This window comes from Cryptomeria japonica, chromosome 10 (genome assembly GCF_030272615.1).
Source record: "Cryptomeria japonica chromosome 10, Sugi_1.0, whole genome shotgun sequence".
Taxonomy (NCBI): domain Eukaryota; kingdom Viridiplantae; phylum Streptophyta; class Pinopsida; order Cupressales; family Cupressaceae; genus Cryptomeria; species Cryptomeria japonica.
Window position 1 is genome coordinate 88,173,898 of NC_081414.1, and position 72,089 is coordinate 88,245,986.

Consider the following 72,089-nt stretch of genomic DNA (forward strand, 5'->3'; position numbering starts at 1 on the left):
CATAATAGCCATTAATGTTATTTAAAGACATGATAGATTGAATGAGGTATTTGAATATGACATGCTGAATGCTCAACTATAAGTGAGATCAAAAACATGTATAAAATGATAAAAATTGAAGAAGAAAAGTCACAAGACATCTTAGAAGAGGGATGAATGTAATTTATTAGAGCCTTATCCCTGGAGGAAAGGACTTTATTATGAATAGGAGATAAAGATTCATAAGTGGATTTAGAAATTTGAGGGGAGTCATAAAGAGATTTGTTCATCGCCAAGATTTCCTTATGAGGGGAATGAGAGTTGATAGAAGTAGAAGATGATTTAGTTGAAGTGAGATCATCATCACCACTAAATATAGCATTCACACTGAGAGATGGTCTTTTAGATGCTTTGGTGGGCTTAGAAAGATTATATCCAAGTCGAAATGAATATTCATGCATGTTATGTTCTAAAGGAACTTTAATTCCTTGTTCATTTGCGCCACAACCATTTCCACTATAGCCACTCTTAGCCAAAATATGAAAACCACGACCATAACGATTAGCCATTTCAGAAAGAAAAGGTGGTTTTTCATAAGACAAAGAATCAAATTCTTCAGAATTAGAGGTGTGAGGAGAAGAAGTTTGAGAAGCAGCCACAAAATTATTGCTCATAGGTTCAGGTAAGACTGATTGATCTCTAGTTTCTTCCTTCTTTTTAACTTTAAGCTCTCTAGGAGGAACCCTATACTCACCTACAAAAGTGGGATTAAAATCAAGAGATCCCCAATTGTCTTCTGCGAGAACCTTCTCAGGATCAGAAGCCTTTTCATGTGTAGATTCAAGCTGAGAAGAATCTTCTTCAGGAACTTCAGACTCATCCAAAGAATTTTGATTATCAGAGGGTGATGATTCATCTATAGGTATCTTGTTTAACGAGTCATCACTAGAAGAGGAAGGCTTAGAAGAACTCCCTTTGGAAGTAGATGTTTGCAAACAAGCTTGAAAATTAGTATCACCTATCAAGGTATATGTCTTATTGTTATAAATAAATTTAACTTGTCTATGCAATGTAGAGGGGACAGCTTGCATACTGTGAATCCAAGGTCTCCCTAATAACAAGTTGTATGTTAGATTTCCCGACATAACATGGATAGGAGTAGGTAAAGTAACAGGTCCCATTGTGACGGGTAAGGTGATAATACCTAATGAAGACTTAGCCACATTATCAAAGCCTCGAATGGGACGAGAGTTAGGCTCAATAAGGGATGTATCCACATTCATCTTATGCAATAGATTAATGCTACACACATTAAGGCCAGAACCATTATCTACCAGTGTTCGTCTTATAGCAGTGTCATTTATGATAACCACAATCATCAAGGGATCATATTGATGTTGAATTTCACTAGTAAGCAACTCATCTTGAGTAAACACAATTTGATCTTTAGGATTCATCACAGAGTTAACCAAAGACACTATATTACTAGATTTATTAGGTGGAGGAACATTCAAACCTTTCAAGGCATCTTGTAACATTCCATGATAAGCGGAAGAAGTTTGGATCAAATCCCAAAGGGATATCTTAGCAGGGGTAGCTTTAAGTTGTTCTATGAGATCATAGTCTTTACTAAGAATTTGTGAAATACGAGGAGCTTGACGAAGAATAGGTTGGGAAGGAGGAAGTGAAGTTGGGATAACTAGAGGAGGATTAGGTTGCCTATTATTTCTTGTGTTATAGGTATGAGCAACCACGTGATAACTCTCTCTAGTTAGTTGCTTAACATACTCATAAGGGCTCTTAGTAGAATAACCTCCTTGCACAGTAATAATAGGTTTCTTAGGAGTGCAAAAAGAATCATTAGCATAACCACCTTGGACCACTAAGATAGGCTTATTTAAAGGTTGAGAATTTTGAGAAGGACAAGCACCTTGGATAGTGAAGAGAGGTTTGTTAGGTGTTTCATTCACATGTATCAAATTGATTGAGGATGGTTTAGAGGAATGAACAAAAGTGTTGGAAGAATTGTTGATAGTCTTCTCTTGCACTAAAATCTTATCATGGATTAAATCAATTTTAGGAGAGAGACAAGGGGTAGGCATTGATGTTCTAGTAGGAAAAGTAATACTAGGAAAGGTCATATCATCCTCTATCATCAAAGGATCTACATGGGGAATAAACTCTCTAGGAGAAGGATCAACATTACTCTCTAAAGTCTCACTTTTGAGAGGGAGATCTTTGAAAGAGATGTTAACCATCTTGCTTTGAACTAGGGTATCCTTATGAGTAGAACCAAGTTGAGGAGAGGGAGATGCTTTATTTTTAGAGGGAGAATAATTGAGATTCAAGGAAGGTGAGAAACTATCAAGGGAGTTTTCAATCTTGATTTCATCCCCTTTGGCTAGGTTTGTCTCATGGGGTAGAGAATAATCTACACCTTCTTCTAATGGTTCATCCCAAATAGTGAAGTTGTTGAAAGGAATGTTTGAAGTATTGTCAATTTCGGGAGAGGAGATAACATTGTTTATTAATTCCTCATCCTTAGGAGGGAGAGCATCAATAGATGTGTTAAACTCATCCTCTTTCCTCAAAATATGTTCAATATGATCTTTAGGGGAGAGAGAATTAAGGAAATTGCTTATTATTTCATCTTCTTTCTCTAAGGGATGCTTATGGGTAAGACATACTTTAGGAAAAGGGTAAGCATTTATCATTAATTCATCATCTCTAGTGGGAATTTTGTTGGAAAAGGAAATGCCATCACTAGGAAATGTAGGGATAATGTCATCTTCTTGCACAAAAGGATCCTCATGAAGGGAGTGTTTTTTAGGAGGAACATGAACATATTTCTCCAAAGATTCATGCTTAGGAAGGAGATCTTTGAAAGAAGTGTTCATAGCCTCTTGTTGCACTAACATGCCCCCATTGGAAGGACCAACTTTAGGAGAAAATAAGTCAATGTCCATCAATACCTTTTCACTTAGAGAGGCATCATGTAGGGAAGGTGAAGTAACATTAAGAAAGGTGTTTATGATATCATTCTCTTCCTCTAGGATAGCTAAATAGGAAGGGCACATTTTAGGAGAATTATCAAGATCACTCTTAAAGTTTTCGTCCTTAGAGCATGGGAGAGTCTCAAAGGGATTGGTAGCAACTCTCGTAGGCACTAAAATGTTGTTATAGATGGGGGGAGGTTCTTTAGGAGAAGGAAAAATTGAAACAAGGGAAGCTAACCCATTATCACATCTATGAAATGAATGCATCATGACAACAATTTTCCTCTTTCAAATGATAACACATGCAAAATAGAAGGAAATGTTTAATTTTAACCAATGCAAGCACTTAGAATGTAGATTTAGAAAATAAAATTTATGATTCAAATGAGTTCCTAAATCAGATTTGAAATTATTGATCCCAATTAAGCTATCCACAAGTTCAACTTTGAATTGAAAAATTAGCAAAAATTTCCTCTAAATTTTTTTTTTTAATCTTGCAAGAAATTAAAACTTGTAAATGCAAATTTGAATTTGAAATAGCATAAACACTCAAATTTGAAAACATAGATCAGAATTAGAGAAGATTGGAGTTCACGTCGGGTTCACCAAAATGTGTGGGGGAAAAAGTGACACTAAGAAAACATGCCCTAATCTCACTTTCAATCACACATTTGTGGAATACGAAAGAGCCTAGAGGTATCACACAATTGGCTACTTCTTTTTGTGGAAGAGAGAGCCATAGGCTACCTATTAGGATTTCTATTCCTTTGTTGCAAATGATAGATAGAATGATGCAAGTTCAATCCCTAACCCCAAAGTGCAAGTATGAACTAATAACAAGATTGCAGAATTGAACTTAAACAATGGAAAGCTGTAAACACAAGGACAAGACAAGAATGTAAATGTGTACCCAGTGTTAAAATATGAATGAAAATGTTCGGGACGGGGGCGCGGGCGCCGCTGTCCTGATTCTACCCTTGAAACTGCTCTGGAAACTGATGTTTTGCAACCTGAAAAGCTGTCAAAAATACTGAAAATTGTTGTTTGACAGAAGGACCAGGGCGCCCAGCGCCCCTGTCCTGGTCTTTTGCTCTGCAATTTGGTGTGTTGTCCCGTCTCAGTTTGCTTCCGTCGGATCTGCAACTTGCGGCGTCGTCCGAATTCGAAACCTGCACTTATATCTGAAAAGGTATGGTGGGCGGCTATATAGGGTTTTGCCTTAGTCAAACCCCCGCTTTGGTGATTTCCACCTCCACGAATAGCCAAGTTGTATTGTAAAAGTAATGTGTGTGTGCAGACCTTGTGTGTGTGCAAGATCCTAAAATGCAAGTAAGCAAACTAGAGCAACCTAGAAAGTAAACCCTAATTGCTTGTAAATGATAATGTAAATGCTCCAAATCAATATGCAAAGTGATCTAAAGCATGAATACAAATGATATAATGAGGCTTATGCAAAGACATGAAAACAACATGAAATCATACCCAACCCCAAGGGAGGAGTACAAGCCAATCTTCAGTCGGTGATCCCCTATTGCTCTTCAATGTCTTCAAAGCCCTAAATGGATGAATGAAATTGATGAATGCTTGATGGATGGATGTTGAATGTTGTTGAAGTCTTCAAAGATCTACTCTTTCGCTGCATAGAAGGCCCTTGAAACCCAAAATTCGGGATCCTTTCAAATGAAGAAAGAGAGCTTTTATATATGAAACCCTAGGTCTTAATTTCAACTTTTGGCCGACCTAGAGATTGAATCTCCCGCCAATTTCTTGGGGTTAAGCTTTATTTTATGATTGGATCGTGCTCCTAAAATTTTAGGAAAAATGTCCGAGACCATGTGCACGCCGGGCGCCATGGTCCCGACAACTTTTCACCAAATTTTCAGGGTCATCGGATATGATGATTTTAGAGCGAATCCCGAAGTTACAAGTGATTTCGAGATGTTTTGACCCCCGAAATCAAGCCCCCAAGTTCAAAATAGGACCTAATTAGGGTTTTTGATTAAATGATGTATTAGAGGAATAAAATGAAAGGGGCACACTTTAATGAAAAGGGCCCAACTTTATGATATGGGAGATGATAAAATAGAACCTTAGACCTAATTAATTTAATTAATTAAGTGCTAAGGGGAAATGCAATGAAAAATGAAAAATGCGCCAAGGCGGGTGCTAAACTAGGTGTGAAATTGTACCACCCTAGCAAGTGCGTACAATTTACGACGCTACACTAATGTTCCAAGGCAATGGTATTTTTGGGCGTTTGTGTTGGTACGTTCATTTGGCAAGTATCCTATACAAAAATGAAGTCAAGGATAGCTATGCTTGTGACTATCGCACATACCTCGACCCTAAGTGTTACACCCATAATGAAGGGGTTCACTCCTTGTTTGCCATGTGTTTATTTATGCAATGGGATATCATTTACACCTTGGTTCCTTATACCTTGGTGTACAAAGCTCCATTGAAACATAATAAGGCTTAATGATGAAAATGTTGCGCTATAACAAAGACACAAGAATTCGTGATAGTTTCATTTCCTCATATCGACTATTCTATCCATCAATCAATGTTATTTCCTACATTCTTCACTTTTTACTAATTATTCTTCACTTTAATAATATGTCATAAATCATCTCTCTTATATAAGATGTGTCCTTCCTGAAACCAGACGACCATATATCATTTGTCTTATATAGGATGTGTCTTTCCTAAAACCAGACGATAATCTATCTTTGTGTTATACAATCCTGTGTCCTTCTTGAAATCAAATGATCATCTATCTTTGTCTTATATAGGATGTGTCCTTCCTAAAACTAGACTTGATCTTTATCCAATCAATCCCATCAATTTGATCAATCTTATGAATCCGATCAATCCAATCCAATCAATCCAATTAATCCCATCAATCTGATCAATCAATGAAACTACAAATCATTCCAACCAATTCTTCTACCCAATCAAACCCATTCATGTCATCAACTAATCATTCTTTCATCTCTCATATAACATTTCTTTTTTCAAGAGATGATTCACGCCTTTAATGCACAAACAATCTCTCGAGGGGGCATTATACCCTACCGTCGTCGTGGCATGCTGGGGCAAGAAATTTTTCATTTTCTTTGAAACAACGTTGTTCCAACATTGTCTCAAAGAGGGGAAAATGCAGAGACCTAAAAATGTCTCATCACTAACATGCTAATTATTCGTCCTAATTAATTAAATAATTTTTTAATTATTTATTTAATCTAATGTTCATTCTTCTAAACTAATTTAATCATCACATTTCATCATATTCTAATTATTCAATTTCTATCTTAATCAATTAATCATTTAACCTCCTTTCTTATAATTAATTAAATATTTTATTTAATTAATTGTGAATTAATACCTTTAATTAAATAATATTTATTATTTAGTTAAATTCAAATTCTAATAATTAAATAGTTTCTTTAAATTATTTAGCTATCTAATTCATTCTTTACTAATTCAAAAATTCAAATTCCCCAAATGCTAATTTCAATTAATTTCAAATAAATGTGCATTTCATTTCATGAATTCAAAAATCCTGATTCAAATCAAATGCAATTGAAATTTGAATTTCAAGTCAATTTCCTACAACACATGTCAAAATCCTAACTTGCACTACCTTTCAATCTAACTATCAATCATCTTTTTCAGATTGAGGAATCAAATTAGTCAACTCACCAATATATTCAATCATCTCCACAGTTAACTCATCAATCAACTTTTTCAAACAAACTCATCTAATCAGTTATCTCTCCAATCTATCAGTTCACTAATCAATCTCTTCAGTCAACTCATCAATCAAATGAGTTCAACTCCCCATCAGTTCTATCTCAACTGATCTCAACCATTGAATTATGTTCTCAAATGCATCTCGGTCGTTCAATTTCTCCATTCAAAATCTATAAATTGAGCTTCATTCTCCCATTTCAAATAACCAGTATCTTCAAAATTATTGTGCCAATCTTACGCAATAATCTCAACGCAACATTAAGAGCCACACAACCACTACAATGCAGAAGAGAAATGAAAGCAAATTGGATCAACAAAGGGGGTTTTTATGCTTAATGTCTATATTTTATTGATTTAATTACATTTCATTGTCATTTATGGCTTTAGCTAATTAGATTTGAGTTCTAGTGGTTAGTTCATTTATTTTGATTAATTATGCCTAAATTTCCTGTAAAAACAAGTTGTACTCAAGAATTTTGGCATTGTCAATAGTGACAAACAGGTTCAACTTTTGACAATGGAAAATTCGAAGGGCCAAGGCAAATTTGTGCTACTCGGTCTTGAAAAATCAAGCCGAACTTTTGAGAATAGGTTCTGAATATATTATTTTGCCCAGATCCTAGAATGTGGCTCCATGGGACATATGTAGCATTCTGTATTTATCAATTTACTTCAAATATCCCTCATTTTGCCTAAATTTCACAACTACATTCCAAATTTAACTAAGAAAGAGGATGATCATTCCCAATCCAGACAAATCCAAATAGAATCTTAGCGCTTTCCTTATTTGGATTGAGGCTAGATCTATTGGGTTCCCTCCTCTTTCCATTGTTTTGGTTAATTTGGGATTGCTAGTGGTTTTATTATTTTGATTGACCCCAATTCCAAATTACACCATTACAAATATAATCTCAAAACAAGGTTATAGTGGACAAGGAATTGGAAAATATGAACAAAGAATAAAAGTCCCTATAAACCCTCCTTCACAAGCCAGTACAAAAGGTCTAAGATATCCTCATCATTTACCTATGGATGATCCCCTTAATGTTCAAAAGCTTAATGAGTATTTTGCAAGACGTAAACACCATCTAAAGGTGCTTCTTCCTCAAATAATCTTTTTTTCTCACATCAAACCCACGGTCATCATGCCAATGATTGTCTTGATTTTCAAAAGGGAATACAAGGACTCATTGATAATGGAACTATCAAAATAATGGAAGTCAATCCTTCTCCTTCTATTGCACCTTGTCCTACATCTCAAGAGACAAGACTTATCCCTATTGACAATCTAGAGAAGTAAGCTACAAGAATCTTTTGGATATTGAAGTATGTTAAGAATGTTGTTTTTCCTTTCACTACATATAATAATAAGAATAAAGAAGGCGATGAATATTGTCTTTTTCATCATTGTTATTGTCATTATATTGGAATCTGTAAAGCTCTTAAATAATTTGTTCAAGATCAATCTGACGGAGCTCACATAACTCTTACAACTGATCGTGTACTTTTTCTTGGTGAAGAGGTAGTGCCTTAGCACTGCATTCATCCTATCATGTTTCTCGTCATCCTATGACACTAGTAGTTAAATTCATTGGGGGATATTTTCCATGAGTGATGATGCTTTTTCAATACCAATCATACTTGGGGCAGCAACATATTTGTTCCTTATCTCCTTGTTTTGGGGGCAAGGATAGTATATTCGATCCTCTCTTCTTTCAAATATTTCCTCTTCTTTGAGTTTCATTTTGCATATCTTGATGTTTTTTCTCGTATTGAATATTCCTTCATATGAGTACATGTGTGTTCCTTTCTTAGGACCTTTCTTTGCTTGAAGTGTTACATCTTCTTATGTATAATATCTCTTTGGAAGTGTAATTCTTCTCTTTTTCCCTAATGTTTCAGGGGTATTGATCTTTCTCTTATCCTTTATAAAGATCCACTTTTCCTTTGTTGAGTGGTGTTTTCTTACAATATGATGTCATTCCTTGTGTGAATTTGTTCATTTTCCCAAGGATTCTCTCTTATGCAAGAGGTGTGTATCCTTGTCTACAACCTCTTCTTCATTTGGAAATGTATGTCTATCATAAACGAACCCCTCACTTTGGGTCAAAAGTGTGTCATCCTTAATCAAGAATCCCTTTTACCTAGAAATAGGGGGAAGGTTTGAATTCTCATTCTCCTTCCTTCCTTGAAGTCAATGATGTTTTGTTGTTCAAAAATCTTCTCTTGGAGGTAGATGTCTTTGAGCAAAGATCTCTTCTCCTCCAAAGGATTCCCTTTACACTTGTTGCAAGATATCTCTTTTTCAACTATCTTGTCCTTACTTATAAGAGTAACACCTATTTAGCTTGGATTTACAAACATTTTTGCCTAAAAGGACATCTCCTTGGGGTTTTAAGGTGTGTATCCTTGTTTCTAGCTTCCTTAAGACTTCAACATAAGACTATGTTGACATCTTAATGGGGGATCATTGCATATCATTCTCTTTGTACTATTTTGCATGTCTTATATAGGGTGGAAATTTTTAAAAGCAGACCAACAATTCTTATATGAGATGCTTCATTCCTGAAAGTAGTTGCAACCTTTATTTATGTCTGATACAGAGTGCTCGTTCTTGAAACTAGACCAATAAGTCTTATACGAGATGCTTCATGCTCAAAACTAGGCATGTTTTTTTATTTATTTCATGTCTTATATAGGTTGTTTCATGCTTGAAACTAAACCAACAAGTCTTATATGAGATGTTTAACTCTTGAAACCAAACAATAACATGCAACAGGGTGAGTTGACTAGCATAACACAACTTGATAGACCATTCAACTCTTCCTTTATCAGAGAGTGGACCTAGCATCACACAACTTGCTAGACTATTCTAACTCTCCTTTTATACATGAATCACACAACATAATACAACTTGTTGCTCGCATGACTATTCATGTTTCCATGGGTCACCTACAATGAACAACTTGCTAGCCTATCAAATCCATGACTTCTCTTATTCTTCTTCTCATAATCACCTAGCATAACACAACTTGCTAGCTCTTGGCGTCCATGTCTTCCCCTTTATTCTCCCCATGATATCATAGCTTTGCAATTTGTGGATCATGGTTCATCATTTGATGCATGCTCTTGTTATTTTTATATGATCGCTTGTGTTCCTATGATAGCATTTCGATAATGATATTAGTGGTTGAGACATTTGATTATCAAGGTCTCTTCAATTGGTTGACTTGGAGCCTTTTTTATTTTAGTGCTAGACCCCTTGTGTTGTGTGTCTTTTGTCTTTGTCTTATTTTATGTGTCCTTGCATGTGATTTTGTGAGTTAAGATCTTAAGATTGGGAGCTTGGTTCCTCAAAATTAGCAATGTCTCATCTCCTTGTGATCTCACTCCTAATTGCTCCTCTCTCTCATCTTTCTACTTTACCGCAAGTATTTGCATTGGCTCATACTCTCATTAAAGTGGGGGATAAATGTATTGTTGTAAATTGTAACCCGTCCAATCTACATCTCATGTTTGTGCTCCTACTTTAGCATGTCTTATCTCCATCCCCTCTCTAGGTCTGTTCTGGCTCCTTTTCCAATCCCTGATGTCATGAACGCCATTGAGTGAGCCCCATTTTAGAGGTCCCCTCCTTATTTGTAGTTTGACAAGTCCTATTTACTGGAGGACCAAGGCATGGAGTACCTTGGTCCAGACATTATGTGGCATTATGTGAACCGACATGTGGACATGATGTGAACCGGCATGTGGACATGATGACATTGTCTCAGATATTGGATGGGTTAATCAAAGGAACACAAGCGATCATATAAAAAAAACAAGAGCATGCATCAAATGATGAACCATGATCCACAAATTTCAAACCTATGAGATCATGGGGAGAATAAAGGGGAAGACATGGATGCCAAGAGCTAGCAAGTTGTGTTATGCTAGGTGATTATGAGAAGAAGAATAAGAGAAGTCATGGATTTGATAGGCTAGCGAGTTGTTCATTGTAGGTGACCCATGGAAACATGAATAGTTGTGTGAAATGATGACATTGTCTTAGTTGGCATTATGTGAACTGGCATGTGGACATGATTGCATTGTATGTTGTCATTGATGTCAATATGTTGAAGAGGAGAGAACCGGTATGTTACCAAGAACCGGTATAACATTGTGAACCAACATTTGTGCTAAATTGAAGCAGTGTGTTTGTTTAAGGTGAACCGACATGTGGTTATGGGAACCGGCACATGGAAGCTTTGTATGACTATTGGTTGGTAGTCTCAACTTCAGGCTTTCCGGTTGAAGTGCTTCAAGCCTGTGTGGCTCAACCGGTGACTTTGTGTGATGAGTTAGCATTGTAATGAAGAACAGATCATGTTGCCATGTTAGCCTTGTGTGCGTGAAGGATCTTGCATGAAGGAGATTATTCCAATCTACCTCAGAATGTGTGAAGTCTGTAAACAGTGATAACGCGTGATGGGTTATCAGACGCCATGAAATCGGTGGAAAACGAATGATGGAGAACGTCTTGAGATTGGATCAAGATTGTTGCATTTAATGCAGTATGCTCAATGGTCAGGATTGAACCGTTTGAATTCCTTAACCTAACAAGTTTAGGGTTTAGGGTTTATGCTATCGACCTATCTATTTCCTATAAGGTTGATGTTGTGTTTCTTTCTGAGGTTGTTGGCAAAAGTTGTGTGTGTGTATCCAAGAGAAGAGATACGTGATTCTTGCCATACTAGAGGAGAGAAGTGACACCTGCAGAGTGTAAGTGAAGAAGGTGAAGAGGAGCTAAAGTGGATCTGCATTGGCATTGAGTGCTGCTACCCGATCATTGTAATACCTGTTGATCTCTAACCACCTCAATAGTTGGGAAATCCCTTAACAGGGTAGCTTTAACCGGCTTGCTATAAATCCTTTAACAGGGTGACTCAAAACCATTGAGTTCTTGAAATCCTCTAACAAGGTAACCTTTAATAGGGTTTAACCCTTAACCGGGTATTCTAGCCATCCCTTAACCGGGTGATTCCTAACAGGATCGATTCCTAACAGAACCTATTGTATCAGTCTTTAATTGGACAAGGCTCCTAATAGAGCAGACTTCTAAAGAGTTCAAAAACAAGCTTGTGGGTATTCATCCCCACCGTGGTTTTTCCCAGTTGGGTTTCCATGTGAAAAAAATGTGTGTCATATGTGATGTCTTCTTCATGTGATGCTATGTTGTTTTCTGTCAAGCGGTGAATCATATTGATCTAGTTGTTTATATGCACATCTTTGATGGTAGATTACCTATTCATGCATTAGGGTGAAATAGAAATGAAGTGTTAGATTGTATGAGAAGATAAGTGTCAACCAGTTTATGATTGTCTCAGTTATTTTGGGTTTTGCCAGTTGTACTCTGTTTAAAGACTGGTGTTACTGATTGTCTAACAGTACACAGTGTCTGCTGACAAACCAGTTTTAGTTTGTGTTTTTGCCTGTATTGATTCACCCCCCCCCCCTCTCAGTACCAATTTGGTACTATCCATTTGATTATCAAGGTCTCTTCAATTGGTTGACTTGGAGCCTTTTTTATTTCAGTGCTAAACCCCTTGTGTTGTGTGTCTTTTGTCTTTGTTTAGATTTTTTGTCTTTGTCTTATTTTATGTGTCCTTGCATGTGATTTTGTGAGTTAAGATCTTAAGATTGGGGGCTTGGTTCCTCAAATTAGCAATGTCTCATCTCCTTGTGATCTCACTCCTAATTGCTCCTCTCTCTCATCTTTCTACTTTACCGCAAGTATTTGCATTGGCTCATACTATCATTAAAGTGGGGGATAAATGTATTGTTGTAAATTGTAACCTGTCCAATCTACATCTCATGTTTGTGCTCCTACTTTAGCATGTCTTATCTCCATCCCCTCTCTAGGTCTGTTCTGGCTCTTTTTCCAATCCCTGATGTCATGAATTCCATTGAGTGAGCCCCATTTTAGAGGTCCCCTCCTTATTTGCAGTTTGACAAGTCCTATTTATTGGAGGACCAAGACATGGAGTACCTTGGTCTAGACCAGGGTTCCCCAAAACGCCCTAGTCCCCCTTAAATAGAACCCAATTTGAAATGGGGTAGGCCCTCTATCTCCTCGATGGCATTTGGCCCTCATGGCTATACTTGATTGCTAGAGTTCGGCCTTCTTGGTAATTTACCTAGGGAACCCTATATAAAGCCATCCTATAAACTCATTTTAGATCTAAGATGCAATCCATTACATACCTAAAGTATTCATGCATCTGTGAAGCATTTATCATCAAGCATTTTTAGAGACTCAAGATTGCATTATTCCTTCAAACATTGTGGAGCAAAGTTACATCAATCTTCATATAAGCATGCTTTTGTGATTAGGGTTTTTCATGTTCATGTGTTTTTCATGCCATTACATTCAACATTTATGATTACATTTAAAGAGCATTGCATTATCATCGACAATTGCATATTTGAGGTATATCTCTTTAGCATTTATTTTAGTATTTGCATTATTTCATTCAAGGTTAATTCCAAAATCGAGGTTTGACCTAAGGCAAACCCCTATCCATAACCCTTTTTCCTTTCTTTTTGTGTGTAGGAACAGACTTAGGAGTTGTACTCAAGAATTTTGGTAGAGTTGATAGTGACAAATAGGTTCAACTTTCTATAGAGGAAAATTTGGAGGACCCGTGTGAATCTATGCTACTTGGTCCTGAAAAATCAAGTCAAACTTATGGGAACATGTTCTAAATATCTTATTTTGTCTAAATCTCAGTTTGTAGCTCCATGGGATATCTATAACAGTCTGTTTTGGATAATTGACTTCAATTATTCATACTTTTACCCGAATTTCATAATTATCATCCAATTTTCAACTAAGAAAGAAGGAGATGAACCCCACACAAAATTGGTAAACTTGATTAGTATTCACAACCCTTTTTCTAATCAAATTGTGGTTACTAGATTTACCTCCTTTTAATGTATGGTTAATTTGGTTAGTTAGTGGTTTTATTTGTTGAAACCCTAATTCCAAATCTACACCATTACACCTACTAAGTTGGTGTTCAAATATTTGCGTTGGGGATTGGTGTCTCTAATGGGTTGGTGCCTACAAATAGAATAAGGGATTGGTGTCTTTGATAGGTTGGTGCCTACATATTGTAAGTGATTCATTTCTTCGTGAGGATAGATTTGGGTAGTAGATTCAAGCAACTATTCTCATTGCGGTTTTTCTCATCTCAAGTTTCCATGTATATCTGGTTTTCATTGTGTGGATGTGTGTTCTTTTACGTTGTTTAATTTTTGCATCATTAATTGGATTGAGTTGCATTAAGAGCTTATGATCTATGCTTGGAGAAGTAATCTATGGTGATTAATGTTTGATGAGTTGAAATTGATATACATTGATTCACCCCCCTTTTCAGTATATATTGTGCCCTTCGATTAGTTCAATGGGAAACCCACCCAAATATTTGCAAATCCATCTATGAGTTATCAATTTTGCCCCTATATAATAAAAAAAACATGGTCATTTGAGATCAAATCTACCCTAATGCTGAGTGAATATAATTGAGTAGACTAGGCATGATGTTTATGCAAATTTGCCCAAAGAACTTGCAAATCCACCTCTACATATATCAAATCCGCCCTTGTAGGATCAAATTCACCTTTCTCTCATGTTGGGAGTCACCATTGAATTTGCGTATCTATAGTTAAATTCACCCCTATATTTCTCAAGGCAAATCCAGTGGTGTAAAATTAGATCCACCCAATCATAGAGTAGATACAATCAAGTTTATAATGGATAAGATTCAGGTGAATCTGCCCAAATATCTATAGTTCTGCCCCTATGTGTGCAAATATACTCAAAAGATATCTAGAGATGTAAAACACTAAAAACTCCCACATTTATTAGATTAGACCCATGACATGAGTCCCAATAGGCATTGCCATAAATGTGTGTATGAAATTTGTACTCAATGGGTGAATATTTTAGCAATAAAACCAAACAAAACACACACATAAAAAACAAAAACACTCAAGATTAGGCTAAAGAGGTTAAACAATCATATAATTTAATGAAATCAAACAATATTAAACCTCTCATTGAGTGGATTTGCCTAAGATATTCTATTTGGATGTGTGCTCATTCAAAAATTTGGCAGCATAACAATGCTTAAATAGAAAAGGAGTGAGAGATAAAAATGGCTAAGGGTTGGATATATAGATTTGGGGATGAAATGGATAAAGAGTCAAGATTGCTTGATGAGGATCAAGGGTGGAGGATGGATTGGTTCTCTCACCTCATTGGATGGTGCCAAGTGGCACCATTAGGTGAGTTGAGAGGGAGATGGAGGATTGGATGGGAACAAAGGAACTAAAAATTCCTCTTGGGTACTTGAGGGAGCAAGAGCCACACGCTTGATGTGATGGGAAAAATTTGTGTGGGGATTTGAAATGGGTCAACCCTACTTAATTAAGATTAGGGAATGTGCAAAGAGCGATTAGATGAGGATTGAGAGATAATGAAAAGTGATAAAGGATGTGACATGTGTGAGGAATTAAATAAATATAAATTTATTTTATTTATTTGAAAGAAGGGGACTAAGGATGGAGGTAACAAATTAAAGGTGATTATTTACTTTAGGGTATGACATGGGGAAAATAAAAGAAAATGGAAATATTAATTAAACAATAAAATATTATTTAATTAATATAAATGATGGGGAATTAGATGAAATAGGAGTAAATTGACCAAATGTGGTCAATTTTGAGTGTGTACAAAGTTTTTGCTTGTTAAGGGTTTTCTTAGGGTATATATTGTGTCATTTTTGATATTATGTTGCATGTTCTTTCACATATAGATCTAAATACTTATTTGCATAGATTTCACTTTTGGGTTATGTGGAGATTTGTCATTTATGGCTAGAGAATTCTTAATATTTGGTATGAGAGCCATGGTTGTGGTTGTATAACCCTTGTTAGGGTACATCTATTGTTGAGTTTGAATCTAGGGTTTGCATAAAAGAATGATGACATGAAAATGTATAAGGGTTATGTGTAGGTTGTTCTTTGCAGATTTGAGTTTTTGGGGTTGCATATTTGTGGTCATTATTTGCAAATCTAGGTTTATGAGTCTTTGCTCGTAAGCGGGTTTTAATGAGAGTTCATTTTGAGGATTTTGGCGAGGAGGTTGCACAAATGTCCCTCTATCCCAAAACAAACCTCATCATTGAATCAAGGAGGCAGGACAAATGAATATTGACATAAAATCAACCTATTTGGACAAATTTGAAAAAAAATTAATTTTTTTCCCCCACATCCTATCATATAGTTGTATGATGTCTACAAAGGCCAATAATTTAAAAAAAAATTTGAAAATGAACCTTCATTTTGAAAATTCGAAATCAAATTTATTAGGCTTGTGTGGGGGGTTTGTAGATCTCCCCACACCCTATAGTACAATAGGTACCATTGTTAGTGTGTACTTGCAATACCACTGACAAAGCCTACTTGCCAATACTACTTGTAGGTATTGTGGCTAGCGGCTTTGCGACTTGTTGACTAGGTTGACCCTACCAACCCTTAAACAAAACAATTTTAAACTTTATTAATTTTTTTACACTGCCTCAAAAATTAAAACATGAAAATCTACCTAGCATTTTTAAATGCATTTGAATATTTAGTCGAGTCCACTCAATTTTAGATGTGCCACCATCTTGCCACCAGTTGATCGTCTAGGGTGACACTGCCACCACCTAGCCACCTTTACTTGGCTCTATATAGCCTAATATATTGTTGTTTTTCCAAATGGGTGCAACTCGGGCCAAGAGTGTCATTTTTTCAGCTTCTTATAGTCATTAGAGATGTGGTTCCAAGCACTACATAGTGGTGTGATTGTTTTTTGCAAATTTATCCATTTTGATAGTGAAATTCTTGTTGAATCTTATGTGAAGTCAAACTTCTTTCCCATATTATTACTCATCTACTTATACACATTCCTGTATATTTATATCACACCTTATCCATATATACACATTTTGATATATTCATCTCAATTATACATTTACTATGTCTATCCATGCACTCATCCTCACATATTAGTTATTCACCTAACTATTTCAATTCTTTAGGCCAAATCTATGACCACAAGATCAATCTTGGAGTCATTATTTAAACCCTTGAAATTTTTAAATTCATTTTTCAGATTCAGATTAATTCTTACCTTTGTAGATGAAGCACACATTTGCATGATTTTTTAATATGTCATTATCTTTAAAGACATTCAATTATCTTCATCATCCACTATTATTTTATCTTAGTCATTCATGTTAAAGGAGCATGCTAGAAACACTTCCTTCAACGCACTAAAACAATCAAGACCTATATATATATATATATATATATATATATATATATATATATATATATATATATATATATATATATATATATATATATATATATATATATATTAGAGCATTTGCATCACTAAATATTGTTTTCTTTTTAATCATTGGTATGATTGTAAAGCATCCTTCTTAGACTCAACGACCCTCTAAAGGTATTAATAAATACTATTAATCCAAACAATATGACAAACATAAATGAATCAAAGAAATTAACAAACAAACAAACTAGATAAATAACCAAATCATTTATGTAGACTAAATAATGAATTCATATCTATAAAAGAGACACAATCTTACATAGACTATTTAAATTTCAAAATAAAAAATAAATAATAAAATCCAATCTCAATATCAAAATATTCAAAATATAAAACCTAATATTTTATTTATTCCATTTACTTTCTCTAATTAAATATTCTAATATTCAATACCATCAAATAATATTTAATTTTGTCTATACATTAGTTAACCTAACTTGAAAAAGTGTTATTTTTCTTTTCAATGAATGAGACCTTCTTTACGCTTTTTTACATAATTAAAATGGAATCATTTCATAATATATTTTTTAAAGGGACACCTACGGAAAAGCCGCAAAAAATTCAGAACTGAAATATTCGAAATGGCGTGGAAAATATAACTCGACCCAATGATTACTCACTTCACTTGGAGAAGTTCGTTTAATCCCTATCCAGGTAAAGAGGAGAAGCTGCGAAATAGAGGTAACATCGTTACTGTATATTTTAGCCTACTGCCTTTATTGTGTACTGTAACAAGAGAAGACGAAACAAACAAATCAATTATGTTGATGCTTACCTGAAAATGAAATAGGTCACTAGGATTGAGGAACATATTTTGTATGGACAAAATAGTTTCTACGCCCAAATGATTCTGATCCTTTGGCACTTACAAATACAAACAAATGTGCACAGATTAAAAAAATGAGCAGAGGAAGTCTAGGAAATGCTTCAAAACTTCATACAAGATAGCCTACTTAAAGATAGGTAATCATCCAGTAAAAGCTTAAGTTAACCATCCAGTAAAAGCTTAATCTCGATGTTAAGAGCGACTGCAAGAAGCAGGCAGGCCGTAGATTGTATGCTTCCAGAATCTTCAAATCCCACATTATTATTTTGAATTCCGAATGCTATATTTTCTTCTTTCATTCTTGCAAAATCCTAATCTCGATGTTGAGAGTGACTACAAGAAACAGGCAGGCCGTAGATTGCATGTTTCCAGAACCTTTAAATCCCACATTGTAGTATTGCATTCTGAATGCTATATTTTATGTTTTTTTCATTCCTGCAAATGCTTAATCTCTATGTTATTAGTGACTGCAAGAAGCAGGTAGTAGATTTCATGTCTCCGGAATTTTCAACATTAACCATATAGGAGGAAAATAACACTTATTTCAAAGGAAGCTCCTACTCAAGTGAGACATATTCATACTTGAATGATTCATATTTACGAGACGTTGAGCAATTAATATTTTTTTTGTTCTTCATAATCTTTTTGGAATGTACTTGTCAATAACGGGATCTGTAGAAGTAGTAGAACTAGAATCAATCCAATTTGAAAGGCATCAGCCAGTAGCTCTTGCAAGCTAAACTTTGATGGTGCTTTTATAGGCAACCCAAGGTTATGAGACGCAGAATATTTTTTCAGAAATAATTCAGGAGAAGCAATAGCATTATGGAAGGGACTAACTATTGCCAAGGACGGTCAAAACTAATTATTAAATGTGATTCTCAAACGATTACCAATCGAGCTATCAAGAACTAAAGCAAACATTGGTAAATCGATGAGATATTCCAAGACTACACCTTCATAGATCAACCATTCCATATCAACTAAGTTGCACACATACGATGGATAAGTAATAAAATAGCAGACCACTTGGTAAACCTGGGGATTGAAGTTAGGGAAATCTAAGGGACCCTCTTCGTGATGGAAGAGACCCTTCTTGGGGAAACCCATTTTTTCATAATTAATATTGGATGATATTGCAAAGGTGGGATACTGATAAACTATTAAGATCCTCCTGAATTTAATTTCTCTCTGCTTGTTCTGATTAACGGGGAATGCCACTCCCACAAGATATACCTATTGCATCACCACCTCCATATCTTCTCACGGGCAAATAAATGGGGACTATTAAATCCCCTTTTCCTTTCTCTCATTTTTGCCTGAATTCAGTGTTGGAATGACATTCTACCAGGGATTCTTGTTACTTCAGACTGTTTCTGGTGCTCTCTTCAGGTGAATTGTATCACGCTGTGGTCTTTTTCTTGTGTTTTTTATCAGTGTAGACTGTTTTTAGAAAAGAAAAGGAAAGAAGAATTAGAAGGGTTAGACTATTGTAAGAAGTAAGATATTTCTCGCTATAGCTTCTGGATTAGATTGTGTGAATTTGTTTGCATCAACGTTTCGGATCACACTATTTGACTCATCATCAGGATGATAGAAAGCTCATGAAATAGAAAAGTTGAGCTTTCTATCATCCTGATGATGGATCACAGAGTGTGATCCGAAACGTTGATGCAAACAAATTCACACAATCTAATCCAGAAGCTATAGCAAGAACTATTATGGATTGTGGAAAACTAATATCTCTAGAAGTAAGATACGTCAAATCCAAGAAAACTTGTTCTTCCTCTATCTGCTCCATTTAGTTTCTGCGTGGTTAACCGCCTCTGGTTCAAAAAATTATGGGAAGAGGATGGATTGGAAACTTAATTAGAGTGAGTGTTGTATGTTTATGAATTTTGTTGTGAAATATATATGCTTTTTTAAAGTGATCTCAAGGGGACAACTCCTGTAAAATAAAGTTTAACAAAATGAGCTAAACAAGACTTCTAGCTCCCAGAATAGAGCATCAGACCCTTAATGGGGTACATTACAATTGAATTTTGAACCATTAGAACCTATTTTAGAATGCGATCTGAAATTTATCTCTTGTGTCACAACACCATTTTTTTGAGCTTTCTTTCTTTTTTCTCTATACAACTTGCCACTCAGAAGAGGGCAAAGAAGCCTGCTTGTCAATTAGTGCCCCACAACCTTCCTCAATGTTTGAAATATCTTCAAAAGAAGCAATCATTTTTGTGTTCTTGCTTTTTGTTAGGCTTAAAGTCTCATCCACATTTGAAGGTGAATTCGTTGGTGACAATGCAGGCACTAAGGGATGGTTAATTTTTATGTTTTCCTCTTGATTTGTTGAGGAGGGAGATGGAAGGTCCTGTTGTGACCTATTTCACACATTGCCCCATTGCAAATGGGGACCCTCTTTTTTTTTTGCTATTTAGGGTTCTGTTTTGGCGTCGCATCTGCTAATCACCAATCTTTTTATAATGAGGAGTTAGAGTTTTTGAGAATTCATCCCAAGACAGATTGAGAATTTATGCTCAAAATTGAATTTGAATGCTGCCAAAGTGTTCAGAAGGTCTGAAGGACGAAAATCGCAATTGCTTTGAGTCATTTCTGACAACCTGCTATTTTTAGAAATTTTTGCTTTTTTCTTCATTTTTTGCTTTTTTAAAACTGACATCTGGGTTTTGTTCTTTGAGCTATTTTATTACTACCCATTTTGTTGGAATTTGAAAATCTCGCCTCTAAGTGTAAAAAGCAGGGCTTTGAAAATTTTGTTTTTTTCTGAGATTAAGGTTTTGTTCTTTAGGTTATTATGATCCTACCCATGTCTTCAGATTCAAAATTTTTTGCTTCTAAGTGTAAAAAGCAAGGGTTTGAAAAATTTTGCTTTTTTTGAGATTAGGGTTTTGATCCTCATGCCGAATTATTCCTACCCATGTTCTTAGATTTCAAAAATGAGGTCTCCAAGTGCAAAAAGCAAAATGGAAATCCAAATTATGGTTTTTGTCTAGATGAACCAGCAAGGTATGAACATGGCATGAACACTGTTGACCAAGTCAAAAGAAGGCAAGTGGAATGGCACATCGAAAATTTTGTCTAGGTTGAAGAAATAAAAATGGCAGACAAGTTCAACAAGGTTCAAGGGTAGAATGGCAGACGATCAGTTAAAATGTGGAAGAAATTGAGCGGGATCAATTTAAAAATTGTCCAAGAAAAATTGTCCGACAAATATTAAACTCCTACCGAGGGTTAACTAACTCATGGAAAGGGTTACTTAACTCTTGCCTAAGGTTAAGCTAATTCATTCACCACAAATGTTTGACAATTTTTAAAGTGCACCTCATGTCCAAGCTAGAAATTCTTTCCAAGTCCACTTTAAAAACATGGCATAAGGAAGATGTGCAAAATTCGCCAAAGCTTGAGAAAGAATGTAGGGCCCACTTGAAGATGGCATAAAATAAAAAAAAATATAAATTTCCTAGTTGGCAATAAAAGATGATATGGCATTCCAAGAGAATTAAAAATGGCAAGTAAGATGACTTGGCAATTAAAGTCACATAATAATATAATAATAATAACAAATAAGAAAAATAAATAAAATAAAAAATAAATAAATTGTGGCATGCCTTCCTCAAATTCGAATTTCTAGAAGGAGATTTAAAACAAATAAAACTTTCTAAAACATTATGGAAGATTCTAAGGATAAATTCCAACTTCTTAGAGGGAGGATAAAACAATAAAACTTTCTAATTTTTGAGCATCTTCCAAGCTTCCTTCTAGAAGAAGGCAAAGGGTTTCAATTTTCTAAAGATAGAATAAAACACAGCTTCTAGAAATTGCTAAGAAGCTATAAAGACATGATGCCAATTCATTAATACTTTGTTTGCCAAGAAGAAGTTTGTATAGCAAAGAAGGAAGCATCAAAACTTTTTTGAGTAGCTTCAATGCATGATCAGAGTATCCAACTTCAAAATCTGCCATGTCTACAGGCTTGGAAATCAAAGTGAACAGCTCTCAAACATAAATATTATTAGATTCATGCCAAAATCTGATCATATTACCTTTGCAGAAGTAAAATAAATTCAAGGGTTTGAAGAAAGAAAAAAATTCAAATTCTTCAGAGGAAGTAGCTCCAAAATCCAACTAGATTATCAAATTTCCAGAAGAATTTGGATGAGAAATAAAGCAAAATCAAGGGTTTGGATAAAATAAGTTCGATATTCTCCTAAATTCGCCATTGATAAGAGTTTGAAGGAGAAAATTCTACCTTGAACATCTCCAAAAGGAAGAATAAAGCAGGTCCAAGGGTTTGAAAGGGACATTCAAAAGGTTCAAGTTCGCCATCACCAAGGTTTGCTGATAAAATTCTGAGTTCACCATTGATCATCCTTGAATCTACCTTGCGAAAAGAATTCAAATCTGCACATAGATTTCTCAGAAATCTTTCAAATCTGCCAAAAAATAAAATTCATCCAAGATCGTCCAAGACAGCAAATTGAAAGTGGACTTGCCCGAGGAAGAATAAATTCTGCCCTGTCAAAAAAAAAAAGTAATCTAAATTCACATTGTCAAATTGCTGCTATTATGGTCAGCAAGGAAGTTTTAATCATTTCCAAACCCTCCTTGGAAGAGGAAGATTGTTTATATCCGATATACATGTGATAACCTTCCAAGTTTGAAGTCAAGCATCAACCAAAATCTGTCCAAAGATGTGGAAAGTCCACCCTTTCATATCCAAGGAAGAAAGTCATCCAAAATTTGTTGAGAAATAAGACATGTCCAAAGAAACTAAGCACAAAATTTGGGCAAATAAAAAATTGTCCAAGGATATGTGAACTTCGCCCTGCCAAGAGGAAAGCCTTCGAGCATGCCAAACAATCCAAAGCATGGAATTTTTCTTTCCAAGAACAAGATGGCTTGACAAATTGGAAGACAATTTGTTCGATCATACTTCCGAAGCTTGCCAAAATGACATGACAAAGAGCAAGACAAATTGTCTGATTATAATTCCAAAATGTGCCAAAGACAAGAGGACATGTGACTATCCGAACTTTTCTGATCCATAAAAAATAAAGGACGATTGTCCCAGAATATTCCAAGTCCGAGGACAAGCCAATTGACATGAAGCATGCCAAGACATAAAGATTGACACAAATTTGTTCCAAGACACAAACCTTAATATGTTAGACACATTCAAGTTCCTGGTTTAAGACAGCTTAAGAGGGAGAAAACATAAATTGGCACATTCACAGTCAGGACATAAGACAGGACTGAAAATTGTCCAAGCCTTTGTCCAAGCAAGTTGATCAAACTCAAACATGAATTTGTCCAAGGCATAAATTAAATATGTGAAGATGTCGGGATCAGGAACCTCAAATTTGATCCACTAGACAAGAAGACCATCAAGCCGACACGCTATGAGGAAAGACTAATTTTAACAAATTCACATGAAATCAGACCAACAATCGAGCTGGAAAATAAATTTGACAACCACATGAAATCAAGGGTCAATCAAACGAACAAGTGTATAAAGGTTTGATACATGAAAAATGGCTAAGTGTGGAATTTCCCACAACCAAAAGAATCAAATTTTGACTCAATGTTGGATAGGAAACATGAAGAAAGAAGAAGAAGAAAGAAGAAAATAAAGAGGAGATGAATCAAATTCTTCTCCAAATACAAGGCACCTGAAAGAGTCTCCGGGCATCAAGAAAGAAAGTCTTCAGACTCGGTGAAAGTATGGAAAGAAATTCCAAATTTCTTGAAGGATTTCATTTTTGAAGAGTCAAAGACAAGCTCCCACGTGCAACATAAATTGGCGGCAAGAAGAGTATTCCAGACAAATCTCCATATGCAAATTTTTCGACACAAATTGGGGAATTCAAGTCAACATGTCCAGGTTCATTGAACACACTACCTCTCAGTAGAAGAAGGGGGTGCAACCCTAAAAGATAGCATCTTGTGCCACTTGTCTCTCATCCGACGGATATTTGATCTATTTTGGGAAACCCTAATTAGGGTTAGGTTGTTTTAATCTTGGCCGTTGATTCGAAATCAATTCTGGCCATTTAATTGTAATTGGGGAGCCTATAAATTAAACTCACCCCTCATTTGTAAATCATGGGAGCATGTTGCAAAACATGTTGAGATAAACAATTGTTGCATACAATTGCCAAAGTAATAAGTAATGCATTGTTCGAATTGATGGTGATTACCTCTTTTATTTTGGAGTTGGCATGGTTCTTATCCCTCATCATAGTTTAGATTTTATTTCATGTATGTTAGAAGAATGAAGGATTTGATAGTTTAGATTGGTGAAACTTTTTGCTCATACTTTTGTTGGATGGATGATTCTCATTCGATATGTAAAGTTAGCCTGAGCTTTTGATGTGGATGCTTAACTTCTACTTCGAGTAATATTGTTCAATTGTTGGTGTTATTCGTAAGTGTGAAAATATTGAGCACAACCTTAGAAGATTGCACATGCTTTGCGTAGTTGTCCTAAGTGTGGCGAAACAAAGTGTTGTTATTAGTTTCACCCAGTCTTTACCGTCTCCTGAATTCTTAGGAATAGATTAGAATTTCTAAACCATATCTCCTTTTCAGTTTTCTTGAAGTCCACAATCCAAAACCCACAAACGATAAACCTCCATTGTGAATTGAACGAGCCAAGCGTAAGTCCCTTTGTGTATTACCAGCATATCACAATGCCCATTGAGCTTATTCACACGTCAAGACCTGACCAAAGAAACCTTGGAATCGGCATATAGTCTTCTTGCAACCTTAGCATAAGTGGTGGTTTTTCAAGAGAGGATAGAGTATCCTTGGGTATTTTATTCTAATGTTCGGTATATGATAAAACGTACACCAACAGGTCCTTAGAAGGTCCCTCCACAATGAAATATTGTGGGAGGGCATAAATCCACCAGGTAGCATGTTTTCCTAAATGTGGCTTGGAGTTGGGGCAGTCAACAGCAGTGTGTTCTGTTGCAAAACACCTTCGACATCAGAAGGGCAGACCTTCATAATCTAATGTCTGAGACTAGTTACAATCACAACTTAAAGGTTATGTTTGCTGGCAGGGCCTTTGAAGTATCGAGATCCACAAGAATGCGTGCATAGGTTGTATGTGTGAAATCTGTAGTGTCATAATCCGTAGCCAAGAAACTTCCAAGAGTGTTGCCAATGGCCTCAAAGCATGCATCAAACCAAAACTGGAGTGGTAGATTTGGAAGATGGATCCAAACAGGCTTAACATTGAAAGACTCGGTGGAAGGATTGAATTTAGGATGCCATGGTTTGAGCATAAGCACATTCTGGCCACAGATCTGGTGTTTACCATAGAGAATAAAATTTCGATCCTTCTCACAGTCAAACACAACAAGAACGAAGCTACAAGCACAAGGATAAATTTTGAGGTTACCTTTTAGACATGGCTTCGAAGAATTGGTGACCCATTTGTGTAAGGTGGGAAGAGCAGGCCACAGACCATTGAATTGGCTGATCAAACCATGAGAAGGGAAGAAAGCTTCAATTTCAAAAACTTCATTTTTTAGTGCTTCCTCAAAGATAAGAACAGGGGAGTTGGAATTTGATTGTAAGGGGTTTACTTTCCCCCCCCATGCAGAGGCACAGAGGCAACCCCTGAAGATGGGAGAGGAGAAGGCCGATCAGGAGCTGTTGCCACCAAATTGCACCCAGAACTTGAGAGAGGACACATTTTTGCAGGCGAGTCATGCCTAGAGGTCCTGAGATTAGGGCACCAAGCAGAGCGTGAGTTTGCCTTGACACGACGGAAGAAACCCCCATCAATAGCATTATCAAGAGAGCCATAAGCACATAAGCCATTAGAAGGGAGATCAATACGATGCACAACCTGGTTGCTCACAGAAGCTTTTGGCTGAGCAGGAGGGTTCCATAGAGTGGAGGAGTTTGACAGTGACATGGTAGAGCTAAGATTTTACTCTGAAATATATATGTTCATTAAAAAGGAAAACATTGCTTTTATTTGTTATAGGGCACTTTAAAATCTTTCTATTAGGCAACAATTTAAATTGATTCCCACTTGTATCTACTCAGACGTAAAACAAAAATGATATATTGTATTGATTTTCAATGGGCTTCTCTCATTCATTTAATCAGATAAATTACAATGTTAATATGTATTGGCGTATAAAGCCATTTAAGTTTTCCCATACCTCCTGATAACTAACCCTATGGGACATAGCTGCTTAACCAACCTTCTAACTCATTTACTTGTTATACCAACACTTGCAAGGTTTTAAAATCATTTATTTAACTAACATTTATTATTTGTCAATCCATCAAGTGGGTGCACTCACTGTTCATTTTAAAGTGAAATGCTAGTTGTCTTGTGATAAGAAAAGTAGTGTGTACTTTGGGGTTGTTTTATGGATGACCAAGTAGAGAGGTCATTACATTCAAACTTTTGGTCTTTCAGTCCTGTATGATATATTGAATTTGTGAACAAACAATCAAGGAAGGATGTTGTTTGAAATGTAAATAGGAAAGTTATTTTTATCAGGTTTTGGCCCCTTCAATTGTTTCCAATTAAGCAAATTCATGAATGAGAATGAGTGGGTTTCGTGATATTATGTTCCCTTGAAATTTAAAAGAGAACATCCCTTCAGTTATATTTAATATTTATTATTATTATTCATTTATTATTTAGTCACATGAAAATAATGTGATCAAATTTTTATGATCAATCAATGTCAATTAGTAATTAAATATGTACACTAATAATCAATATTGAAAAAACATAAGCATATTAGATTGATCATGACGATATTTTCCTTGAACCTTTAAATTGTTGATTGAAACAAAGTAATATAAACACTCACTAAGAACAAGCAATCAAAAATATCAAATGTAATTTTGCAGATCTACCATCAAATCAAACACAATAAAAAAAGATCTCCGTAAATCAGTATTAAGATCAAATGAATATATTAAACAATTAACTTTCTATCTTTTTCTACTATATAAAACAATAGTGCATCTGCAGTTCATTGTTTCTAGGAAGATTTCACATTTTCCCTATACTAAGTTTTGAAATCATCCTGTAAAAAAAATTTATCTGCACTTTTCAACTTTCTCTATGTGGATTATTATTATTTTTTGGTTGGTAATAATATTCTTTTATTAGATTTGTATAGAAAGTAGATTTACATTGATTACATCTATAAACCAAAAGGGACTGGTAAATGCAACAGAAAAGACCAGTACCAATGTCCAATCAACCAGAACCCCAAAAAACCACATTACCCCCTATCGCCATATGCAAAATATCAATATGTATATCAGAACAGAGAGATAAAAGACCTACCACCCGTATAGTCCCCACCTATAACCTTGAAAACCCATTACATACAACGGGGAGTAACAAAAACCAGACTCCCATTCTCCAGAAGATCAAAAATTTAAAACATGTAGAGGCAGAAACAAAATTCTATCCAAAGACATGAAATAGAGAGAGCCGCCTTCAAGACTCTGCATTCAGAGTTCCCATGTCAATTGCCAGCCGCTTCCTCTTCACCACCCGACCACGCCTCTGCCCACGTATCCCTTTGCCTCGAGCCTTACCACCTGTTGCCACCAATGCACCACCCTCTATGACTTCCCGTTGTTTGAGGTAGGATTTCAGGGAATCCCACCCAATGAGAGCTTCAGCCCATCTTTCATCACGGTTGTACCCCGATGGCAATCGAATGAACGGGACCAATTCATGAATCTCTGCAGCCATGGGGTCTTCAATCCCTTCAGTAACATCAAAACCCACCTCAGGAATCACCCATTCTAGAAAGGAATTCAGCCCTATCAACCATTCATCGTCCAGAATCAAATGCACGACCCACTTGACATTTTCTGTTGTGTCACCCAATTCCAACCCCATGCCACCACCATTGTGACAATGTCCATATTGGATCGATACCGATGTTTCACCTACAGAAAGACCTCACCCAGCAGCGTTTCCATCAATTGCATGAACTCCCTGTCACCAAATTTGAAAAGCCCTTTCAGTCTTTTCGCCAAAGCCAGACCAAAGAATGCCGCTTGAGGCTGAGAAGTAATCAGAGGGAAATTTGCCTCCATATTCTCTGCCTCGAAGAAGAAAAGCAAGTAGAAAAACAAACAGTATGAGATGAAGGACACAACTCCTCCCCTTTTATCACCACCTCAAGACCTCCGGTCCCATCAATCCTTTGCCCCTGCCAACTAATAAATGCTGCAATCATACCACCTCAAGCCAAGAATGTCAGACATCGAAAGTGAAGGTACGAAAATTTTCAACTCTCATCTCACCTACATCATGAAAGTTTAATGCCCATTTCGATAGGGAATCGGCTTCCTGATTTCTTGTATGCCGAATGTGTCCAATTTGGAAATCTTGTATAGTTGCCAGTTTGTTCCGAATTGCATGAAAATGCCACGCTTGTATCTCCCCCGAAATGATTGCATTTATAATTATTAATGAATCACCCTCCAAGTTTAGTTTTGAGATACCTAGTTTTCTCCAAATTTGATCGTGTGAAGAGCTGCCAAAGCTTCAGCCACATTGTTTGTGCCCCAAAAGCAAGAATATTCCTTGTCTAATCCCTCACCACATATCCTATTCCCAAAGGACCGGGTTGCCCTTATGTGGATTATTATCAAACCTTGCACAATATATACATACTGCTATTTCATTTCACAGATCATACCTCAACCCCAACACAATTTGTAATGTCCCCACTTTGAAATATAATTAAATAATAATAATAAAAAATAAAAATAAAATAAAAATAAAATAAAAATATATCTATATATATATATATATAAGAATATAATTAAAATTTGATTAAAGTTAATGAATGGTCAAAAGGCATGAAATGATAAGTTGTGACTCCCCCAAATATGAGGTGTAAAAGGGTGAAGTGAACTCATTTGAAGGAGGGGATAATTTGGGAATCAGAAGTGCAGATCTGATTGTGAAAGGTTGTGTCCCTTTCAAAGGGCAGAAATAATGAAGAGTTGCACTCTTTCAAAGGGTGATAATGGTGAAAGGGTGTGTCTCTTGCCAAAGGGCATACATGATGAAGAGGTGTGACCTCTCCCTCACAATGAGAGATATAAAGGAAAGGAATCAAAAGCATCCAGGGACAACACCATTGATCAGATCAGATCAGAACTGTTATTAAGTTACAGGCAGTAACATCCTTGTTCTTGGTGCTATGCATGGGGATGTGCTTAATATATGAAGCCTGATAATGTTCTTATGCAGAATTTAATAAAAATATTAATATAGATTGCACTATGTATGACAGTCGCACTTAATTTCAATTGTTTACATATTTATTCATAGAAGTTAGTACACTCCTAGCCCATTCCTTAATCACTCGCTATTGCCCCTTAAGAGGATAGGTTGGTTTTGTTAGGGAGAGGCGGAGTAATTCCTCACAAGGTAAATCCCAAGATGGGATATGGACGGGGTCCTGAAGCCTTGAGGGAGCCTACTTGTAGATTGGTTTCCAAGCGCCCTATGACAAGTAATTCCTCACCCTCCTTAGGGTTGATGATTAGGAGAGAAGTAAGGATTTGGGGCTTAAGTATGTTAACTGTCAAATGTATTATGAATCATTAATTGTTTCTTAATTTAATCTGATTTAAATGCATAGTGATGCATGTTAATCATTTGGAATTGATAGCCTCCTAGTTGGAGACATTACACAATTTAATCAACTCACTGGCAGGAACTTGAAGCAATGCATCTCCTGGTGATGGCATGAAGCATGGTTTAATAAAACAATAAGCATTCCAAAGTTTGATATTATAAGTGCAGGAATGATAACTAAAACTGGCCTACAAAATATCTGAGATAAAGGGGGGCTGTAAATCTACAAAACAAAATATTTAGATAGAACATGGCTTTTTAAACGAGAATACAATAGCTATGTAGTTGCTGAATTAGATAACAGTTAGAAAAAGCCAAAATGGCTTGCTGTTGAAAATGCCCTATTTTTGCTAGGTCCTAAAATTGAATGAGGAAAGAGGTTATTTTTTCAGGGATGAAGAATGCAGCATTCTAACGAGCTTCTGGTTTCTTTCAAGATCCTCTTTCTAGACCTTCCTTGTATATGTAGATTGTAGTTATAAAGTCCCACAGTAGGAAGTTGCTTTCATAAGTTGGCAGCATGTCTACTCGTGCTGGTTAGAAATAGGCTTCTTCTACCATTTTAGTTTAATTGCGTAAGTGGGCAGTGAATGCAAATGCAAAAGCTGCAATCTATCAATAGAAAGCAGTCTTATTTAATTCTGATTTGGAATTGTCTTTTGAGTGCAGTGTGGGAAGCCTTAGTTAGATCGTTGGAATTATTTAAAGCTTCATTACATTAGATGATGTATGGGAAATTTTTTAACATTTCTAGATTTCAAACGTGATTTGGTCACTGATTGTAAATTCTAATGTTTAAACTAAGTGGTATTTGTCTGTGTAATTAGCTATGTTACGAGCCTATATTTACTTTCATGCATTTTGTTTGTGGCAGTGAAGTAATGCTATCCAAGAAGTATACATAGATAAACCCATTTGCGCCAGTTGGAGAATATATAATTTCATCTAAAGCATTCCTGGAGATATTATAAATTTTTTCTTTGTTTCATGGCCATTTCCTTCCTCTCTTCATGCTCTATCTGTACTGCAGATTTTGGACCAAATGTTTCTATTTCCTTTTCAGTGAGGGGATCTGAACTTATGCAAGAGTCTTCAGGTTGGTATTTCAATTCTAAATCATTAGGAATTCAAGGACGACACCCATTAGTGATTTGCCAGAGAAATCCATATCCTGTAACAACATCTATGTCTTCAAGTAAATTGTCTATTTGTTCTTTAGGAAATTTTCATTCTTCCATGTCAAATGGAAGTGCCATTGGTAATGAAGTCCAATCAGGTGGGGCAGTTTTCCCAAGTCAGTTTAAGCCAGTGAAGCAAGGAATTAGAGACAAACAATTGAATAAGCTGTTTTCTAGTAAGGCAACAGAATCCTACACTTCCAACAGGGAAAAGCCCTCTGCATTTTCTGCAGGCAAGAAATTTGACCTTGAAGATGTCATTGAAGCTCAACAATTCAATAGGGAAATTTTAAGTGCAATTTTTGAGGTGGCTGAACAAATGGAAAAGATTGAGAAAGACCCAGCTGGAGGACAAATTTTGCGAGGTTACTTGATGGCTACTTTATTTTATGAGCCCTCAACAAGAACTAGACTTTCATTTGAGTCTGCTATGAAACGGCTTGGTGGAGAAGTTTTGACAACTGAAAATGCTCGAGAATTTTCTTCTGTGGCAAAAGGAGAGACTTTAGAAGGTATTTATTCTACATAACTGGGTTATCATTAAATATCAAGATGTACAGCTTCCCACCTTATGTTTCAAGGATTTACACATTTTTCCCTTGGCAGATACAATAAGAACTGTGGAAGGATACTCAGACATTATAGTTATGCGGCATTTTGAGAGTGGAGCTGCAAGGCAAGCTGCAACTGCCGCCAAAATTCCTATTATCAATGCAGGGGATGGACCTGGTCAGCATCCAACACAGGTATTTTTCTCTCCGTATGCTTGGAAAAGTGTAATGTCTTCCTGGTATTACAAGTGAGGTTTATCATCCCTTATGAATTTCAGTCAGATTGATCTTTAAGTTCAATTTTTGCCTTTACACTGGTTTCTAAGGACAGTACTTTTGAGTTTCACCAAGATGGTGTTATTTGCTATTTGAAGCCACTGATTTATTCTAACAAGTTCCCCTGAGCTTAACTAAGTAATTGAGGTCAATGTAATAGTAAGAAGGTCCTACTCCTTACAGATAAAGCTTGTTACTGACAAAAAAATGTAATTTCAGTTTGGATATTAGAAATTTTTATCATAATAATAGATCATTTCCAGGATTTTCATCATTTCTCATAAATAAAATTTTAATTATTGAACCTGATTTACATGTCTTAACTTCTAATCACCAATTCTCTGAATAAATTATTCATGATGATGGATTCTCAATTTTGTTGAGTGTTAGGTACTCATATGCCTGTGGGATGCAGGCATTGCTAGATGTATATACGATTCAAAGAGAAATTGGACGTCTAGATGACATAAAGGTTGGTCTTGTTGGGGATCTTGCAAATGGTCGAACTGTTAGATCACTTGCATATTTGCTTGCCAAGTACAACAAGGTGAAGATTTATTTTGTAGCTCCAGATGTGGTGAAAATGAAGGTAGGCTCTCTAATTATCTTTTACAAGAAGTTTTCACTAGTTCTTCAAGTTTAATTGAAAGCTGCTCGGCATTTCTAGTTTCTGTGTGCAATATCTGTAAAGTGCATGACCCTCATTGAATTTCTTAGCCATATTTTTCATTTTGTTGTTGTGGTTTAAAAAATTGTATTTCATTTAATTCAGAGAAATCTGTGTGCACTGTCTCTAAACCACATGATTCTCTTTTAATTTCTAAGCCATATGTTTCCTTTCATTTTTAGGGTTTATACTTCATATTTCCTTAACTAAGAGAAATCCATGTATTGAGTATTGTGTTTGCACTTTCTTTAGCTAATTTGTATGGCATTAGTTTCAAAGTTATATTTAAATGAGAAAATCAAAACAAAGGATAATGGTGGTCTGCCATAGGTTACAGAAAGTCAAATCAGTCTACTTATCAGTTTCCAGAACTTGTTAACAAATTCATGAAAGATGAACTCCATTTCTTAAATAAGTTTTTTTAAGAAGGCCATAAGCATTGATAGTCACATCAATAAAATGAGATAATAGAACTAGAAATAAACAAGTTTGATTCATTTTGAATCACTCTTATACATAGTGCAAATTTTAGTGTCTAATCATCAGCAGCCTATTTAACAATAATTGCAACATAAGCAAAAGTCACCATTGAGGCAGAGTAGTCTGCCAAAAATTCTGCAACATTCAGCAAGCCAGGTGAGAAATAACAAATCTAACTCTTTAAACAGACTAAAAAAGACGGTCCCAATCTATGAATTCTCTGACTTTAGGAATTCCATACAAGTTGCCGATTTCATTATATTCATACAAGGAACTAATAAGAGGTTTCTGTAAGTGAAATTTATTGTCTAGCTAATGTTACTTGTCCCAAATAATTACAGTAGATAGAGTGGCTGTAGATAGCATCCACTACTGTCATGAGGAAAGATGATGCAGCTTGGCCAAAACGTGGACATGAAATAAGAAGTTGGCTGAATCTCAAAACAGGGCAGCAGAAGCCCTGCCAGCCCACAGAATATTGGATGGCTGATTAACATCTGCAGAATGCCAGAAACCAAAGGATCTCCCCGCAATCTCAATGACATATCCTGGCTGAAAGAAGCAGTCCCTCCAAAACAGAAGAAATCAACAAAGAAAACGGTTTTACAGCTTTTGACATTCTTGACAAAGCATCATGAATGGCCATGTAATGCCCTGCCTGAGATTAGGGCCTTAATACTACAAATCACAGCTTTAATAGTCTCTAAACTCACGCTTTAGCAAATGGAGCCGACTTAAAACAAAGGGGAAAAGATAACAAAATAAAAATAAAATATAATTGCAAAGGGAAATGAGCCGACCTGTTTAAACAAATTAAATACAAAAGGGCTGACTCAGAATTTAATACATTAAACATATTCAATACATTAAATAAATTAAATGTGTAGAACACAAGATGCCACTGAGAGGGGCAAGGGGGTGAATCAGTGGTTTCCAAACTCTTAACCTTTTAATTCTAAGTGTGTGTACCGGTTAGCAAATCTAACACAAAGCAAATATACTGGTGAGATAGGGGAAGACATCAAGATGCAAGCACACACAAATACACATCACATAACACCGGATATACGAGGAAAACCCAATCATGAGAAAAACCTCGGTGAGAAATGCTGTTGGAGTCTTCTGCTCCAATCGAGCCTTACAATAAGCACTGAATACAAAGTTTAGGGAACCAACCCAAGGAGCACCAACCCTTGATTTAGGGCACCAACCCAAGGAGCACCAACCCCTGCATCGAGCTCCAACTCAGTGATCACAAAGAAATATATCAATACAAAAGTAATAACCCGGTTACAAATGAGTTCTGTAACCTCTGCAACTTCTCTCTACCGGTTCAACTCTACTCTGTTCTCTACTGGTTCTCTGCTCACATTTTCTTTCTGATTCCCCTCCCGCTCTTCTTTTGCCTTGCCGGTTATCCTCTTACTCACACTATCTCTTTACCGGTTTCACTCTTCTCAATTTTGCTGCTTCTATTCTCTGTTGGTTCTGATTCCTCTTCTGCTCAGTCTTTACCTCGCCTGATCTCCTCTGATTCTCACTTTGCTCTGCTTCACTCTACTACCTCTTTACCGGTTGAAACACTATTGGTTCACTTGACTGCAACACTCTTTGCAACTTACCGGTCACTTCGGCTACACCGTTTTAACCTTCTGTTAAACCCTCTTACCGGTTTCTCCCTTCAACACTTTTTGCAGCTTCAAAGTTTAGCACTTAAACACTCAAACTGTTTTGTCTACTCTCTTCACTTGCATCCGACATCTAGCATCCGACCTCCTTCCTCAACATTCACAGCAACAACCACTTAGATCTTAAACCTGCATATTTATCCTCGGGCTTTCCCACCAAAATGGAAACTTAAACTTCACGCCCTAGGATTTTCTTTGCCAACTCAATCCGTATCAAATCTGATCGGATCCCTTCTTCGAGATTGATAACCAACAACAGATCACCTATCACCGCCAATCTCGTTGCTTCCAATACACGTTTGCTATATTTAGCAAACACGGAAAACTGATCATCGACCTGCTTCCGTCAGTCACATTAAATGATCTCTCAGTTGCCACTCCAAATCTGATTTGCACCAGGACATCCTGCATCGATTATCACATCACAGATCTTCACCTTTCGGTCTGCCTCGAGCCGCATCCTTCTGCTCTCGACCCGTGATATTTGGAGTCTTCATTTAATGTTTAACCAATCATCAACTACCTCACCAACAACTTCGATGATGCACTGTTCATTTGCCACTTGGAGACCACGTGTCATCTCAGTACATCCAACTCATTTGATCATGTCAGTTCAAGCTTAGTCACCGACTGAACACACAACCGATGTTCCCTCTATACTACCAGTCTGTCTTAACCTTACCGGTATACACAAACCAGTTCACCTTCATGACGTGCAGTCTCCTGTTTTGCCAGTGGGAACACATTAGCCCGGTCACCAAACTTGTCAATCTACTGCATGCTCATCTTCATTTGATGGGAGCCTTTTACTTCTGCACTCTTTGCTCTCTTTGTTAGCTTTATCGGTGGACATCTATACTGGTAATATCTCTTGCTTGTATATTGGTAACATACCATGCACACCGGTGACACCAAACTCCATTTGCATTCCGGTAACATCCATGTCTGCAGCTGCTCAACCTTACCTTCATCTTCATTAGACCGGTTTTCCTCTCAACTGGTTTGTCAGAGTTACAAACCCATCACTTCTTACTCTTCTTCTTTTGTCTGGGTAGGTCATCATGCTTTCACTTGTTGAACCGATGCATATCTCTGATTTCATGCACCAGAGGCATCCTCATGTTCCACTATGGTCATCCGGTATAAGCCTACAATCAACTGCCTTCAACTTCTCTGACAATCTTATCTTAGAGGGTTATTATGCATTCCATGCATGTTGAAAGATAAGCTCAGTATGACCACTTACCGGTGGGAGTAGATCCTTGTCACTCATTCTGCTTCCGGCATTGCACAAAAATGCCTTAGCTGACATTGAGCAGATACATCTTCAATCAGGCACATATGATCCAGTTGGGCACATTCTCTGTTAGTCTTCTCTTGATCTTGTGACACCATCTTTATCCGGTGGGAGTCCTGCTGTTTCACATCCAAACATCCAATTGCATACCGGTTGTCTGCACATTCTTTATGGATCCTCCTTGTTTTCTTACTGGTCACATGCTTACCGGTTGGCAACCATACATTGCCAACACATCACTCACTGGTTGTCATTCCATACCGGTCTCCAGTCCTTACTCACCTGTTAACTCCATCTTGTAACATGCCGGTTGATAGCCCATGACCACAAAACCAGTTGACATCAATGACAGCAATACCAACAATCTCTCATACCGGTTGCCATGCTATACCGGTTGACATCAATGACAACACAATGCCAACAAAATGAAGATAAATTGTTACTGTTTTGGGCCGACCTCTTTGGAGAGGTATGACCATTGGAAAAAGGGCATATTGAGGTGTATAAATAGGAGATTGAATGGATTAATCCATCATCGATTGGAATTGAATATGTCTTCCATTTTAGAGCAGAATAAAAGCAGAACATCAATGGCATAGAGGATCTGACATAATCTCAGGAAGTCCATTTAACTACTGTTGTGTGGCATGATCATTCTGTGCAAACCCTTAAGTGCAATAACAATATTATATACATATCTGTTTCTGCACATCACTGTCTGCATGTCCTTCATATCAATATTCTGCATATTTATAATGGATACTGCTGATATTCCGGATATCCTTGTTAAACAATACATTGTGCTCATATCTGTTATAATAGATCTGAAACATGATATATTACTGTTGGTTTATTCTGAGTGTTACTAGTCATGATAGAGGGAGAGAAGTTACAGTCAGAGGAAAATGGTGTTGGGGTCACCTTTTAGGCATGCCACCTCATGGTATAAGGCCGAGGAGTCCCATGAGGCCAAAGGGGTACAGAGGGTGCTGCCTTTGGGCTTATGAAGGATAGATTTCCTGGGCACCCTACTGTGACAACCCTCATGCTCTTTTTAATGAAAAATAAATGTGTTAATCATAAGACATGGGATATGGATGACAAGATTAAGGAAAGCAGTGATAGGATACCTCACTAGGTATTCCACCTCATATGGTATTGGCCACATGAAGCCAAGGGGGAATGAGATCTGCCCTTGGGCCTAGGGTAGAGGGTCTCTAGGGCACCCTATCTAGTCACCCTCTTCTATGCCCTCTACGATTGAACTCTGAAGCATAATTCAATACTGTACCTGTTACCTTGACTGAAACACTGCAAGTAAGTTAGAAAAAATACAATAATCATACTTCATTAAATAGATGTATTAATTAGGAAACACCAATCATGCATATGTGAGATATAGTTCTAATTACAGTATTGAATTATGCTTGAGAGTTCAATCGTAGAGGGCATAGAAGAGGGTGTCTAGATAGGGTGCCCTAGAGACCCTCTACCCTAGGCCCAAGGGCGGATCTCATTCCCCCTTGGCTTTATGTGGCCAATACCATATGAGGTGGAATACCTAGTGAGGTATCCTATCATTGCTTTCCTTAATCTTGTCATCCCTATCCTATGTCTTATGTAACACATTTATTTATCATGATAGAGAGCATGAGGGCTGTCACAGTAGGGTGCCCAGGAAGTCTATCTTTCATAGGCCCAAAGGAAGCATCCTCTATACCCCTTTGGTCTCATGGGACTCCCCGGTCTTATACCATGAGGGGGCATGCCTAGAAGGTGACCGCAACACTGTTTTCCTCTGACTGTAACTTCTCTCCCTCTATCATGACTACTAACACTCAGAATAAACAAACAGTAATATATCATATTTCAGATCTATTATAACAGATATGAGCCTAATGTAGTTTTTAACAAGCCTGGAATATCAGCAATATATATATATATATATATAATATTGTTATAGCACTTGGGGGTTTGTATAGAATGATCATACTACACAACAATAGTTAGACGGACTGCCTGAGATTATGCCTTAAGATATATCAGATTCTCTATGCCATCGATGCTCTGCTTTTATTCTGCTCTAAAATGGAAAACATATTCAATTCCAATCAATGATGGATTAATCCATTCAATCTCCTATTTATACACTTCCATATGCCCTTTTCCAACGGTCATACCTCTCCAAAGAGGTCAGCCCAAAACAGTAACGATTTATCTTCATTTAATTTATTTAATGTATTAAAATTCTGAGTCGGCCCTTTTATAAATTGATGTATTTAATTTTATTTAAACAGGTCGGCTCATTTCCCTTCGCAATTATATTTTATTTTTATTTTGTTATCTTTTTACCTTTGTTTTAGGTCGGCCCTATTTGCTAAAGTGTGGGTTTAGAGTCTACTTAAAGCTGTGATTTGTAGTATAAGGTACTAATCTCAGATGGGGCATTACAGGCCAACACTGCACCATCCAAAATCAAACAATAATCCACAACTACAATTGATCATTGTAGGATTCTTGATGTGTGTGAGAATGTTCAGGCATATGTAGCAGCAACTTTCACCTAAATCATAAATGTGGTTAAATCTGAGTTTAAATACCATATTTGCATGCTGGAATTGGACCCAACCTATGGATTGCACAATCCCGAAGGTAAACAAGACAACACACAGACGATACTTGCTAATATGTGAAGTACCATCGTCAAGGACAGCATTCCTGCTAACATCGGTAGGATCACAAGCTTCCATAATCTTGTTTAGAACAAAATGGTCAAAATCCTTGACATCTCTTAGGCCACATAGAATCCTTGAATAGCATGATAGTAGTTGCAGTTTCAGACATTAGAGGAGCCAACAAAGTTAAAAATCATAGATTTTGCCAAGGAATCATTCCATCAATAGCACCCCACCTTATTGCTTTCCATGTTATCCATTGTTAGTTGTTTTGTCTTACTTCCTAATATATTCAAGTGAGAAACTGTTCTTTGATGCAAGCTTTCACAAGTACTCAAATCCATTTGTTCCAATGCCTGGAAGTTATGAAATAATCTAAGATCAAGAAGAAAGAGAAATTGCAATGGTTGAAAGGTAGACTATCATTTACCATGACACATAAAGTAGATTGCCTATGTAACAACCAAAATTCTTTAACGGTAAAAAGCAACAACTTGAAAACATTTCTATTGAAAAGAATTGCTTTAACGACCAAGTTCAGCTTAAAATGAAATAGTTACTAACTAACTAACTACCAGCTAAGTAACCATTTTAGCAGAAGGAGAAATTAACTATCAATTCAATATTATTTTATTTCTTTTGAAAAGAGAGAGAAGGGTTAAGAGATTACAAAGTAACAAACTTCTTGTTGAAAATAGGTGCATAACTCGGTATTGTTGTGACCTAATCGCACATCACCCCATCCAAATGGGGACCCCCTACATTTTTGTCCACTTGGTCTTTTGGTTGTGAGTTTTTGGGTAGTCCGGCAACAATTTCCTCAAATCCCCTAGTGTTTGGATGAGTTTTCATGAATTTTGGCTATTTTAGGGTTTCTGTCCTACAAACTTAGAAACAAAGTCAGCAAGCTTGAGCATAGTGAAATATGGGCTAAGTATAGAAGAGAAAATCTTTCAAGGAACCTCCGGTGAAATTTGGGCGTTTTTCATGAACTTACTATTTTTAGTAAGTTTCATTGTGGTCCAGATTGGCCTAATTTTGAGTTTGAACAAACTTACCATGTTTATCAATGTCTATTTTTAGTAAGTTTCATTGTGTCCCCATTTGCCCTAATTTTGCGTTTGGAAGAACTTACTATTTTAAGTAAGTCTATTTTTAGAAGGTCTATCCTTGGCAATAGGTGAAGCACTGTCTGTAGAAAGATCCAAAGCATCCAGTTCCAAATCCGGAAAGTGAATGAAGCAAGTAAATGATCGAATTTTGACTAAGTCTAGAAATCTTCCTTTGAGGACTAAGCATGACAAAAATCTATCCCTAGGCGCAATTCCCAAGAAGAAGAGGATTTGTCCTTCGATCAAAATTCCTCCTCCACCCCTCAAGAGCGCCAGGAATCTATCCTTGGGCGCAAATCACATGAAGAGGAGGAATTGTCCTTTTATCCAAAAATCCTCCTCTAGGCCTCAAGTGTGCCAAGGATGCCTCCTTGGGCACAAATTCCAAGGCAAGGAGGATTTCTCCTTGTGTGCAAAAATCCTCCTCTAGGCCTAGAATGGACCAAGGCATGCATGGAGACTCGAAAACAATGAAAAATGGGTAAGTATTGAGAAAATCCTCCTTGATATCTCAAGTGCCCCCAAGCTTTCATGAGGTCATGGAATGATTGAAATTTTACAAAGGCATTCAAAATTCCTCCTTCACCTCCAATATGTGCCCAACTCCAAGAGTCTATAAAATGATCAAATTTTACTAAGTATGGAAGAAATTCCTCCTTCCCTAGGCTCCAAATGTGCCTGACATGAAATCATGGAAATGATAAAAATTTACTAAGTGTTTGAAAAATCCTTCAGGTCATCTCAAATGTGCCCAAGCTAGAAGAATCTCCCATCACATAGAATTGGTGCCAAACACTCATAATCCTCCTTCCTATCTAGAATGCGCCTAAGATAGAAAGAAACATGAAGAGCAAGTTTGAAATGGAATATTCCTCATTAATGAGGCGTGACTCAAGGCATAATGGAAGTATCTATTTTTGAAGCCAAGAATGACGAGCGGGGTCCACCGAAACGACAAGTCAGCTCCCCTCAACATTGGAAACACGAAATGTGTTTTGGAAGGTATTAATTCAATTACTAAAATTATCTCAGTGCCAACTTGGCAACAAGGTGGGTGAATTTCTAATTTAAAGAAGATATGAGACTCTCATTTTCACATCGCATTTTGGAGAGCACAAGCCAGAAGCAAGGCGTGCTAAGTTGTTGAAGAGTGGTCTTTTCTCATCAAGGAATGCTCTGTCCTTGGAGGTTTTAAATTTATTCCAAGTTTGGAATATGCAACATGGAATTCTTTCCATGATGGATTTAAAATTTACTTAGCATGAATTTTATCTTAGTCATTTTATTTTGCAGGAAGTTAGATGGTAGGATCAAGCAAGGCGGCGAGCACTTCCGGGAAGACTAATAAAAATGAACAAAAAGGATTTCTCCCAGAGTCGAATATCATTTCAAAATGGAAGGAAGTCAATGACACCAATTTAGGGAAATTCAAGTTGGACGAATTTAGGAAAAGAATATTTGGTCATGATGGACATCCTTCGTTAGCTGTAGCCAAGAAGATAGGTAGAAGTGGAATTGTGGCGGCAGCCAGTTTCCCTCCTACCATCTAGTGCCCAGAGCTGATCATCGAATGTGCAAAATACTACAATTTCGAGAGAAGAGCAATTGTGACTCCTGATGGCAGACTCTTGGCAAACCTCACAGCTAAGGCAATTGTTGAAGCTTTTGGAATCCCCATGTTTCAATCCATGGTGTACAAGACAAAGGTAAGGGTGACCATGGTCTATGACTCCGAAGTGGATGGATGCGTTGTTATCATCAACAAAATGGATACAAAAGCCAAAACCTTATCATTCCAAAATGCCTAAGTAGCTTACCAACATGGACTTCAAGCAGGAGTATAGTGACCTTGTGCTGCTGATGAGTCGAGTTATGGGATGTTCGCAGGCATACATCTTCAAGCCATGGATGTTTTACTTCATCGAGGAAGTGATGGATGCAATAAAGATGGTGGATTGGGCAAGGATGATCAGTAACAACTTGGACGAACAACTGAAGGATTTGATGCATTCCCAATTCTTCTACATGAGCTCATACATTGTTTATATGCTGGCAAGAATGGCCAAATTCAGCTGATTGTTAGGCAAAGGACTCATGGGATGTGGTCCAAGACAGCTCAAAGTCCACGAGTGCTATCCTTAGTTGCACTTGCATAGCACTAATTTCAAGAGAGCAAATGATGCCTTCACTATGCACATTATCCGGTCCTTATTGGGAGGCGTTTACATGAGGCTATCACAAGAAGCAAAGAAATTGATAAAGAAGTATGGGGCATGGTTCATCCAGTTTCCAAGATTCACCTACATCCGCGTCCAAGGATTCTCTTCCCATCCCTATAGGCTCCCAAGATACCCAATGGATAAGATGGTATTGCTTGAGGTAACAAGACAACTGACAGCCTATGACAAGATTATGAAGAAGAAGAAGAAAGGTGGACTCAAGTTCCCCATCGTCGTGGTAGATTATGATGAATTGTGCCCATCGCTAGCAATAGTGGAGAAGTCAGCGAAGGAATTGTATTTCTATCACCTCACAATCCACACTGCGAGATCAGATTTTGATCCATACAACAAGATAAGAATGGTGGCTGGTGTGAGGCACATGCATAAGATACGATTGGAAGATTATTGGGCTAACGCCGCGGATGATTATGAGGTCAAGAAGAGAATGTTTTCTAGGTTGCTTCGCAAGATGATAAGGATATGCGAAATCATCCAAGTGCCAGATCAAGTAGAAGAGGATGTGAACAATGTTCACCTTGATTATGGGAAGGAAAAAGACAAGTCAATCCAACCACCTAATTGGTTCAAGCTAGAAATAGTTGATTTGGACAACCTAAGCCGGCCAGATACAAGATTCACAAGACTTTGCGTTGAGCGTCACATCAAGAAGTTGAAAGCATAGAACACCCACTTGACTTATAATTTGATGGGAGATTTGGAATCACAAGATGAGGCTACTAAGGAATCATCAGAAGTTCAAGCCAGAGAAGAGACAATTCTACAGGGAAGGGCAAAGCGTGGAAAAGAGAATAGCATTGCCTGGGATTCACAACCAAAGAAAAGGCAAGAGGTCCAAAGAGAAGAGCCACAACAGAAGAAACAAAGATTACAAGAGGTATAGTCGCGTGGCAACTCATCAAGTGTGCAAGAAATTGGCATCTTCACAAAGGAAGTAGCAGGATTCAACACGAGAAACCAGTCACAGGAAGAGGGCCAAAACACTTCATAGGCACAAGATATACTCAGTGTCAATGCTTCTTGAAGGCCTGGTCAGCAAAGAAATATAGAACAAGAACTTCCTCTAGATATAGAGCAACATATCCAGGATTGTTTCAGAGTAACAACAATTGAAGATTTGGGGCTCCTTGAGGAAGTAACGCAAGAGCAAAAACAGCTAGAAGTTCATGATCAACATTCAACCGCTCTAGATTGGCTAAAGGAAAGAATGGGAAAGGAGCCAGAAGAAGAAATTGATCCTTCACTTGAGATTGAAGAATTTCTAAGTTGGATGAACAAGCCAGTGGAGAAGAAGATGGCAAAGAAATTCTCTAAGGTCACTAGGAATGAATTTGGGTCTAGGACTCTACATGTGGTAGTGCCAAGGGTTGACAAGGCCATAAGTGAAATCACTCCAAAAGAATATAACATGACAACAGTTGATATGGGACGTGCTACTAGGGCACAAGTGATAGAGGGTTTTGATGATTCTTCTCAGGCACTAAAGGAATGGATGAAGGAGATGGAAGAGAAATATAAGAAATTGAAAAGTGAGAACAAAGCTCTATGTGGGTATGTGCAATGCCTAATGCGTCCATTCAGGAAGGAAGACCAAACTTTCGTTCCTCCCACAAATCTTCCAAAGGAATCAATTGATAAGCTTGAAGAGATGATAAAAATTGCCCAAGGTTCTAAGAAATGGGTGGAGAACATTTTCAGTGAAGTATGTAAGTTCATGGAGGACTTGGATTAGATACAAGGAAGAGTCCGTGCTATCCTTGGTAGTTGGAGAATGTGGACCAAGCATGGGAAGACACACACATCTATCAGGACATGACTATTCCACGCTTGGAAGCATTGATGGAAGTCCCCAGACAAGCATTGATAGATGGTGAAGTTATTAGAGAAAGTGAAGCATATGACTTCCCTTGATGGTATTGTATGATGACTACAGGAAAGAATTCTTCGAAAGGTCAAATAAGGAGTCAACTCGATTGAGGAAAGCAGTCAAGGACATTCAGGAAGGAATCCTCAATATTGTTGAGACATTATTTGCAAAGAGGCCGACTAACGAGGAGCTGACAATGGATAATTTGAGAAACGGGCTGTAGGAATCCTTCTTAGAGGATCATTTGGAGAATGTCTCCCTCTTCTTAGGCATCATGCACACGACTTAGGAGGCAATGTCAAGATGGGAGAAGATTTTTTGCAAATGTGAAAAAGGACATAGCTATTTTGGAGTATAAGCTCGAAATTGCGCCAAGTGTCTCTATAGGTGAGCTCTCGAAATCATCATGACTAGATTCATAGCGTTTGCCATCAAGGAGAGAGATAGTGGGCACCCTATTTTGGGCGATGATCTATTAAAGGCATGATGGAGTGGTTGGCTACTTAATGCATAGTGGGTGGCTTATTTGGAGTGATGGGTTATTTAATGCATAATGGCCATGATGCCTTATTTATTGAAAAGCCTACTTGGTGCCACCTAGGTCATTTTTGGTCAAACCCTAATTACGGTTTTGCATGGAGAGATCTTAGCCCTTGATTTCAATGTAATCTTGGCCATCCATTTCCATTTTTGGGGCCTATAAAAGGGGTTCACCCCTTCATTTGAAACAGAGGGAGAATTTGTATGAAATTGTTGCTATAAGCTATCAAGATAATAAGAGTTATTTATTGTATTTTGATGATTACTTGTGTTGTTTTTAAAGTTTGCATGGTTTCTCTTCCTCAAGTAGTTTAGATTTGTTTTCAAGCAATTAGATGAATGAGATGGATGATATTATTTCATGGTGAAATTATTTGCTCATACCTTTTGCAAATAGATGATTTCTATTTGCAATGCAAGGTCGGATCGAGCCCTTTTATGTGTATGTTTAACTTCGATCATTGAATGAACATTGTTCTTCTTGATGGTGTGAAAATCCTTAGCACAACCCTTGAAGATTGTACCTCCTTTGCTTAGTTGTCTAAGTTGGCAAGACAAAGTGTGTTCAATTTCACTTGAGTAGTTGTTGTCTTTTGATTTCCTTAAAATTAGATTAGGACCTCTCAATCCCTTCACTCATTTACTTTCTGCATATTTCATTGAGAAACCATTTAAAAAAAATACTTGTCATTGCCAAATCATTCACTATACTTCCTTGAAGTCTAAATTTGTTGAGTCTCCTTAAAGATTGTTTCGCTTCACTCAAAGTCCCCCTTGGATTACCAACATACATCAAGCCAAATGAGCTCATATCCAACATAAAGTCGCACGTTCGCAGTAGGAACCTTGGAGTCACTTGTATGATCTTTCACAATCTTAGCATACATGGGATTTCGCTCAAGAGAGGATAGAGTGTCCTTTGGAAACTTTATTCCGTGATGGTGTGGTCACAAAACACCTGTCAAAAGGTATAACATGGGAGAGGGAGACCATCATCAAGGGCTTTTCCGCCCAACCATGGACATAAGTCCCCCGCACCTCTTCCTACTGGAAGGGCCCGACCCTTCACAAGGATAGTAGATAAAAGATAGAACAAATACCATTAAGCCTTTGAGCTTGGTGTTTAGAATCTACACTGACTAACCAATCATACACTATAGGTTCCCCCTAACTTGCATGACACTTTGGCTAGTGGTGTATCTGGCTCTTGTGAACTGATGGACACGTGCTAACTGCAGCACCTCCTTGACCAAGGTTTCATAACAAGCACTATAGTGTGCAGTCATTGTCCACCACCCTTACTCGGCATAATGAAAAGAAGAGTTGTGTACTTGCAACATCTCTTTGGGTCTAACTGACCAATGATGTCACAAAAAAACTATAGAAGCAAACATCGGTAAAAACCAACCTTAAAGATCTGGAATTTAACCTTTAACTTAGTATGGGGTGCTGGAATTAACCATACTTCTTTGATCCAGTTCAGACAGATACACAAACGAACTTCACATTATAATAGAACAACGAAATTGCAGAACAGAGCTATCCAACAATATTTCGGACTTTCTTTCTTCCATTGGCTAAAAGTCATAGATATGATTTAATGGTTGCACATGATCCCCATAATTCCAAGAGAATAACTTCCGAAAGAAAAAGATCAGACATATGAAAACAGGACTGTTACAATCTCAGCATTATCAGAATTTCTCATACTTTGAATACGTAGAAAATGAACATTCAGGTCATCCATCAACAATACCATGTAGTGGGTACGCTGCATAGGTTTGCATCCACACAATTCTATTTTGAACTTAACAAAAATACATGCAACAAAGGAAACAGTTCAGTATGCTCATCGAACTCTTTCATACATAATCGCTTGACCAAACGGTTCAATAAAACTTCAAAATACTAAGAAATCAACTCTTGATTATTATAAATAAACGAAAGAACATGATTCTGATTACACTCTTTACAGAGATGGAAAAAGGAGTAATCTCATGCCTGTGAATTGGCGGAACAGACTGATAATGCCAGCCGAGCTCAACAAGAATCACTTGGAAACTGGATAGGGGTTTAAACAATGCTCCAAGCTTGATAGGAACAAAGCGACTTAGATTAGTCGCCTTTCATCACATAATTGTAGAACAAGGATCGGCTAGCAAAAATAATGATTACAAAACACTTTCGAACATCATGATAATTTTTTCCCAAATGAAACAACCACCCCTGCATATGGCCAAAGTCTACCATAAATACCACTCATGGGGTGGCTATTGCCAAAGAAGCACAATCCAAGAAAACACTGACACCGATCATGCCAGGGAGGAAACGTCCCTAACGTTACAAGAAGAAGACTTACGCCACAAAGATGGTGGCCTTCCCCGACATGCTTGTCGGTGGTCATCCAAAATTGAAACTGCCACCAATGCGATACTCGCATAACATAAGCATACCAAAGAAAATGGACATATTCATATTCATACATGTACGTCCATCTTGTACATGTGTGAATATGAATATAATCCATAATAAAATAATAATAAACAAACACTCAAGAGGGGCAACAATGAATTTATCTATATTTATATATATACGTATGTATATATATGTGTATATGTATATATATCTATTCACAAGGATATATATATATATATATATATATATATATATATATTCCCGGACTTGGAACTCAATGGCAATTTTCTTTTCCAAAATCTGCTATCCTCTCCTTGATGACACTCTCCCTCCCTCCCGAGGGTGTTATGTTTCCTGCAAACACTTGGTCACATGAAATTTCAGTTAGCCACATCTTAACCGTATTGTCATATTTCATAAAATACTGATAACAAAATAACTTCATCAATCATTTTCCATTTGATAAGAATTTCATTCATAGAAGAATAAAAGCAATGTAATTGATTAGCTAAAACAAAACATAAAAAGCATTTTCTAAGACAAGAAAGAGGGATGTAACCGCCTACCTTTCAAACACTGCCTTCCAACAGCTACCATAGCCGAGTATCTTTTCTTTATCACCTTTTCTGGTTTTAAAACACATTTAGATGCACACTGCTCATATTTCTACAGCATTCTTTACTTGCTTCTCTTCACACTGTATTGGATTCAAACTCTATTGTTAGTATTTTGCCTTCGTGAAATTGTCAAGTGAGAAACCATTTATTGCCATAACCTTTCACAAGTACTTCGAGACTATTTGTTTCAATGCATGGAAATTTAAAAATTGTGATAAAAATTATGAAGACAAAGTAAAGGAAGCTGCAATAATGGAGAGAGGTAGACTATCATCCACTGCAATGCACAAAGAAGATGACCTGCTCTGCAAATGCTGCTTTCCAACAGTTAAGAATCAAGATAGCTGACCACCTTTCTCTGTCACCTATTCTTGTTTACATAACAAATTTAGCCCTCTACTGCTCATATTTCTGCAGCATTGTCGACTTGCAGGGACATTCCTTTGTACACAGTATTGGATACAAACTGCATTGTGAATCACTTAAACACAAATTTGTTCGTTTATGGAGACACTTAAGTGACCACTTGGAATAATCATTTATTTTGTTTGCAGTAATTGTGCAATAGTAAGCCACCAAAAAAAACTCTCCAGCACTTCTGAATTTTGTACTTCATCAGATTATTTGTAATCCATCCTCCATTCCATTTGGCTACAAAACTTTTGTGCTAGCTTTACCATCATAACATAAGATTCACAAGCTGTGGCCAGAGTCGCCAGACCCTCATTTCGATGATTTTCAAGTGGGTGTACAATTTCTTTTATTGCATGTAATGGGATTGTGCACACGAAGCCATTGCTTGCATGTGGTGCCAAAAGATCTTACTAAGAGCAGCCACATTGGACTTTATTTTTTAGGTAAAATATATTTTTTAGAATGAATGTTTTTGCAGGAAGACATTTGCCAAGGCTTTTCTGGATAACCTGTGAAGTAATTTTGCCCAATGTTTTGAGGAGCTACAGGGAAATGGATTTGAAAATCAATCATAGATCACCTTTTGGTGTAAACACATGTTTCAAAAGGGTAGAATTGGAAAGTAGGGGTTCTCGTTGACTCAAAAAGAGCTCGATGTTAGTTTTTAAGGGGAAAAAAGGTACCATTAATAGGACTGAATATCATTGAGTTTTAAAAAGGATCTTCTTTTTACAATTTCATTATCATTGAGTTTTAAAAAGGATCTTCTTTTTACAATTTCATAAGATCATGATTTTGATTGAATTCTTGTTGTTTGGCTCATTCTTCCTCATTGAATCTAAACAACTGTATTAGTGGTCGGCATGTCTGTTACCACTTCACTGAACAAACTGAATCCTTGCCCTAGGGAAATCCTTAATAAGTCCTGAAATAATCATTATTTTTCTAATCAAGCACCAACTGTAGCATATGTTGTTAAATGCTATAGTTATCTTCAAATCTCCCTCTATAGAACTCAGTCCAATTTTGCTCCATTGCAATTGTCAGTCTGGCTAAGAAGGCTCTACATTTGGCTAGGTTATTGCTGCTCTTGGCATAGTCTTTCCTATAAGTAAGCGTTGCTGAACCATCATGATCTCTAGATACACCCAGTCCATTTGCTTGGCCTGTGTTCCTTTTGGCTGCCTAAAGCAAAATTCAGTCTGGTTCGGTCCTCCATTGGCACTTCACAGTTTGTGATAGGTTCTGGGATCTTTGAAATAAGATTATTTACAGGGATCACTTTCAGAACTGTTTTCCAATGATGAGTTACATGCTTTTCCTTTTGGACCTTTGGCTCACGTTCCAATCCTTGTGTTCAAGTTCTTGAGACTTCAGGAACAAGGTTTTTAGTTTCTAGATTTTGACTTTTCTGAAAAATCTTCTTTTTCTTTTTAACTAGATTATCTGACATTAGAGATAACCTTGTCTTTGATGGGTTTCTGATCCAAAATTGTTAGGTTAGACAGAATTTAGTAATAAATAAATATAAGGGGCCTGCATCTCTTGAAATACACCTGTTAGTAATTAGTTATCAGATAATAAAGTAATTATGTGGGAAAGTGTCAAGATTAGGTTACTGAGTGGTTTAGAAAGTTATTCCTATTGGAGTGTATTCATTAGCCCACCAGTTGGGTTTGTGGTGTGTTAGGGCTTGTGGTCTCACCCCCTCTCTCGTAACTCTTTCTGAATAAAACCTCTTTTCTGTCAATCTTTTTGGGCCTAGTTTCCAACAAGTGTTATCAGAGGCTCCCTTGTCTAGTTTGTGAAAGATGAAGCAATGAGAGATGGACCAATGAATTCTGCCGAAGGCAAAGGCAGATTTGGTAGACTTACTTTCAGGGACTACAACAACAATGCTGTCTGTAATGCTTAATCCGAGATTAATGCAGTGAAGGCCTTCTTGTGCTCTCAGTAAGTACATTCAGCACATTGATTTAATTACCTTAAAAATCCTCTCTAGATTAGGGAGATGCAATTTCTGAGTCTGCATCATTGGCAGTTGAGCCATCAGCTTATTTTTCTTCTTCAAGAGGACATAACACAGTTTTTGAAGGTCATCCCATGACTTGAGCTTTGATTGTCAAGAACTTCCTGGTATGCTGCCTGTAGGCTCTTTCTGCTTACTGACTTTCTCCTAATGAAGAAGGTGATTATTCTTCATTTTAGCTGCTCCACAACAGAGGAATTTCTAAACTGTTTAAATAATTTTGGCTACTTTTGATGGCTTTTTTTAACGCAGACACGATCTATATTATGTGTGGCCTGAGAAGTGGTTTTGACCAACCGAATTCTTCCTGCTAATGAGGGCCAGTTCCTTTTCCATACTCCAAGCTTGGCTCAGATTGCTAGATATTGTTTATATGATCATTATGTGGTTTTTCCTGCAAGAAGGGGTACTCTAAGATATGAGCTTGGCAATGACTATACATGCCATTCTAATTAGTTTGGAAGTCCTGCATGTCCTTAGTTTCATAGTTAAGTGATGCAAGTAGAATAATAAAAAGATTAAAGGATACTAGCACTATAACCTTTTGAACGAACGGAGAAACCATCTTTTATGTATCCCGGTTACATTTTAGTTACATCCTTTCTTCTGCATTTTTGCCACTTACATTTTTCCATGTTGCAATATTTCCAGGACGATATAAAGGACTATCTCACTGCAAAGGGAATTGACTGGGAAGAATCTAGAGATTTGATGGAGGTGGCTTCAAAGTGTGATGTTGTTTATCAGACTAGGATTCAACGTGAACGTTTTGGTGAGAGAATAGATTTGTATAATGAGGCTCACGGAAAGTATATCATTGATAAGAATGTAATGAATGCATTACAGAAACATGCTGTCATCATGCATCCTCTTCCAAGGCTTGATGAGGTGACTAATTTTCTCATACTAAAGCACTTTAAAGCCTTAAAGGCATTGATTATGTCAGAAATACAGAAAGGCCAGGACGTCTTGTCAATTTCATGACCTCTAGTTGATGATTCATGGTAGATGTTGTACAAATGATCCTTATTTGATTTTTTGTATTATACTAACAGTGTTTTGTCTGCAGATAACTACTGATGTTGATTCTGATCCAAGAGCAGCATATTTTCGACAAGCAAAGAATGGACTTTATATTCGAATGGCTCTATTAAAGCTTTTGCTACTTGGGTGGTGATATAATTCAAATATTTTTTACCTAACCTTACGAATGTTACGTACTACAGCTTATGATCTACAGGTTGGCTTGGGATGGAAGGATTACTGGCTTGGGGTTCCGTATTCATAGTCAACATTTCACAATGTCTCTGTTACACGTTATTTGTATAGGATAATGGGACGTGATATTTTGTAACATTGTTTTTCATAAAGAGCACAGAGTTGGCATGCAAAGTAAAGCTGCCAATAATGAGAGAAAGTCATTTGGTTGTGCAAACTGCATATGTCAAATAATTCTTTTCCCATTTTGCTGAGTACTGTCAAAAGCTGTACTACAGCCTACTCAAGTGCTCAACAATTTTATAGAATAGGATGGAAATGTGCTTCATTCATTGATTGTTGTAAATTCTTGCAGAGGCTCTTCCTTTTCCTTAACACTGATTGCCTTTGTGACTCCTATGTATGTTGAATTGTTGCTGAGAGCATTTACTTTCACAAACAATTGTGAAATTTGATTTCATAGTTACAAGCTTTCAGGCTTACTTGAAATAGCTAAAGGCTAAGAAGAATGAGATTGTTCTATACTCAGCAATCAGAAAGGTTTTTGCCCTTCATACTAATAATGCATAAAAAATAGTTAAATAAGCGTTCACATTCCAAATCACAACTTATCCTAGGTTGACAAGAAATATGGAACTGCACGCATATTGTATGAAGATAATAAGTCATATAAGGATAGATAAATGTATGCTTCATTATAGAGCCTCTTTAATGTCCAAATATTTTGTGAATACTTTAGGGAGGCCATGTCCATCTCTTACAGATCTTGGGAGAAGACAACAACAAGTATGCCCATAGATATCATTGTCATTTTTAATAGAGTGATGCAGAGGTTCAACCCTACCCTCTATGATTTTGGTTCCCTATTATTGAAACACTTTGAAATCATGGAGTGCAACAAAAACAAAAATTCAGACACTGCTGTTACCAGGAGATCTTCCCAAAGAAGCATTAGAAAAATTATTGATTATGATCTAGGCCATCGATCAACAATATTTGCAACTAGATCAATGTGGAGCATACACATGAATAGGCATCATTCTTTTGCAGACTACTTAATCTCTTAAGACTACTTTGCTTCCCTTTACAATAAATTGTTTTTTAGATCACAACTGGGTTGATTAGTGGTTTAGATTGATTGTACGTTCATCATGTATGTAGCAAAATGCTTGCTTCTTGATCTCCCTAAATTTGCTCCCTTGACATTACTGTCTTTATTTCATGATGAAGTTGGCTTCTACATGTGAGGACTTAGACGGAGAGGGCAAAGAATGGTGACTTCATTTTGGAGCACAAATGTGCTTTGGTTGTTCTAGATTTTTTTCCCTAAACCTCCCACATATAAAGAAACCATAGAGTAATTGTGATTCATCTGTGCAAGGAAGGTTACCTCAGGAAAAATAAGTTGATAACAACATTGTTTCCAATGGCATGAGGACACAAATAGAAGTGGCATTGGCATAGGGCAGGTTAGGAAAGAGAACTCTTAAATATGGAGAAGAGTCAAGATGGTAAAAGAGAAAAAGTAGAATATTGATTTCTACACGAGGGATCTTACATTGATGTGGGAGATCCATTAGTGAAGATGAACATCATAATGGAGGATATTGATAAACTTAATGAGCTCACAAAGCCAAAGAAAAGAGTTTGTTGAATTATATGTAATATCTGATGATCTCAATCCTTACCTCTCATAGATATGTTCAACCGATGGCACCTTCTCCTCTTGCCTATTATCCACCACTGCATGACCTCTCTTTGTGCTAATTGTTCAAGATAGCTTACTTGACTTCCCAATAGAAATAAATTAAAGGCATTTTAGACATTGCTCCTAGAGGAGGGATAAGAACACGATAGTTATGGATGACAATACCATTGTTGTGTATAGAAAATGAAGGCAGAGGGGGAAAGCATTAATGAATACACATAGTGGCAATGATTTATAAACTGCATTTGATACATAGCCCTACCAAGCATTGGAACTTGTATAATCTCCCCTCTTGCCTTTCATGGTATGTTGTTGCCTCCAAGGACACTTGCAAAAATGTGTAATATTATATTGGTTCAAGTTTAGTGTATCTTGTATGAATGACTTGAATGTGTATATATACATATATCAACATCATCAATTTACATCTTGTTTGATCATATTGACATTCAATATTGTTTTCCTATGGGCTCTACCATATCCTTTGGCCTTTGTGTTTCTTTTCCTGTGTTGGACTCAAGTTTATATTATATCAAGACAATCATCAATTTTTACATGGTATTAAAGTGGGATTGACTAGGATTGCAATTTAAATTGAAGAAAGAAAAACATAATTCTAAGGAACTAACATAATTCTAGGAAATTTGTTTGACTTAATGTAACTTATCTTGTATAAACTTGTTCACTAAGAAAAGGTTTTTGAGAAATTTCTAAAAAAATCTTTGTAAAAGGGAGATATGGTAGTGTAAAGTTGGCCTCATGAATATGATTTTTGGCAAATTTTATTGATGTAGGTTTATATAAAAAGCAAATTACTTCATATGATTTATTTTCCTCACTAAGGCTTTCGATCAAAGTGAGTCAAGTACCATTAGAGAGACATTTTCTAGAGCTTTTTGAAAAGTAGTCACAACAGGGATACAGAATTGGTGGCCATTGAAAGTGGACATTTAGAATCTATATCTGCCGTTTGTTTCAAGATGGGACCTTAGCAAGTCTTCCTATCTTGCAATTTGACTCAATTTTTATCAAGAACGCAATTAGTGGAGTCCTAATTCAATCTAGATAAGATCTTTGGTTCAAACTATGCTCTATAGAGCATATACTTGGAGGAATATCTCAAGTCATGGGCTATGGATGCATATCTTCCAAGAGAATCTACTTCTTAAGGACATAACTAGATCAAAGATCAAAGGAATAAAATGTTGGGAAAGAATCCATGGATTCATCACATATGAATTATAGATTTCACTTTATTTGAATTTAAGAGAGTGATCTAAACAAGCTATGGGATGAGTTCAAGAACTTGTTTAGTACCAAGACATCCCAAACCAATTGTTTGGAGACAAAACTTTGCACTCTCAACCTTGTTTATATAGTGTCGAGAAGTTTCTTTTGCATTTCAATAAAATTCACATTGAGATTAGGGTAGTAGGCGGACAAGATACAAAGGATTTGGAATACGTGAGTATTCTTTTTAATAAAATTTCTTTTGATAATGATTTTTTTGTATGCAATTTTCGTGTTGTCTCTTGATTGAGAGTACCATGTATCCATCATTTGAGGAAGTGTGTTAAATTCACTTAGCTTCAAGTCTCCTTATATAACTTCAAAAATTTGTCCTTTAGTAATCAAGGTCTTGGAATCAAATAATATGAGGGATTACTAGTTAGAATTCAAGGTTTTGGTATGAAATAATTTTAGGATGTATTACAATTGTAGCTACTACAAGAAGCCATATCATTATGAGATTGCATGCTAAAAATCCATTTAAGGTCTTGTTGATGTGTATTTTGTACACAACCAAACATAGAATAAAATACCCAGAGGTATCTTATCCTCTCTTGAGTAAAGTTTCCTGACTGCGGAAGATCTCGCTGAAGGATCAGTTGAGGCAACTCCAAGGTTCTTGTATGTAGGTTCTCTACTCGTGGATAAGCTCTTTGTGGTATGATGTGATTTTGTTGGAATCATAAGGGGACTTACACTTGATGACTAAACGTCTGATTTGCTTTGAACATTGCTGGAACATAGGATTTCACTAGCCTAGATTTTTTGAAAAAAAGGAAAAAAGGATGAGGGCGAGGGAAGGATCTAATTCTGACACTAAGAATGTAGGAGCAATGAATGACCTTTGATGAAATTCTAACTAAGTCTTGTTTTGACATCCCAGGACCATCTCCACAAGGTTAGTGCGATCTTCGGAGGAAAGCTTTATGATGTTCAGATCATCGCTACAGGCATAGACACCATTAGGCTGATGCATGCCAATGAAGAAGCGACAATTGAAGTTAAGCTTAAGCTGAATGATTCCAGTTGACTACACAGGGCAAGTCTGCAATCAACAAACTGCTAGTAGTATGGATAAACAAATTTCGCCATCAGTCAAACACATTTCTTCCACTCATCTAATAACATGAAATCAAATCTGAGAAGTATAGAGACCATGCAAATTGTTGAATCGACCCATAGATTTCACCATTTCTTCAATGAAGTTTTACAAGTCTTTTACAACAATATCTTGGCAACAATCTTTGCCTTCTCTTGCTATTCTACTCTAATTGCTATTCTATCAACTGACTATTCACTATTAGCTAACTATTCACCTACTATCAATTATTGACTAACTATTAGCCTTTACAAATGAGGAGCCAGGGCTTATATAGTGCCCTCAATACAATTCGATGGCTCAGATCAACTTGAGATCAATGGCCGAGATTTTACAATGAAAACCCTAATTAGGGTTTGTTACAACAAACTCAGTTTTGGCCAATGAAATAATTGCATTATTTGGACACATGTCTTCTCTGGAATATTCGACCAATGGATAGCCGGGGTAGGTACATTGAATTTTGTGTCATCTTTGATGAGTCAGGTACATTGAACTTGGACACGTTGAGGTGGATCAACCCAACATGGAGGAGTGATGACTGGGATGCCACCTTGCCTGACACTCGAAACTTGGCTGATGTTCAATTTGATGATGTTGCGAAGCTAGCTTTAATTAACTCTTCTGAAACTATCTGCTTCTTCAACGAACCCTTGCTTTATCTTTCTTTGTCTTTGATGTGCAGGATGGATGATGTACCTTGGACTGGAAGATGTCGTCCTTGATGATGCTAGACCGAAAAGGTCGTCCCTGTTGATGCTGGACTGGAGAAGGTCATCCTTGATGATGCTAGACTGGAGAAGGTCGTCCTTGTCATGGCCTTCTTTCCTCTGCAAAACAAACCCAAAAGATGATTAAGGACACATAATAAACTCATTTCCACATAGCATTTTATACCTTAAATTATCAACAAGAAGACATCAAAATGAAGTTTGCTCAAGATTCTTTCCAGGGACAGGCTTCATAAGAATTTCGCCCTGGACCCTCTAGAAGGGTCAGGAGCGAATTTCATGATTTGCTTGTTTATCCTCATTCAATTCCATTCTTTTCACTTTGTTTACTTGGACTCTTATCCTTGGATCCCCCTCCCATGCTTGCAACATTTCGCTTGACCTCAAAGTGACTAGAAAAGAGAATTTCACTAGAAATCATGGCCAAGGACAGGACCTATAATGAATTTCGCCTTGGACCCTCTGGAAGTTTTAGGAGCGAAATTCTTCCTCTAGCCCAAAATCATCATTTTTTGAGACAAAAAATCCATTCATGGGCAATCTTAAGGGCTTCTATCATCCTTGTCTAGGCCTAGCTTGGCACAAATATGAAAGGAATAGGTGGATTTAGGATTTTCGCTTTGGACCCTCTGGAAGGGTCAGGAGCGAAAATCTCATTCTTGACTTGATCCTTCATCTTTTCAGCTCCAATCTTCTCTAGAAGGTAACTAAACATCATTCTCATGCAAGGAACAAAGTTTCAAGCCCAAGCAAGGTCAAAAAGGTAGGCTTGTAAGGAATTTCGCTCTGGACCCTTTGGAAGGGTCAGGAGCGAAATTCACCTTCTTGGCTAGAATCCTTCATTTTTTCAAGGCTTTCAAACATTTCCAAAGTCCAAACATGTCCACACTTCCCTTCAAGATGCCTTGCAACTCAAAATTTGGTCAAACTAGGGAGGAAATGAGCCTTAGGAGGATTTTCGCTTTGGACCCTTTGGAAGGGTCATGAGCGAATTTCTTGATTTAGGCTTATTCCTCCATCATTTCAACTTGAATTCACCTCAAAAGGCTAGAAAAAATTTCTCCTCTCTCATCCAACTCGAGTTTGACTTGAGTTTGCAAGGGAAAATAGGTGATTGAAGAATTTTCGCCTTGGACCCTTTGGAAGGGTCAAGAGCAAAATTCTCTTTTAGGCTAAAATCTTGCTCTTCAAAATCATCCAACTCCATCTCAAGGAAAGAACATACCAATTCATTCCCCAACATGCCCTAGAAACCAACACTTAGTCAAAATTTGAAAGGAAGTGAGAGCTACAAAGATTTTCGCTCTGGACCCTTTGGAAGGGTCAGGAGCGAAAATCACTTTTTGGGTTGGATCCTTGACTTCATTTTCACATTTCTCCATTGAAACAAGCGTTTTTACCTCCATTCAAGCCTGGGAATGCGTTAGTTCTAGGTTTTGGTCAAAGTAGAATGTCTTATGGAGAATTTCGCTTTGGACCCTTTGGAAGGGTCAGGAGTGAAATTCGCTTTAGACCCTTTGGAAGGGTCAGGAGCGAAATTTGACATTTTGGTCTCTCCGTCAGGATCATTTTATGGAATATAACATTTAAGTATTCCATATATACTTTCAGGATGTTTGAGAGTGGTTTCGGACCTCCAGGAGTTATATTGCAAAATCTAGTTTTTGGAGGATTCTTCAGTTTTCCAGACTTAGTCAAATTTCAAGATCAGGACATTCCAGACTTAGCCAAATTTTAGGGCATTTGAAGATCAAGATGATATTCCAGACTTCATCATTCACCAACTTGACCTAGCTTGGACCTTCAAGAATGATACTTACTCACCAAGCAAGACACAATTAGCAATAAGAGCAAAACCGGGCCCCAAGGAAGACTTTCAAAGAAACCCTAACCTGGAGCATCTACTGTCTCAACCTAGCTCAAGCAGAGCTTGTTATCCAGCGATCCTCCTGACAACACTCATCATGCAAAGGCCAATAGACAAAACCCTAAAAGACCTAGAAAACAAACCCTAGAAAGCAAAAAGTAGGGGTCCCCATTTGCAATGGGGCGATGTGTGAATACATCACAACAGGTCTCAAGTATGTTAAGAAGATATGCTAAGACTTCATTTTGCTTAAAACACATCGCCTTCCACATGTTTACTCTCTTATTTGATCAAATGAATACTTAAAATAGTGAACAAAATTAAGAATGTATACCACATAGAGAAGTAAAAGTATATCTTTATTTGCACATGAAATCATTATGGAAGTAGACTAGAGATGTTTAGCTAGGGATCAAAGTTGACTTGGTTAGGTCATATTGCTTTCCTCGCCGATACACAATCTATTTAAATGACTTGATGGTTGCAAAGAGGATCACAATTATTGACTAGTTATTTTAATAGCCACCCAACATCAACACACAATCAATACATAGTAGGATTAACCATATTATCAAAACATAATAACAAACATTGTATACTAACTACATCATACTCCTTGAAAGAAAATGTCATCTTCTAGATGATAGAAAACAAGTAAACATGAAGGAACATTAGATAATTTTTTCCACATCCATGGTGACATTGTAGACAAGAACTTGCAAGCATATGTAGAAGTGTAATTTGCATACTTAGACTTGAAGATGAAGCCCAAATAAAGACCTTCACCACCACACAAACCTTCACGATGCACACCATTTTCATGATATTTTTAAGAGGCAAAAAGTAAAGCCTATAATACCATAAAATAGTCTTTAGAGTGTTTAACCGACGTACGACATCATGTGAATCATGCTTATAACCAACCAACCAAGGGAACCCATCTAATTGCACACTAAAAATTGAGAATGTTACACCTAATCAATCATTGAACTAAAATATTACTATAGATGATTTTGATCACAAACAGGTTATTTAGTGTTCCCATATGCCAAGAATGCACTTTCATATAGTTCAGAATTGGTATGAGGAGTTACTTGTTTTTGCCAAAGTCATAGTTTGAGGAAGAACCAACTAGATTCGCTTCAATCAAAATCTAATATTTTTTTTTTTGTAAGCTACAACCACTAAGAGGTTGTGCAATGGCATGCTCTAGAGGTCGAAGATTTCTAATTGCTCACAACTCGTACTATGTTGGATTTGCCCAATTTCTTAATTGTATAATAAACGTAGGGAATACCTAGTATAGTAAAAGTGACAATTAAAAATATAGAAATTGTTCAATTGATGATGGATTTTCAGATTATACATAGATATGAAGTAAAAATTGTACACCGGTTGGCAAATGTACAAATTGTATGATGGGAAGAATTGGATCAGATTGTATAGTTATATTTTGATGTAATCAATTAGGTAGGTAGAATAGTAAGGCACACAATGAAATGCATTAGGAGGTCTTACAACAATTGTGACACTATAGAATTTGTATGATAGTTAATGAAGTTGAGTCTTATGGTGAAATTAGAAATGGGATGAGGTTGTATTGTAATAAAAATAAATCATACTACAATAGCAAAGCGTGATCATATAACCTATATATTGGGTGTAGTATGGCTGCCAAAAAAAAGAAATTGATGGTCATTTCGAAGAAGTGTGGTAATATATAGGATTTTTAGTTGATTGTATTTTAAGATTTTTTTTTTGTCTTGCAATAATTTTAATATGAGTTTTACCATGTGCTTTTTTCTGGTCTTTTCCTCACTCGAACTTTTTCTAATATATATATATATATATATATATTCCTCATGTGGGCCGACTTGGTCTTTTGTGCTTTTTAATAGTACATTTTTATAGAAATATTTTTTCTTTTTTCATATATTTGTTGTATATTTTATTTGACTTGATAACTATCTGTGCACTCTAAATTAAATATTGTACTATTATTACTTTAAGATATACTTCTATTAATTTTTTGACTTTCAGTAAAGTTAGGTGCCTTTATCAGAATTGAAAGTGTTTTTTTTTGTGAACCTTGTATTGCATCCAACACATAAACCATATGTCCAACTGCTTTTTGATTTCTATGCCTTAATAAATTTACAGTTCAATGAAAATACCTCATGCTTCTCCATTTGCCAATAAAATAGGCCACAAAGAGACTTTGTTTCATCTTTTGAACATGATTGTAATTGTAATATCCTTTTTCATTTGGTTGGACATAATACTTTGATCCTGCTTCTCCATCAATTATTCCTCAAGGTTTGAATCTGATGAATTTGAGGAAGCTATTTCCTCTTTGATTACTTGGTTCTTCAAATTGATTATATACTTTCAACCCTTGTTTTCAATGGAGATTGTATTATTTTTTCGATTATGGTTGGCTATGGCTATCACTAGCCAAGCTTGACCCAACAATGCATCATATGATCTCTTTTGTGATGAAATGACTACAAAATTCAACAAATATGCTTGGGTTCTAATAATTACTTTTGACTCATTAAAGTTCCAAGTACCTTCATACCTTATTGATCAACACCCACCTTTTAAAAAGTTGGGGGCCAAATCGCCAGCTTGCATAGAATTCTCCAAGCATCTTTTGGAAGTAGGCTCACACTAGACATGCCATCAACAACTATATTGGTGATATTCCTTTCAACAATCTCCATATCCACTTTTAATGTTGTAAATTGTACTCCTTTAATTAATGAGTCCAATTTCACACTCTCCTAGAACTCATTTTAGTATTTCCCATTCCTCTATACATTATAGGACCTTTTATTGCATTAAATTAATATTTAATGCAATATTATGAGTCATACATTACTTTAATGCACCATCACTTTCCTATTTGGGTCCTTATTTTAAGTGTGCCTTTTATTCTTATTTCATTTTAGGATTATATGGGTCCTATGCCATTTTAAATTTCAATGCACTTTTTTCCCCACTTAAATATTATCTTTTTTCATATAAATTACAACTATGGTATCAAGGCCCTATTATCTCGTGGCCCTAAAAATTCAGGCCTCTTTTGTTGGGACATCGACAATCGACGAACATTGTCTGATGCTTTTTTGCCAAAATTTTGAGAGGATAATATGTCGGTCTTGCCATTTCTAGATCTATATTCAAAGCGAAAAAATGATTATTTTAGGTTGTCTAAAAAGTGATTCCACCTTGAGATCCCCATATAAGACATCGCTCTCTAATTCAATTCATCATCTCATTCTTTCTCTCAAAGAGGAATTATTATGATTCAAGGGTAGATCTAAGCTCAAGGAGAAATAAGCTACAAAAAGACATCTTCAATTATGTTTTCATGATGGTTTTATGATGGATTTTGTTATGATTTATCATGTTATTGCATCAACACATGGAGGACTTATCTTAAGAGGATTGCATCATCAACTAAAGGTATAATAATTTCAATTGAGCATTTTCATGCAAGTGTTTCATTTATTTCTATTTCCTATTCATCATTCCTTTAGGGTTGAGTCCAACGTGGAGTTTGATTGAGGCAATCCCCTATACAACACAACACCATTTCTCTCTCTTTTTGTACAGATCCAGGCCCAAAAGATTCAAGTTTAGACTGAGAGTACAAGAGTGCAATATAGACTAAGACATAGGGAAGAAGACAAAGTTTAGTAGAAAAGAGGACTAGGGTACCTAGCTCCATAGTCCACTTGGACTAGGGTTCCTAGTGCCATATTCAATGTATTTTGACTTAAAAATTGACCAAAAGGAAGATTGGAAGCTCCTAAGTTCAGTTTGATCCCTATTTTGCACCCAAACACTTGTCAAGACTATGATTCCTAGCCCCATAGTCCACCCACATTGAGCTCATATTTATGTGATAGGTTCCTCTTTGCATTCCTTTTCCATACCTAGTTTTGTTACCTAATAATCAATTTTCCATTTGTTTATTTATGCCATTTATTCTCAATGTTACACCATTTAGCCTTGTTCTTGCATTCAACTTATCCAATCAATCAATTACTCAAGAATAATAACTAACCATTGTACCCACATCACCAATGTTTGAAGTTGGGCCTATTGGTTATTCTCTGAATGTAGTGTTGATGTAACTGGTTTTGATTCCTAGTTTGCATGATTAGACTAGTGAATCCCATTTTCCTTACATTACATTTTTGGTGACGCTGATGTGTCTTACACTTCATTTTTTATTTTCATTTTCAAATTTGGGTTGTATGCATTTAATGGATTCATATTGGCAATCATTTCTGAAATATATCACCTGTGCACTTAAATTATATCTCAAAAATGTTTCAAGCATGCTTTTCTTTCCTATATTTCACATTCACTTTGTTAATGACTTTGAAAGATGTCTTGTGTTTTATACTTCCTTTCTTAAAAGACGTTGTATGTTTCATATGCACCATCTTAAAAGTTTTGAAATATGTCTCATGTTAAACATTCAATTTCTTACAAGCTTTGAAATTTGCATTATGTTTCACATTTACATTCTTAAGGTCCTTGATGCATATCTTATGTTTCACATTCATGTTCTTAAAAGCTTTGGTAAATGTTTTCAAATTGGTGATGTATGGCCTAGTGAGTGCTTTGTAAATTGTGACATGTGATTTGGTAGATGTTTCATATTACACCTATGATAGTTCCTCTCCCAAAGTTTTTCTCCCCAATGAGTACATTTTGGTGCAAGAAGAGATTATTAACACTTCTATCAACAATCTCCCTCTTAAAAATGAAGATTTGAAGAATGATGTCGATCCTTCTCATAAAATATTACTCCCTGATGAAGATAGTTTGGTACAAGAGTATGATATTGTACCTACTTCTTCTAGTGATACATTACCTTCTATCCATTTAAATTAACTCCCTTCTAAAGATGAAGCAATGATGAATTATGTTTTTCCTTCTCGCAAAAGTTGTCCTACTCATGAGGATACTTTGGTGAAAGAGGATGATGTCACTAGCAATGATTCCAATTCCCTCTCTCCTAAAGATGAATATTTAGTGAACAAAGAGCCTAATTCACCTCATGTCAATACGACCCATGTTTCCAATCATACAAATGAACATGAGAAGACTAAGCCAAAAAGACCTCCTGGCTACATCTTAAGATTTGCAAAATACATATGTCAAAAAGATAGGATGATAGAGTAACCTGCACAACAACATGGTATTAACATAGTAGCTCACACATATAACACTTGAAACAACAAGAAATATCCCAATGTTATTACTTCTTTGCCCCCTCTTCTCCCACAACATGCTAGTAAGGAACCTAATCTTTTTTTGAAAAACTTAATACAACTTTATCTAAGATCTCCCTTTGGGACTTTATTAAAAATTCACCTTCATACCATGGGTTGATCCAAGAAGCCTTACAAAAGGTATTTTCTCTCCTTGTGCTAGACCAAATGATATTACATTCTCACAAGAGGATTTGCCTTCTTTAGAGGTTGAAAGTAAAAATTATCCCCTCATGATCACACCTTGCATTCATGAACATAATATAAGACATACCTTAATTAATAATGGTTCAAGACTTAATGCTTGTAGCATTGAGTTAGTATATAAGATAAATTGGGATTATTCTTTCATTCAAACCAACTATCTCTTTGTTCATGGCTTTGCTAATGTTGGTGAAGATTCACTTGGTATAATCATATTACCTATCACAGTAGGAGCTGTGACTTTACCCACGCCTATCCATGTCATGTCCAACACCCTCAGTTATTACCTTCCTCTAGGTAGATCGTGTATTCATGCTATGAAAGTGATCCCTTATACTCTACACTGCACAATCAAATTCATACAAAACAATGAACTGCACACAATCAAGTCCAACCCCAATCCTTATGATATTGTTCAATATGTAGTAGGATACATATCCCCCTTTAACACTATGATTCCTTCAACAATACAATCTCTCGTCGATGATGCTTCGTTAGAGAAACAATGGTATCCATTAGACTTTAAACCTTCCTTCTATGGAGACTCTAAGGTCCCCCAATCCTAGCATGAAGCCTCGAAGGAGACTTGTATTTCATTTATCCAAGCTTCTTATTTCAATACATGTCTTGATGATGATTGGGGAACTAAGAATTAGTCCTCTCATCTAGACATTTCAACACCTATATTTAATTCTAAACATGTATGCAATGGACATGATTTAGGATGTGTGCAATGAAATTTTTAGGCTCATGAGAAATATACATCACACTTATCTAAAGAAGGTTTAGGTTTTCAGCATCCTTTTTCAATATCCCCTCCCCCATTGTCTAGTACATATAAGAATTCTTCTCCAAATTTTTCATCACAACAAGAGAGTATTTTTTTTATCTTCTTAAAGACAACTTGATTACTCTCCATTTGAAAAACCAAAAGAAAAATCATAAACAAAATCAAGACAATCCTTCTTTTTGCAAATATCATCAAATCCATGGCCATTCCACTAATTAATGCCATGATTTGGAGACCAAAATTCAACAACTTATTGTAACTGGTATCATTCAAATATAAGGTGACAATGATTTGTTCCCTCATATTACTCATTCTCTTTAACATTTGTAATCTATTATGATGCTCCTTGCTATGTGACATTGGTAGCTTACCTATTAGGGGGTTATTGTCATTCATGATGGTACAATTTCAAGTGCAATCCTACTTGGTTAGAAAGATAGTATCTTATTTATTATTGTCTCCACACTAGGGGGCAAGAATATTTTTTCATTAATTCATCTCACGTAGGGATCCACTTTCCCTTTGTTGAGTTGCATATTTTATAACTTGATATCCTTTCTTGCATAGAAATGTTTGTTCTTCATGCAAATTCTCTCTTTGCTTGGACGTGTGTGTTCCTTGACTAGGACCTCTTCATTGCTTGAAATTGAATGTCTTTTATGAATGATCTTTCTTTAGTGATAGAAAGTATGCAATCCTTCACCAAGAATCCCTTTCCTAGAAGGAAGGTGTGTGATCTTGATCACCCTACCCTTTCTTAATTTCAAGATGTCATCTTTATCAAAGATCATCTCTCTTTTTGGAGGTAGATATCTTGAGGGAAATATCTCTTCCTACTCCTTTGATAGTCATGCACCCTTGTAAATAATACCTTTACAATTGTTACAAGATATCTCTTTTACAAGTATCTCTTCATTTCTTAAAAGAGTTGTGTCCTCTTTTTAGCCTGGAATGTATGTGCATTGTTACATAAAGGATATGTCTTTGGTGGGAAATGCGTTTATCCTTGATATGTTTTCTTTCTACCTTAAGATATTAACATAGGGCTATGTTGGCATCTTAGAGGGGGCATATGTGCGTAGCCTCCTTGTTGCTTGTGTTGGTTACTACAACACCATTTATGCAGATGAGTTTTCAGATTTCCTTACAAACAAGCTTTGTGTGATATTCCTTATTGAGTTTCATATTTCCTTATAAACATGCTTTGTTTGGTAATGCTTGTGGTTTTGTTTGGTGATATTTGCATGTTGAAAATTATTGGCATTAGATTGTCATTGATGTCAACATTTAGTGAATAGAGATCAAAGATGATAAGTACCATAGAGAGCAAGTGCAACTTGACAAAGAATGTGCAAAGTGATAGCTTCACACCCACTAGTCAGAGATGCAAAAGAATGCATAGACATTAGGTTGGACAAAGATGTTGGATGATGGGTGCCCTAGAGGATGATCAGATTGGTTGAGATGGCACTATATCATGCTAGAAAGTTGAGAAGACTTGATTGTGTGTGTAAGTTGAACAAGCATGAAGCTAGTAAAGGCATTTAATCACACGCCATAGAAAAGACAAAGAATACCATTGGAAGTTTACTTTGCCTTGAAATTGGACAAATAAGACACATGCTAAAGAGTGGTGTAATTTTTGGGCGAACAAAGAAGACTCGGAAAAAGTGTAGTCGTAGTAATGCATAACACGTGTTAGTCACACATTGTTACATGGATAGCATAACACATCGTGTTATTGCTATCACTACTTTGCGGTCAACTCTCTATGTTGACCAAAGGCTACTACGGAATTGCGATGAGAGACATGCGAAGCACATAATGCATCATGTTATTGTTATTCTATTGCTACTTTGCAGTCAACTCTTTGCATTGGCCAAAGGCATCTACGAAACTGTGATAGGAGACAAGAGAAGCATATAACACACTATGTTATTGTTATCGCTATTTCACAGTCAACTCTCTACATTGAACAAAGGAAGCTACGATACATCGATGAGCACATAACACACAATTTTGCTATTTTGCGGGTCAACTCTTTTCATTGACCATGGGTGTTGTGAAACCGCGAAAGCGCATAACACACAACGTTAGTCAGATTACGGAAACTGCTAGGCTTTTTTTGATTTTGTGACAAGGAAAGAAAGCGTCCCTCATAATTTTGCAATATGGTTATTTCACCCATTCTTCTGGTCCGCAATTTGGTGATAAAGGGAAAAGTTGATGTCAACATAGAAATGGTCCACATAGGCGGTTGACCAAGCTTGACCCAATGAAGAAGATGATGTGGAGAACATGGCATATACAGGATAAATCAGATATAGTTGTATTTAATGTTGTCTATTGAAGAGCTAGTAAAAGATCAAGTTGTGAGGTTTGAGAAGATCAGATAATCTTTAGTAGACAAGATGTCATAGCCTTGGGAAAGTGAAGATTACTAAAAGTAGTAATTTGAACACAGAGAATAATCTAAAGAGGGAAAGGATGCAATTAATAATGGCAACCAATCAACCTATAGAATAGAGGCAGAAGACCAAATCTTCATGCACACCAAGAAGAGCATTTATTTTTTTGATCTTGGTGGGAATGTGTGTGCATGCTCAAGACCGAGAGTAATCAAAAGAAAGTAGAGATTGGTGAAAAAGTAAAATGATGGCATTTAATTTGAGCTGTTGTAGACTGAGATAAAGAGACACGAAATATTATTAAATGGTTGGAGCAATTTTTTTTTTAAATATTTTTTTTCCTGGAGGGAAAATATTTGGTGAATGTAGATTAAAAAGGTGGCAAGTGAAGTATGTTGGAATTAAGGAACACTGAGAGAGCATGGGGTGGGGGGGGGTGAATCAGGGTTCTGCAACTTTTAACTTTGTCAATCTATCCTTTAAACCACTTAATGCATATGAGATAAATTAAAGTGCATAAACATAAAGTAAAGATCATCAACATCATAACACCAAGATTTTTACGTGGAAACCTGGTTAAGGGAAAAACCACAGTGGGATTCAAACCCACAATATTAATATGTTGACTCAATGATGAACAATAAGTACCAAACCGGTACTGAGAGTGGGGGGGGGTGAATCAGTACAGTCACAAAAATTTTCTCGCACCGGTTTGACTACAAACACTGCAAATGTCTGACAGATAGTAACACCGGTCTGAAACAAAGTGCAACTGGTAAAGCTAAGAATGACTGCGACAAGCATTAACCGGTTAATAACTTAGCTTTCCACTTAACTTAATACTACACTTCCATTTCACCCTTATACATGAATAGGTAATCTATCATTAGAAATATAATAATAGCCAACTCAACATGATTTACCTTTAGACATAAATAACTTAAATCATCACATGAAAAATACTAAACATGACACACAGATTTTTCACGTGGAAACCCAACTGGGAAAAACCACGGTGGGGATGAATACCCACAAGCTGCTTTTGAACTCTTTAGAAGTCCGCTCTGTTAGGAGCCTAGTCCGGTTAAAGACTATTACAACAGGTTCTGTTAGGAGCTGATCCTGTTAGAGATCACCCGGTTAAGGGATGGCTAAATACCCGGTTAAGGGTTAAACCCTGTTAGAGGCTACCTTGTTAGAGGATTTCAAGAACTTAATGAGTTTGAGTCACCCTGTTAAAGAATTTATAGGAAGCTGGTTAAAGCTACTCGGTTAAGGGATTTCTCAACTGTTGAAGTGGTTAAAGATCAACAGGTATTACAATGATTTGATAATAGCTCTCAATGCCTAATGCAGATCCGCTTAAGTTCCTTCCTTTTGCACACATACTATGCAGAAATCAATCCTCTTATCTCATCTGGTTTGGCAAGAATCACGTATCTCTGCACTTACATACACACACACAATTTGCCAACAACCTCAACATGAAACACAAGTTCGACCTTATAGAACACAGATAGGTTGGCAACATAAACCCTAAACCCTAAATATTTAGGTTAAGCAATTTAGGTGGTTCAATCCTGGCCATTGAACACTTGTGCATTTGAATACAATGGTCTTGAACAGATCTCATGATATTCTGCATCGTTTGTTCTTCACCGTTTCATGAAGGCGATAACCCATCACGCGTTCTCCACCGTTTACAGGAACTTCGCACATTCCCGAGGTAGATAGGATCAATCTCCTTCATGCAAGATCCTTCACGCGCACAAGGATGACGTGGCAACAAGATCAGATCTTGATTACAATGCTAGCTCATCACATAATGTCATTGGTTGAATCACACAGGCTTGGAACACTTCAACCGGAAACCCTTAAGCTAAGACTACCAACCAATAGTCATACCATATTAAGCCTTACTAGAAAACATTCCATAGACCGGTTCACATTCCATCATACCGGTTCACTTGGACAAACATACCACTTCACCTATTGCTCATATACCGGTTTATATTGCTATACCGGTTCTTTTTGCCAGTTGCTTAGCTTCAATATACCTGTACACTCCTTTGCACATATACCGGTTCACCACATTATACCGGTTCACTTTTCAGCATATTGCCAGTTCACTCTCCTGTATATTGACATCTATGACAACATAATATCATCATGTCAACATACTCTGCACAAATGCCAACAATCTCCCCCTTTGGCATTGATGGCAATATACAAAGATATTACCTAGCATCACATCTGCTGCTGTAGATATCTTCTCCGCTTCACATCTTCTCCCCCTTTGACAACATTGCCAAAGTGGAGGCACAAGTTTTCCTGTTCCACTATGATGCTCCCCCTGAGGAGTAGCATCCTTCAACACATCAATCCTGAAAAATATTGGACACTGCAATACCTGACTGATGTGGAGCACATACTTTCAGTTCACCTCTTGAAGGGGCAACACCCCTAATTCACCTCTCAAATAGGTAAATATAGCCTTTGGTAGAGGCTTGGTGAATATGTCTGCTAACTGCTCCTTACTGAAAACATGTTCCAACACAACTTCCTTGTTTTGAACCTTCTCCCTCAAGAAATGATACTTGAGCTCAAAGTGCTTGGTTCTAGCATGCAAAACTGGATTCTTGGAAATGTTAATTGCACTTGTATTGTCACAAAATATGCTTATCGGTTCAGATACAGGAATTTTGAAGCCATTTAATACATGCTTCATCCAAATGGTCTGGGTGCAGTTCATAAAAGCTGCAACATACTCCGCTTCTGCTATAGACTGAGAGATACAACTCTACTTTTTTACTCATCCATGAGACCAGTCTACCACCAAGGAAGAATGCACCACCGGTTGTGCTCTTCCGGTCATCTACATTACCAGCCCGATCAACATCTGTGAACACTTTCAGGTTGAAATCATTATTGTATGGATACCATAACCCATAGTCAACTGTTCCCTTCAGATATCTAAGAATCCGCTTGATTGCTACCAAGTGGGATTCTCTTGGGCTTTGCTGAAACCGAGCGGTAATACCCACTGCATGTGCAATGTCCGGTCTGCTATGCACTACATAATACAACTTACCAATCATTGATCGGTAATCCTTCTCATTTACCAATGCCGAGTCATCCTCTTTTGATAATTTACAACCGGTTACCATTGGTGTACCAACCGGTTTACTGTCTTCCATGCCAAAGGTCTTCAACACCTCTTTGACATACTTAAACTGAGTAATAAAGATTCCTTCTTTCATTTGGTGAATTTGCAGTCCAATGAAGAACTTAATTTCCCCTATGAGTGACATCTCAAACTCGTTTTTCATCTCATCTGCAAAATCATGACTCATCTTGTCATCTCCTCCAAAGATGATGTCATCAACAAATACTTCACAGATGAGAATCTGATTTCCTTTTGATTTCAAATAGATATTGCTATCTTCACTTGTTCTTTCAAATCCAATCTTCACAAGATGGGAGTGCAAGCGTTCATACCATGCTCTAGGTGCCTGCTTTAGTCCATACAAGGCTTTATGCAGCCTACACACCATGTCACTGTCTTTTGATAGGGCAAACCTATCTGGTTGCTCTATGTACACCTCCTCTTCAAGTATTCCATTTAGGAATGCAGATTTTACATCCATTTGGTATACCTTGAATCCTTTAAAAGCTACATATGCAAGAAGCATACGCACTCCTTCCAATCTTGCTACTGGAGCAAATGTTTCTCCATAGTCTTCTCCTTTTTGGACGTATCCTTTACACACTAGTCTGGCTTTGTTCCTTACCACTATGCCATCCTCATTTAGCTTGTTTCTGAAAACCCATTTGGTTCCGATGACATTTTTATGCTTCGGTCTGGGTACCAAAGACCATGTACCATTCTTCTATATCTGGTCAAGTTCCTCCTCCATTACCTTGATCCAGTCTTCATCTTTATGTGCCTCTTTGAATGATTTAGGCTCAAATTTAGAGATCATACATGAGCTTTCTCTAACCTTTCTTCTTGTAAGAATTCCTGCATCTTTGTCTCCTATGATTTGCTTTGGATCATGATTGAGTTTGACATATCTAGGTATGTTCTTAAAAGATTCCTCTTGCTTTTCTTCTTCATCCTCATCTTCATCAGCATCAGCATCCACCAGTGTAGGAACACAATTACTGGTACTGGGTTGATTTGCAACCGGTTCCTAGAAGGTTACTACCGGTTCATCTCCTACTTGCTCACTGCCAGTTTCCTTAGGTTTCCCAGAGTTTTCATCAACCCTAGCATTGATGCTTTCAACAATTCTCTGAGTCCTATTGTTGAAACATTTGAGAGCTTTACTCGTGGTGGAATATCCTAGGAATATTCTTTCATCACATTTTGCATTGAACTTGCTCTGATGTTCACTCCTCTTGATATAACATTTGCTACCAAACATTCTAAAGTAGCTTACCACTGGTGTCTTACCAGTCCAGTACTCATAAGGAGTCTTATCCTTTCCCTTTTTGATGAGTACCCGGTTCATTGTGTAGACTGCAGTGCTTACCGCTTCTCTCCAAAAGGTGTGAGCAACTTTTCCTTGGATTAACATAGTTCTAGCCACTTCAACCACAGTCCAGTTGTTTCTCTCTACTAAGCCATTCTATTGTGGAGTCCGGGGGGTAGACAATTGCCTCTTGATGCCATTCTCTTCACAATATTTGTTGAATTCATCAGAAGTGAATTCCCCTCCTTGATCAGTTCTAAGGCATTTGATTCTTCTACCACTTTCCTTTTCTACCAATGCTCTGAAAACTTTGAACTTTCCAAAGGCTTCAGACTTGTCCTTCAAGAATGTGACCCACATCATTCTTGAGCAATCATTTGTAAGAATCATAAATACCTATCTCCCTGCACACTCCTAGTTTTCATAGGACCACACAAATCAGTATGCACAAGATCAAGTAAGTTGTCAGCTGTGAAAGATTTACCTTTGAAGGTTGAGGAAGACATTTTCACCAGTTGACATTCTCTGCACAAAGGATTTTTTGGTTTTCTCAGCATCAACAGTCCTCTAACTGCCTTGATCTTACTGGCCTTCACAATGTTATCAAAGTTTACATGGCAAAGTCTCCTATGCCATATCCAGCTATCATCAAACTTAGCCATAAGACATGTACTTATATTTGCATTTAGCTGAAATAAGTTACCTTTGGTCTGCTTATTGGTGGCCATCAAATCACCATTCTTTCCTTTGATTTTGCACACTCCATTTTTGAATTCCAGAGTGAGTCCACTATCATTCAGTTGGGCAACACTCAATAGATTGTGTCTGAGACCTTCCACCCAATACACATTGTCAGCACTGCTCTTTCCATTCAGAGAGATGGACCCTCTTCCTCTGACCATACATGGTGCATCATTACCAAAGCGAACCACACCACCATTGTATTCTTCCAAAGATAGAAACTTGCTTTGGTCACCAATCATATGATGAGAACAACCACTGTCAATAATCCACTCATTGGAATTATCAAAGCAAGAGACAAGACCCTTCTTGTCTGACACATCTTCCTTTTCTGCAACAAACACAATATCTTCATTCTCTTCATCTTCTAATTCCTCATCTGTGACACCTTCATCAACTACAACAAAACAGTTTCTTCGGTTTCCTCCTTTGAATTTCTTGAACCTCTCCAGTTTGTCCTTGTTGTCACCATTAAGACAGATTATAGCAATATGTCCTATCTGGTTACAAGAAAAGCATTTCAAAGGGAGCTTACCTCTATATTTA

The 72,089-nt window shown here is 36.8% G+C and overlaps 1 protein-coding gene across 6 annotated transcripts; it reads left to right on the forward strand.

Annotated features, from left to right (window-relative positions):
* Positions 1-17,694: 17,694 nt before the first annotated feature.
* On the forward strand, positions 17,695-51,271 carry LOC131031520 (aspartate carbamoyltransferase, chloroplastic). 6 transcript variants are annotated; one of them, XM_057962648.2, is made up of 7 exons: positions 17,695-17,853; positions 30,706-30,771; positions 30,895-31,365; positions 31,460-31,599; positions 32,096-32,269; positions 50,373-50,609; positions 50,791-51,271. In XM_057962648.2, the coding sequence occupies exons 1-7, from the start codon at positions 17,781-17,783 to the stop codon at positions 50,896-50,898; spliced, it is 1,269 nt and encodes a 422-aa protein (XP_057818631.2). In that variant the 5' UTR covers positions 17,695-17,780; the 3' UTR covers positions 50,899-51,271. The 6 variants fall into 6 exon arrangements, with proteins under 6 accessions (XP_057818631.2, XP_057818628.2, XP_057818630.1 ...); XM_057962647.2 differs by having other exon boundaries at positions 17,701-17,853; positions 30,550-30,771; XM_057962645.2 differs by having other exon boundaries at positions 30,706-31,365.
* The last annotated feature ends 20,818 nt before the right edge of the window (positions 51,272-72,089 follow it).

Coding starts and splice junctions, on each gene's coding strand:
- LOC131031520 (XM_057962645.2), top strand. CDS start 17,781: ATGATTACTCACTTCACTTGGAGAAGTTCGTTTAATCCCTATCCAGGT. Junction 31,600..32,095: donor CTGGTCAGCATCCAACACAG/GTATTTTTCTCT, acceptor TGTGGGATGCAG/GCATTGCTAGATGTATATAC. Junction 32,270..50,372: donor CAGATGTGGTGAAAATGAAG/GTAGGCTCTCTA, acceptor CAATATTTCCAG/GACGATATAAAGGACTATCT.